The sequence below is a fragment of the Quercus suber genome, unplaced genomic scaffold (assembly GCF_002906115.3).
Source record: "Quercus suber isolate HL8 unplaced genomic scaffold, Cork oak 2.0 scaffold_53, whole genome shotgun sequence".
Taxonomy (NCBI): Eukaryota; Viridiplantae; Streptophyta; class Magnoliopsida; order Fagales; family Fagaceae; genus Quercus; species Quercus suber.
The window spans coordinates 50,773-122,861 of record NW_027069518.1 but is presented as its reverse complement, the minus strand read 5'-3'; the positions used below and the strand labels follow the sequence as shown (position 1 = coordinate 122,861).

The 72,089-nt window shown below is 38.8% G+C and overlaps 2 protein-coding genes across 2 annotated transcripts; both read left to right on the top strand.

The window, feature by feature from the left end:
• Positions 1-17,845: 17,845 nt before the first annotated feature.
• LOC112022241 (transcription repressor MYB6) lies at positions 17,846-19,314 on the top strand. Its single transcript, XM_024054814.2, has 2 exons — positions 17,846-18,206; positions 18,410-19,314. Exons 1-2 carry the CDS (start codon positions 18,074-18,076, stop codon positions 19,132-19,134), a joined length of 858 nt encoding a protein of 285 aa, XP_023910582.2. The 5' UTR covers positions 17,846-18,073; the 3' UTR covers positions 19,135-19,314.
• Positions 19,315-54,570: 35,256 nt separating this feature from the next.
• LOC111985941 (probable methyltransferase PMT19) lies at positions 54,571-61,821 on the top strand. The gene is made up of 6 exons (XM_024017584.2): positions 54,571-55,485; positions 57,074-57,284; positions 57,660-57,957; positions 58,882-59,271; positions 59,994-60,071; positions 60,997-61,821. Exons 1-6 carry the CDS (start codon positions 54,787-54,789, stop codon positions 61,193-61,195), a joined length of 1,875 nt encoding a protein of 624 aa, XP_023873352.1. The 5' UTR covers positions 54,571-54,786; the 3' UTR covers positions 61,196-61,821.
• The last annotated feature ends 10,268 nt before the right edge of the window (positions 61,822-72,089 follow it).

Genomic DNA, 72,089 nt, shown 5'->3' with positions numbered 1-72,089 from the left:
ATATATTAGGAGTGAGATCTAAAGTAATGGTCAAAACCTTAGTATGTTGGGTAGTCACATTTAGTGTTGATGGAACATATATTCTCAAGATGGAATTCATAGTTTCTTAAAGGAGATACAAAATATTCCCTTGAGATAAGTTTAATGGATTTGTTATTCAGAGAGTTAGGTCTAACCACTTTGGTAAGAAATTACTAAAGTATATATTTATAAAATTGGATATATATGATGAATAACTTAAAAGAATTAAACAGGATACTCAAGGATTAAGATGTAGTAATCTACAAAGTGGCAGTTGTCATTCATGACTTTGTGTTACTACGAATATTTTATGAAAGGGTTGCATGTACAATAAAGTCTTGGGATATAATTTATTAATAAGGCCTAGAGTGCAATTATATTTATATAGTGATATTAAATATAATTAATGGTAACTTTGAACTTGTCAAGAGTTGACAAAAAAGCCCAAGGCCCATTGGAGCTAGTGTCTTATTTGTTCCCTTTTGGTCCCACTCCAAACCACATATTAAAACCCAATTGGAAAGGCTCAAAAGGCCAACCCAATTAGATAATTAGTTATAAGGAGAGAAACATACAGAATTAAGTAAGTGTATGAAACGGTTTGTGTGTGAATGTTGGACACTCTCTCATTCTCTCTAGTACGTACACATATAACCAATTGAGAGACCACACATCTTGGAAGTTATTGAAATTGGAGTGAAGATTGAAAGTGTTCTCGAGAACTTCTGATCTTTGGTTTTGAAATTCACTGCACCAAGGTACACTTTCTTGTTCTATATTCTGAAACTTACATAGTACATGTTATCAATTGTGAATGAAGTAGATCCGTTATTTTTTCACTGCGTACATTTACTTTTCCAACACATAGAACTGACTGAATTTCCCTGTCCGAGGAGGTAAATCTCTATATAAATCAATTAAACTGATTACATGTATAACTTTGATTTCTATAGTATTCTTTCTCTATTTTTCCAATCCCTTCCTCATGGAGGGTCTCTTACATTATATAGCTCCCCTTGGACCATCTTGATCCTACACTTGTTGATCATTTGAGCCCTTACTTAAGTGCCCGTCCCATCAGACACCCTCTTTGGCTTTCTGTGAATCGTGGTAATCAAGGCAGCACTATTCAGGGGTCTTCTTCACATAAATACGGCCAGAAAAGTAGTTGCAATGCATTTAATGCGGTGGTAGCAGTTTTTTTTAAAATATTTTTGGGTACCCTTCCTTCTCGTATGTTCATGAGGCACGTTCCTATCACTGGAGCTTCTATGAAGGTTACTTTCATCGTTGGAATACACATCTAAGCGATATCTATCATACCCGAGGAGGAATTCCTCCTCGGATCGCCTTCCACACATTTCTTATTTATGAAACTCTAAATTGGAATCCCTTATAACTATTTATCCCTCTCCAAACTTGTCAACGTCCTCGGATAAAGCCCAAGGCCCAATATATGATTTTGGGCCCATATCCATACAATAGCCCCTAAAAACTCTGGTTTTTCCCTCTCATCCAAGGAGAAAATGTGGGATTTTGATTTTTAAGAGACAATACCATTTATTTCTTTGGTTCACACGTGTGAAATTACCGTTTTACACGTCCCATGACTGTTACTGATGCTTTGAAGTCTGCGAGGCGCTATTAATTACTCTAGGTAGTGCCTTGTTCCCTAGATCTAACGGTGAGGCACAGATCCAACGGCTGATCTTTCTCTTGGAATTTTGAGTGGGATAACTCCCACTCATTTTCACCCTCTATATAAAGCTTTGAGGGAGATCATTCTCCCTTTACTTTACAAATTTTCAAGTTCTTCAGAGATTTCAAGTAATCCAACTCACTAAACTCTTGAGTTTCCTTAACTCTTTTCCTTAAGAAATTTCCAAAAGATCTTCCTAAAGGTTCAAGATTTAATACACTCACTTGCTTTTGTAAGTATTTATCTCTTCAAAATTTCTTTTTCTCCTTAGCCATCCTCCTCAGCTTTTTTTCTTTTTTAGAAAACTTCTTTTGCGTCATCTACGTTTGTTTAGATGGGTAGATTCAAGCACTTAGTAGACTCTTCGGCCAGTATGGAGGGTTTTAGGGCCAAATACCGTATCCCATAAGCAGTAGGCCTACAATATTACGCCCTGGAACAAGTATACACGGATAGATGGGAGGGTGAAGTTGTCATTTCAATGATCGCCCTTATAGAGGGAGGAATGACTCTTCCCATGGGTAGGATAACTAGGGACTACCTGCTCAATCACAAGTTGTGTCCCTATCAGTGCGTTCCTAACCTACTTAGAGTCCTAAGGAGTGTAGATGATCTGAACGATTAGATGAACTTAGGGCTCACATGGCATGACGTCGTTCATATGTACGAGTGCCATTCCCTTACTAGAGCAGGATATTACCTCAAGTCCCGATTTGATGTCGTTAGGTTGATATCCTGCCTTCCAAAGTCCAACAAGGGCTTGAAGGATGACTATTTGGTCGCCTCCTAGTAGTGGCACGACGATCTTCCCTACCTAACTTGGGTAGGAGAGCCAAGTGGGGTATCCTAGGATCAGTTCCTTTGGACAAGGGGCTTAGCCCTTTCACTTTTAACACTTCATCTTCTTCTGATGATAATTTTTATTGGTTTGACCGTGATTTCCTTCTTGGATGGTTTTGTAGATAAAAGGCATGTTGCTCTGAGGATCAATTTGACCAACGTTCTGGCTTTCAACTACCTATTGAGGTCGAAGATATTTATAAGCGAAGATGGGTAGCTACGAGCCGCTCACCTAATTTTGGATTACGTGCCTCTGTCTTGCATATTTCAGGACGCAGGCCAAGCAATAAGGGCTGGTAGCCCTAGACTAGAACGCATAGACGTATCTAAGCCAGGGTTTTTGGCTCGAAAAGACCTCCTGCCTGTTGAGCTTACCAATCAGTGCATCCCACAAGAGGTAGCTACTCCGAGAAAGGAGATAGCTTCTACACACTCATCCTTTAAAGCCGAGATCGACCAATTCTGCTTAAACGAGGAAGGTGAAGCGCCAGAAGGGCCAGTAGAACTCTCGGACTCTAAGGCTGATTTTGACAGACTTTTTGCTGCGCATTCTCCGAGGTTAATAGTTGCTCGGGTTGATACTAGCTTAAAAGTTGAAGAAGAAGAAATGGACTTGAAACTGAGGAACAGCTTAAAGGGCCTGCTGGCAAATAGGAACAAGGGATCAACTTCAAAAGAAGTCCCCAAGACCCAAGTTCCTCCTAATCTTCCTCCTCCTCCCCCGCCCCCTATTGACCTCGGATTGCATGCTAACCTGAATCTGAGGAAGAAAAGGCCAGTAGAGGACCTAGAGGAAGGCGAGGTTGCTCCTTAAAAGGGGGCTAAACAATAGAAGAAAGCCAAGGACCCCAAGGACAAGAGAGCCAAGTCTGTGGTAAGCCGGGACGAGGCTGAAGTGTGCCGAGGGCCGCGCACTTGGGCCCCTTGGCTAGATGGAGGGCGCTCCTGTTCCTTAGGATGCCACGATTTGGGAGTCTCAAATGGGGCACACCACCTACCTTACCAAGGCTTTAGAGCAACCTCTTCTCCTCCCTCGAGACATGGAGGGTTTTAGGCGTACCAGGCAATTGGACCTCTTCATGTCATTGAAGAGGGACATTGCAATGGTAAGTCAATCACATCCTTTTTCGTTAAACACTAAACTGCAAGTTTATTCATATATGTATATATTTTTTAACCCCTTTGCTACTTTTATGCAAGTTACTCAACAAATTTATGTAGTTGAGGAGTGGGTCAGGAATGCTCATGACGAGGTTAAGGCCGAGGCCCACTCCCGTTTCAAGGTTGAAAAGGCTTTGGGAGCCCTGAAAGAGAAGCAAAAAGAGCTGGGCAATAAGTTGACCATTGCTGAGAGGGAACGTGTGAATGCTGCGGCTGGTCTAAAAAACGCTAAAGCCCAGGCCGAGGACCAACGTCAGTGCCTCCATCTAACCGATATAGACCTAGCCATCGAGAAACAAAAAGTGTTAGATCTGAAGGCTGAGCTGAAAAAAGCCAAAGAGGCAGCTCAAATGGCCAGGGAAGCTACTATGGCCATGGAGAAAGTAGCCTATGAGTGTGGGGTGGAGGAGACAGAGGTCAGGTTGACTGAGGAAGTAGCCGAAGCATGCAGGGACTATTACGCTGAGACGTGGAATAAGGTGCTCAACCGTGGGGTGAGGGGTCCCCGCTGACTTCGAGCTGAGGAAAGTTGAGAGTATATTTTTTTCTCGAACATATCCGAGGAGCTCCAACAGACCTTTATATATGTATATATTTTTATAACCCCTTTGCTACTTTTATGCAAGTTACCCAACAAATTTATGTAGTTGAGGAGTGGGTCAAGAATGCTCATGACGAGGTTAAGGCCGAGGCCCACTCCCGTTTCAAGGTTGAGAAGGCTTTGGGAGCCCTGAAAGAGAAGCAAAAAGAGCTGGGCAACAAGCTGACCATCGCTGAGAGGGAAAATGCGAGTGTTGCGGTTGGTCTAAAAAACGCTGAAGCCCAGGCTGAGGACCAACGTCAACGCCTCCATCTAACCGATATAGACCTAACCATCGAGAAACAAAAAGTGTTAAATCTGAAGGCTGAGCTGAAAAAAGCCAAAGAGGCAGCTCAAATGGCCAGGGAAGCTACTATGGCCACGAAGAAAGTAGCCTATGAGTGTGGGGTGGAGGAGACAGAGGTCAGGTTGACTGAAGAAGTAGCCGAAGCATGACCCTAGCCTATCCCGAAGGAAATGGACAAGCCGAGACTATGGACAAGGTCATAGTTAATGGACTCAAGAAGAGGCTGGATGATACAAAGGGAAAGTGGGTGGAAGAGCTGTCACATGTCCTCTGGACATATCGAACCACGCCTCACAGGTCAACCGGGGAGACCCCTTTTTCAATGACTTATGGGGCTGAGGCTGTTATTCCTTTGGAAACTGGCTTCCCAATGTTAAGGACCAGCTCATTCGATCCGAGCAGCAACAATGAGTTGTTAGAAAAGAGCCTAGACTTTATTGAAGAAAGAAGAGAAAATGTAATGGTTCAATTGGCATACTACCAACACAACTCAAGCAAGATTATGATGCCAAAGTAAAGCTGAGGCTATTAATGCCTGGTGACTTGGTATTGAGAAAAGTTCTAGGTACTGTAAAGAACCCAGCATGGGGAAAGCTAGGGCCCAATTGGGAATGACCATATCGCATCACCTCGGTGGCTGGTATAAGAGCGTATTTTCTAAAAGACTTAGATGAGCATGTAATACCACGCCTTTAGAATGTAAACAACTTGAAAATGTATTATTATTAATAAATTTTCCTTTATCAATATGTTCATTTTTATTTTATAGGCATTGTCCTTACTATTATTCTTTATATAAGTGCTTAATGAACCTTAGTCATGCGGGTCCTCAGCCCAGATGCTTTGGGAAAATTAACACTTTATAACATCTTTATATAAATGATTAAACAGAACCTTAGTCATGCCTGGGTCCTCAGACCAAATGCTTTGGTGAAATTAACACTCTATAACATCTTTATGTAAGTGCTTAAACAAAACCTTAGTCATGCTTAGGTCCTCGGACCAGATGCTTTGGGGAAATTAACATTCTATGACAACTTTATATAAGTGCTTAAACAAAACCTTAGTCATGCATGAGTCCTCGGAGCAGATGCTTTGAGGAAATTAACACTCTATTACATCCTTATATAAGTGCTTAAACAAAACCTTAATCATGCCTGGGTCCTCGAACCAAATGCTTTGGAGAAATTAATACTCTATGACATCTTTATATAAGTGATTAAACAAAACCTTAATCATGCTTGGGTCCTCGGACCAGATGCTTTGGAGAAATTAATACTCTATGACATCTTTATATAAATGCCTAAACAGAACCTTAATCATGCCTGGGTCCTCGGACCATCTGGGGAATTAACACTCTATGACAACTTTATATAAGTGCTTAAACAGAACCTTAGTCATGCCTAGGTCCTCGGACCAGATGCTTTGGAGAAATTAACACTCTATGACATCTTTATATAAGTGATTAAACAGAACCTTAGTCATGCCTGGGTCTCGAACCAGATGCTTTGGAGAAATTAACACTCTATGACATCTTTATATAAGTGATTAAACAGAATCTTAGTCATGCCTGGGTCCTCGGACCAGATGCTTTGGAGAAATTAACACTCTATGACATCTTTATATAAGTGCCTAAATAGAACCTTAATCATGCCTAGGTCCTCGGACCATCTGGGAAAATTAACACTCTATGACATCTTTATATAAGTGCCTAAACAGAACCTTAATCATGCTTGGGTCCTCGGACCAGATGCTTTGGAAAAATTAACACTCTATGACATCTTTATATAAGTGATTAAACAGAACCTTAGTCATGCCTGGGTCCTCAGACAGATGCTTTGGAGAAATTAACACTCTATGACATCTTTATATAAGTGATTAAACAGAACCTTAGTCATGCCTGGGTCCTCGACCAGATGCTTTGGAGAAATTAACACTCTATGACATCTTTATATAAGTGCCTAAATAGAACCTTAATCATGCCTGGGTCCTCGGACCATCTGGGGAAATTAACACTCTATGATATCTTTATATAAGTGCCTAAACAGAACCTTAATCATGCTTGGGTCCTCGGACCAGATGCTTTGGAAAAATTAACACTCTATGACATCTTTATATAAGTGATTAAACAAAACTTAGTCATGCCTGGGTCCTCGGACCAAATGATTTGAGGAAATTAACACTCTATGACAACTTTATATAAGTGATTAAACAGAATCTTAGTCATGCCTGGATCCTTGGACCAGATGCTTTGGGGAAATTAACACTCTATGACAACTTTATATAAGTGATTAAACAAAATCTTAGTCGTGCTTGGGTCCTCGGACTAGATGCTTTGGGGAAATTAACACTCAACGACACCTATTCATTTTTTCTAAGTGTTAAACAAAGTCTTAGCTATGTTTGGCTACCCGGACCACATACTTTGGTAAAATTAACACTCAAAGACATCTATTTATTTTTCACTAAGTGTCAACTCTAATCCAAGAATATGCCCAATTCCTTAGATTGGTGGCTTTGAGGTAAATTATGTATGTTCATTATGTTCGACTTTCATCACGAAGGGTTCCATTTCTCAATGCAAATATATGGCAAATCTCTTTATTGGTGGTATTTAGTCAAATAATTTGAGTTGACTGTAGGGTAGTATTGTAGTTTTTATTAAAGGTAGAGTGACAACAGTTCAAATCTATGGTAACTTGAGAAACATACAAAGTAAGGACACAAGAAATAGAAATAAAAGTCTATTCATTAATGAAAGGAAGATACATTACAAGCCACAACAAAAGAAGATAACAAAAAAGGAAATGATAATAAGAAAAATCCTACAAACTACTTATCTATGGGTTGAAAGCCCTCTTTAGATATGGCCTTAAGCTTAGCATCCCCAGCTTTAGACTTCAACTTAGCTTCTTTGGCCTGGTAGACCACATCTTTGATCGTAAGGTCGTCCTCAGAGTGAGGGTCTTTGGCTGAGGGCAAGACCTCCTTACCCTTCCTCGCCCTTGTGGGGCTTCAGCATCAACAGTAAGATCCTGAATGCTGGAGACCTGGTCAGGAGGAGGAAGGGGTAAGGCAGTGGTCGGAGGGAGGTCTATTGGAGCTCCTCGATATGTTCGGAAAAAATATACTCTCAACTTTCCTCAACTCGAAGTAGCAGGGACCCCCCCCCCACAGTTGAGCACCTCATTCCACGTCTTAGCGTAATAGTCCCTACATGCTTCGGCTACTTCCTCAGTCAACCTGACCTTGTCTCCTCTACCCCACACTCATAGGCTACTTTCTCCGTGGCCATAGTAGCTTCCTTGGCCACTTGACTGCCTCTTTGGCTTTTTGTAGCTCAGCCTTCAAATCTAACACTTTTTGTTTCTCGATGGCTAGGTCTATATCGGTTAGATGGAGGCGCTGATGTTGGTCCTCGGCCTGGGCTTCAGCGTTTTTAGACCAGCGTAGCACTCGCATGTTCCCTCTCAGCGATGGTCAGCTTGTTGCCCAGCTCTTTTTGCTTCTCTTTCAGGGCTCCCAAAGCCTTCTCAACCTTGAAAAGGAGTGGGCCTCGGCCTTAACCTCGTCATGAGCGTTCTTGACCCACTCCTCAACTACATAAATTTGTTGGGTAACTTGCATAAAAGTAGCAAAGGGGTTATAAAAATATATACATATATGAGGTCTATTGGAGCTCCTCGGATATGTTCGGGAAAAAAATATACTCTCAACTTTCCTCAGCTCGAAGTTAGCGGGGACCCCCCCCCCCACGTTGAGCACCTCATTCCATGTCTCAGCGTAATAGTCCCTACATGCTTCGGCTACTTCTTCAGTCAACCTGACCTCTGTCTCCTCCACCCCACACTCATAGGCTACTTTCTTCGTGGCCATAGTAGCTTCCCTGGCCATTTGAGCTGCCTCTTTGGCTTTTTTCAGCTCAGCCTTCAGATTTAACACTTTTTGTTTCTCGATGGTTAGGTCTATATCGGTTAGATGGAGGCGTTGACGTTGGTCCTCAGCCTGGGCTTCAGCGTTTTTTAGACCAACCGCAACACTCGCATTTTCCCTCTCAGCGATGGTCAGCTTGTTGCCCAGCTCTTTTTGCTTCTCTTTCAGGGCTCCCAAAGCCTTCTCAACCTTGAAACGGGAGTGGGCCTCGGCCTTAACCTCGTCATGAGCATTCTTGACCCACTCCTCAACTACATAAATTTGTTGGGTAACTTGCATAAAAGTAGCAAAGGGGTTATAAAAATATATACATATATAAAGGTCTGTTGGAGCTCCTCGGATATGTTCGAGAAAAAAATATACTCTCAACTTTCCTCAGCTCGAAGTCAGCGGGGACCCCTCACCCCACGGTTGAGCACCTTATTCCACGTCTCAGCGTAATAGTCCCTGCATGCTTCGGCTACTTCCTCAGTCAACCTGACCTCTGTCTCCTCCACCCCACACTCATAGGCTACTTTCTCCATGGCCATAGTAGCTTCCCTGGCCATTTGAGCTGCCTCTTTGGCTTTTTTCAGCTCAGCCTTCAGATCTAACACTTTTTGTTTCTCGATGGCTAGGTCTATATCGGTTAGATGGAGGCACTGACGTTGGTCCTCGGCCTGGGCTTTAGCGTTTTTTAGACCAGCCGCAGCATTCACACGTNTTTTTTTGGTTCTAACTTCGCTCCTCCTATAGTTGTGAATGTTTTGTTGGAGGAATCTTTCTTTGTATCTTAGCTTGTTCTTTTAATAAAAATCTTTGTTTAGCAAAAAAAAACCTCCCCTCCTTTGTTTTTTCCCCTCTTTTTATTTTCTTTTTATTTTTTTTTATACTATTTTATGGGAGCAGCTACAGACAACAATTTTCACAACAATTAAGCTTATTAGTTCTTATTTAAGTTTGCTACTAACATTATATTTTTACCTACCAATACTAACTTGCCACCTCGATAATTGTCAAAATTTTTGTGTTTGTAGACTTTTTTTTTTTTTTTCATATAATTTTTTTATAGTGTTATTACTTCTTAGTCCAAACTCCAAAGATTTTTTTTCCCCTTGATGGAATCAGACTCCAAATCTACCCTTTCAGTTATTATAGGGATAAGGGCCCAAAATCATATATTGGGCCTTGGGCTTTGTCCGAGGACGTTGACAGGTTCGAGGAGGATAAATAATTATGAGGGATTCTAGTTTAGAGTCTCATAAATAAGAAATGAGTGGAAGGCAGTCCGAGGAGGAATTCCTCCTCAAGTATGATAGATATCTCTCAGATGTGTATTCCAACGATGAAAGTAACCTTCATAGAAGCCCTAGTGATAGGAATGTGCCTCATGAACATACGAGAAGGAAGAGAACCCAAAAATATCTAAGGAAAAGCTGATACCATTGCATTAAATGCACTACAGCTACTTTTCTAGCCGCATTTATGTGAAGAAGACCCCTGAACAGTGCTACCTTGGCTACGACAACTCACAGAAAGCCAAAGAGAGTGTCTGATGGGATGGGCACTTAAGTAAAGGCTCAAATGATCAACAATTGTAGGATCAAGATGGTCCAAAGGGAGCTATATAATGTAAGAGACCCTCCATAAGGAAGGGATTGGAAAAATAGAGAAAGAATACTGTAGAAATCAAAGTTATGCTACCTTGGCTACGATGACTCACAGAAAGCCAAAGAGAGTGTCTGATGGGACGGGCACTCAAGTAAAGGCTTAAATGATCAACAAGTGTAGGATCAAGATGGTCCAAGGAGAGCTATATAATGTAAGAGACCCTCCATAAGGAAGGGATTGGAAAAATAGAGAAAAGTACTGTAGAAATCAAAGTTATACCTGTAATCAGTTTAATTGATTTATATAGAGATTTACCTCCTCAGGACAGGGAAATTCAGTCAGTTCTATGTTCCTTGTTCTTGCCTGATCATCTCCTGAATCCATACTAGCCGTTGTCAAATTCATTAGGGCCTAGTTCTTCGACTCACTCTCTACAAATTTATTGTACTGGGCTCATTAGGCCAAGATCCCACATATTTTGGGCTTGGACTGTAAAATGTGACCCTACAATTGGCGCCGTCTGTAGGAGAACTAGTGCGATAGTGAGTGCAACGCCTAACTGTGGTAGAATCAAGTCCACACCAAGCAGAGTCTTTTTGGATCCCAGCATGGCGACCCCTTTGTCAACCTTGAGCAGAGAAGTGACCGTGAAGGAAATGTGCATACCACACATACTGATAAGAGTCAATCTCGAGGTGGAAGCCATATCTCCCACGCAAAGAGTAACAAGGGCATGCAATTGGAGATTGACCAGTTGAAGAGGAAGTTGTGCCATGCACGGCGAAGGCGAACCCCTTCAAACTCTAATGTTTCTTTTGATGACGAAAAGGTCGTCAATTATAGGCAAAGGTCTCGAACCCTGCCTAGCGAATCTTTCTCCTATGAGGAGGACCACCATCGTGAATAGAAGGTCAGAAGCTTGCCTTGTAAAGGCGTGGGAAACAATGCTATGAGCAAGGCCTTGAACCAAATCTCCAAGTCACCCTTCACGCGCAAAATCGAGGGGGCAAAACTTCCTTAACCATTCACCTAGCCGCTTTCACCATGTACAATGGTAGAACAGACCCCATGGAGCATGTGAGCCACTTCAATTGAGAATGGTTGTCCATTCCAAGGACAAAACCTTGATGTGCAAGGTTTTCCCATCCGGTCCGGGACCCGTTGCGATGAGATGGTTCGATGGCCTAAGGGCAGATTCCATAAGTTCCTTTAAGGAGCTCACCCAGGTGTTTGGTTCCGATTTTTCACCTGTAGCAGGGTTCCTTGGCCCATGGCTTCCCTACTATCCTTAGCATGCAAGAGGGAGACACCCTGAAAACATACTCGAATAGATACTGGGAGATGTTCAACGAGGTAGATGATGACTTTAATGATGTGACTATCAGTACTTTTAAGGTTGGCCTCCCAGCTAGGCACGATTTGAGGAAATCTTTAACTAGCAAACTATTACCAATATGCACCAACTTATGGACCAGATTGATAAGTATAAAAGGGTTAAGAAAGACCAGCAGCAGGAGAAAGTAAATGATAAGATTATCCTTAGGAGAGGAGGGATTTCAAGTCAGACCGATACAACAATAACCGGCTGCGGAGAGATCTTGTAGGGCAGTTAGGATCTACTAGTACTCAGATAGTTAATGCTGTGTTCTGAAAACCGGTGCCCCAAGTTCTGAAGAAGATTAAAAATGAGCCATTCTTCAAATGGCCAAATAAGATGGCAGGAAACCCCGCAAGGCGTAATCAAAACCTTTATTGCCAATACCACCAAGACCAAGGACACACCACAGAAAATTGTAGAAATCTGTGGGATCATCTGGACCAGCTCGTCCGCAAAGGAAAGTTAAAGCAACTCTTGCATCACTTCAGTGGCCAGAGGGCCCAAACAAACTCAGAATCCTGAAGGATGATTCCTCAAGACCACCCCTGGGAATGATAAATGTCATCTTCGCTGCTACAGGGAGGACTGGTTCCTGCCCTTCCAGAGTGATGTTTGTGGCTCGTTATTCACCGAGGGCACTAATCTGGTGCCAGAGAAGGCTAGAATAGAATCCAACCAGTTCTGGGCTTCTTAGACGAGGATAAGATTGGAACCATCCAACCTCTATGATGATATTTAGTGGTCACACTCAGGATTAGGGGGTACGATGTGAAGAGAGTCGTAGCCAAGGTAGCATAACTTTGATTTCTACAGTATTCTTTCTCTATTTTTCCAATCCCTTCCTTATGGAGGGTCTCTTACATTATATAGCTCCCTTTGGACCATCTTGATCCTACAATTGTTGATCATTTGAGCCTTTACTTAAGTGCCCATCCCATCAGACACTCTCTTTGGCTTTCTGTGAGTTGTCGTAGCCAAGGTAGCACTGTTCAGGGGTCTTCTTCACATAAATGCGGCTAGAAAAGTAGCTGTAGTGCATTTAATGCAATGGTATCAGCTTTTCCTTAGATATTTTTGGGTTCTCTTCCTTCTCGTATGTTCATGAGGCACATTCCTATCACTAGGGCTTCTATGAAGGTTACTTTCATCGTTGGAATACACATCTGAGAGATATCTATCATACTTGAGGAGGAATTCCTCCTCGGACTGCCTTCCACTCATTTCTTATTTATGAGACTCTAAACTAGAATCCCTCATAATTATTTATCCTCCTCGAACCTGTCAACGTCCTCGGACAAAGCCCAAGGCCCAATATATGATTTTGGGCCCTTATCCCTATAATAACTGAAAGGGTAGATTTGGAGTCTGATTCCATCAAGGGGAAAAAAAATCTTTGGAGTTTGGACTAAGAAGTAATAACACTATAAAAAAATTATATGAAAAAAAAAAAAAAAGTCTACAAACACAAAAATTTTGACAATTATCGAGGTGGCAAGTTAGTATTGGTAGGTAAAAATATAATGTTAGTAGCAAACTTAAATAAGAACTAATAAGCTTAATTGTTGTGAAAATTGTTGTCTGTAGCTGCTCCCATAAAATAGTATAAAAAAAAATAAAAAGAAAATAAAAAGAGGGGAAAAAACAAAGGAGGGGAGGTTTTTTTTTGCTAAACAAAGATTTTTATTAAAAGAACAAGCTAAGATACAAAGAAAGATTCCTCCAACAAAACATTCACAACTATAGGAGGAGCGAAGTTAGAACCAAAAAAAATCCAAAAACACTATTACAAAGAGACCATCGTCCAAGTTCATGAGCAGCTTTGTTGACCCTCCTAGGAAACCAACTAAAAGAAAATGAATGAACAGAATGCGCTAAGGCCTTAGTTTCTAACAAAATATTAGTAATATGCCAAGGAATAGAAGCATAAGAGGTAGAAAGGCCTTGAATAGAAGTTTGGCAGTCACTTTCAATAATTACATTAACAAGATTGTATTTCACAGCAATGGTAGTTGCCCATCGTAACACTTCTGCCTCCACTTGGACAAGGATGGTGTTCACTTTACAAGAAAAAGTAAACACTAGATTCCCTCTCCAATCCCTAGCTATTAATGCAATACTAGGGCTGTAAATGAACTAAGCCGATTGTGAACAATTCGGGCTCGGCTCGATAAAAAGCTCGTTCATGTTTGTTTGTTTATAAATAAGTCAAGCTTGAGCCTTAATTTTAAGCTCATTTAATAAACAAGCTAAGCCCAAGCAAAAAAACTTGTTCACGAATAAGCTCGTGAGCTATTAGGCTTGATACAAAACAATTGAAGCATAGACTCATTTATGAGTTTATATGTGTTAGTTAAATATAATCTTTATACATATCTTAATAATGCCATGACCAACATAGGACCACTACCCATTACCTTAATTTTTTCCTTCCCTCTAAACTAACCAAAAACCACTTTAGATTATCGTTACATTTAAAAATAAATTAGTTAGTTAAGTAGGCCACATATGATCCTTCCCCATCAATCATCTAAAGTAAAGTTATAAAACATGTTAGTATTTTCTTATTCATAATAGTTACAAACAAGTATTTTTCTAGTTCTTCACCATCTAACGTGAATGTAAAAATTGTATTTTGAATATTTGCTAAAACTATAGTAGACAAGCTGGAATGATGAATTAATTAATTAATTTAATTATGTAAAATTTTAATTTGAATAATGGTTAATCATAAGTAGGACTAGACACATGATAAAATGAGTATACTATTTTTTTTCTTCTTCTTAATTTTAGAGATTTAAGCATTTGATAATGTAATTTTTTTAGATCTCAAGCTCAAAAGCTTGACCTAAGCTCAAGTTTGAACTTGATATGAAGCTTGAGCTTGGCTTGACTAATTAATCAAGCCAAGCCAAGCTCGAGCTTTTTAGATTTCCCACAAGCTCAAGTTCAAATACTATTTTTAGGCTTGTCACGAGCTCAAGCCAAGCTTGAGCTTTTGACTTTTCTTGACGAGTCAAGCTTAAACATGCACTACTCGACAAAGCTAGGCTCGTTTACAGCTCTAAATGCAATAACTAAATCTTCCAAATTAACTCACTACTGCATCACAGTAGATTTGTTGGAAACAACCTTCCAAAGGAGGAAAGTTGGGTTTTCTCATCTAGGTGAATAATATTGCACAACTACTAGCAATTGCACTTCTGTAAAATATTTATTTCCCCCTAATTTCACCTTTTTAGGCATAACATTTTAAAATAATTTGTTTTCAAAAAGTTTAAAAATAAGTTAGAGTGTGTTTAGACACGCTTTATTGATTATTTATTTATTGAAAACACTATAGAGAGAAGAGAGAGAGGAGGAAAATGCTTTGTCTTTCTTTCTTTTTTCTTGGGGGTCTATCAAAATAAGCTCAAAAAGTTTTTTTTTTTTTAAAGGACAGTTTTTGCGTTTGCCAAATGCACTCTAACTATCATTTTTTTCAAAGGGATTATGGGTTTCCTATTTACTTAGAAGAAGTGTCTTAAAAAATTTTAATTGAGAAGGAAAAAATGACATTTAAATTGAGGGGGGAGAAAACATTTATGATTTAGCCCCACTATGATAAATCGATCATATATTATTGATACAAATTGATGGCCATAGTAAAATTTTGTAATTCCCTAGATTTCAGTCAGTATGGCTAACAAGGAGGTTTATCAAATATAATGCAAAGAATACAATTTTTTTGTGTTTCACTTTATGTTTCATCAATTACAACTTATCATATATTTTGGAAGGAGGTGGAACATAAAATAGAATACAAAAAAATAGGACATAATATTTGTATTCAGAAGCAAGGGAAGAAAGTAACTAATAACATATATTTTTTTCCAAAAAAAAAAAAAAAAACTAATAAAATAAGCTAATCAATTATTTTAAATAATAAAAAAATAAAGAAAAGGGAAATATTATGAAATTATTTATGGTCCACCATAGTGGATGCTTTTTTTTTTTTTTTTTTAATTCCGATTGCCAAATATGATAAGGAATGGATTAGTTGGGAATTGTTTGAATTGTCTCGTAGCATAATTATTTTCCTATTATTTAGTATTTTTGGCTGCTTTTGAAAAAAAATGCCAAGCTTACCAGCATGAGATTGAGAAGGCTGAAGAATATATGCTCTAGCTCTACCCCGTATTTGGTATACTAAGGAAATTTGATAGTTAATTATATGAAACTTAGAAAGTTTATTTAATTATCCATTCTAAGGAATAAATATCTATATTGTACTTTTACATAACCAAACAATAGAGTGACAAATTAGATTGTTAAAAACTATAAATTCCTACAGAGAAGAATGTTTTGTTTTCATTTCTAAAAGTGATAAATTCTCATTAAATCCTAAATGTTTTTAAGAAGTTTTAATTGAGTTACAATACTCTTAATATAAATAGGTCGTTATCNGCTAATCAATTATTTTAAATAAAAAAAATAAAGAAAAAGGGAAATATTATGAAATTATTTATGGTCCACCATAGTGGATGCTTTTTTTTTTTTTTTTTTTTTTTAATTTCCTCCAATTGCCAAATATGATAAGGAATGGATTAGTTGGGAATTGTTTGAATTGTCTCGTAGCATAATTATTTTCCTATTATTTAGTATTTTTGGCTGCTTTTGAAAAAAAATGCCAAGCTTACCAGCATGAGATTGAGAAGGCTGAAGAATATATGCTCTAGCTCTACCCCGTATTTGGTATACTAAGGAAATTTGATAGTTAATTATATGAAACTTAGAAAGTTTATTTAATTATCCATTCTAAGGAATAAATATCTATATTGTACTTTTACATAACCAAACAATAGAGTGACAAATTAGATTGTTAAAAACTATAAATTCCTACAGAGAAGAATGTTTTGTTTTCATTTCTAAAAGTGATAAATTCTCATTAAATCCTAAATGTTTTTAAGAAGTTCTAATTGAGTTACAATACTCTTAATATAAATAGGTCGTTATCTTTTAGAATATTCTAAGAAATAACAATCTAACTATTGTGCTTTTACATAACTGAACTGAGTTATGAACTACATTGGTCTTAAAGTCCCCTGCGTAGGCTCGCTATACCTAGAAACCAAGTCTCAAGATTTGTGAATGTTAAATTACTGATTCTCCCAAAATTTTAACTATTGGGATATGGTAAATTTAATCATTTAACCACATAATTCTAACACTCCCTCTCATATATTGGCCAAAACTACATTTTCATAAGTGAGGCCTAATACGTGAGAATTTAAATCTGAGGAAGAGTGGAGGAGACAAGGATCAAACTTAGAATCTCATAATCAGAAAACCATGTTACATTACTGATTCTCCCTAAGAACATAACTTTTTTCAAATCTTGCCAAGAGAGCAAGTTATGATTGGTAACTTATTCACATGCATGTAGGGCTAATAGTTTTCAATATCACTTTTATATGAACTGAATCACTAACACCACTTGTTTTATGCATTAATCGGAAGGTGTTATCCTAGCAATTGTAAAACAAATTTATCCCTAAATTTATTATACTTGAAAAACAACCACCTATCAAACTTGATTGTCTTCAATAATTTCTAGTGCATGAAACAACTTGTTTTATGCACTAATTAGTAATTACAGGTCAATGGTTACGAAAAAAAATATTGTATCCCAAAAATGATTATTCTTGAAAACAACAACCTACCAAACGTGACAATTTTCTATAATTTCTAAAATAATTTAATGATTATTTCCAATTATCACTACCACATTTTAATCGAAACGATTGAGTGTGCATGTAGCCCATATATTAGCCTTAGTATCATAAGTATAAACATATGCCGTAGAAACAATAGGCAAGGGATGTGGTCAATGGTCAATGCTTGGAGGAAGGGCAGATCAGAGAGAAGAATGGCAGTTGAGTTATCTTCTTATACTTTTCATCAATTTTGCCAACATATATAACCTACCCATTTGGAAACTTGCTCAGTTTTTTTTGGTATGCCAATAAAATTAAATTTTACTCCATAATTTGTTCTATATTTAGTGGATGAATGATTGCTTAGTTCTGTACATTGAAAAATATGTAACTTGTAGCATTAATTATGATACTATCATGCACCGATTTCAAAATATGAAACCTTATAGCAGAGAATTGTAAATTTTATGTATTTGAGTGTTTTTTATTTTATTTTATTGTTGTTGCTGTTAATATATGAATTTCTCTTTTTATTAGATTGTATAATTTATAATTCTTAAAGAACGCACTGAAAAAAATTTCTAGAGCCACCACTGCGTAGTGAATTGAAATACCCCACACTAACACTATATCATTTGTTAGACACTTCATTTGTTTTTGTTACTTTATTTAGATGATACTAATTAAGTAATCTAATAGTTATGTGTTTTTAAGATACTCTACGAGTTTACTCCAGAGTGTTCGTCACAGTTCAAGCTCAAACCAACTATAAAAGAGTAGAAAAGTTGGTTCTCATCTGTGTTATTTTTCCTCTCTCTCTCATTCATTTACATTCACATGATTCTATGATATCCTAGGAGAGAAGAGAGAAATGGGACGAGCCCCATGTTGTTCAAAAATTGGTATGAATAGGGGTCCGTGGACTCCCAAAGAAGACACATTGCTCGTTAACTATATTAAGGCTCATGGTGAGGGCCATTGGAGATCTTTGCCTAAAAATGCAGGTACTTCGTTTAGTACTACAATAATGATTCTGTTTCTTAATATATAGAGATGAATTGTTTGTTATTATTAGAAAGATAAAATAACATGTTAAAAAAATCTCAACATAACTTTGATAATATGATTTAAGTATATGATGAGATATCAAGAAAAACAAGTTGAATTTTTGTTTTTACTCTAGATTTGCTGTTTTCTGTGCTTGAAGGGTTACTTAGATGCGGTAAGAGCTGCAGGCTAAGATGGCTGAACTATCTTCGACCTGATATAAAGCGAGGAAACATTGCTGCTGATGAAGAAGACCTAATTATCAGGCTTCACTCACTTCTTGGCAACCGTTGGTCTCTTATTGCTGCAAGGTTGCCTGGCCGAACTGACAACGAGATAAAAAATTATTGGAATTCTCATCTAAGCAAAAAGGTCAAGAACTCAGTAAAGAATGTCCAAAACGACCATAAAGGAGCATCAAATTGTGTTCAAGTTCCAAACAGGCGAAAGAAGAAGAATGATAATCAAGATAATTCTAATGGAGAAATGATAATAAAGACAAAAGTTCATCAACCAAAGGCTGTGAGGATTTCACCTTTTTCAATTACAAGGAATAATAGTATTGAAAGCATGGTAGGTGGTTCATCTAGTAATGGAGATGGAAGCAATAATAATAATGGACTCGATCATGCAGAGGCTCTGAATTGTCCTTGGTTTTGGTCTGATCACAAAGATGCTGATATTAATGGTGGAGAGGCTCTGGTTTGTGAGAATAACCATAGTGATTTTGTCAATGATTATGATGATGCATGTTACTTTTCATGCCAAAACTATTCTGAGGCCACAGAAAATATGCTTGACAAGATTTATGAGGAATATCAGCAGCTTCTAGAGGATGAAAATGAACTACCTTTGGACTCATTTGTAAAATCCTTGTTGATTTGATTCTGTACTAATTAATTAAAAAAAAAAAAAGTTCCATTGTATGAATGGAAGTAGCTATCTAGTTAGGTTTATTATGGATTTGGCTGTACTAAAAATATGAGCAACGATATGTGTTTATTAAGTTATTAGCTCATCGATCATGTGGATTATGGTATGTTTAGTGATTGTATTTTTGTATCATTCACGTGCTTACCTTCCTCTTTTACTCCACCCTCTCGATCTACATGCACATAATACACGTGCCGACTACCCAGCTATTTCTACCAAATACTAGTATTTTAGTTTGATTAATATTACAGACAATCATTTAAAAAAGAATTAACATCAATTGAGTTGATTATTAGTGGTTTTTTATTGGTTCTCGCCTGTGTCATTATTAATATCATTTTTTTTTTTTTTTACATATTAATAAAAACTTGTCACCTCAATTGTTATAAAAAATTTTGTGCTCTAGACTTATTGTTGTTTTAGTTTTGCAGTGAAAGTTGAGTGTACACCCGAAGGCAAAGGGAACTACTATGAATGGCAACTAAACAAGTTGAACCATCGACCACACAAGTTCGTGCACAGTAATACACTCAGTACTATTTATGCAGTGGTTTTTTTTTTTTGATGGGATTTATTATGTTTAATTTATGCAGTGGTTTGTACTTTGTACAAGTGGAACCACTAATTATGCAATTATGTACTTCGCTTATCACAAAAAGTCACAAAATTAATCATAATTAGCTTTGGAATCGGCTTGGGACTTGTTGAGATGTGGACATATGATATTTATCACAATGGATCAAGTGCATATATAGGAGTAGTAGATATAACCCTTGCCCAATTAGATTAACAACCGTGCAATGAGCTGTAATTCCAATGAATGATGAGATTTTGCCTTTATGGTAAGGCGGAGACAAATGACATTTTTTTTATAGTACAATTTTTAAAACAATTTTTAAAAAAAAAAATTACAACCTTTTTAAAAAGCCCATTATTAAAAAGTTTTTTTATTTTTTTATTTTTTTAAGTTACGTGAAATTGAAATACACCAACAAAATTAGCATCATCAAACATAGTTTTGATAAAAGTAAAGGTAGAAATTGCAAACTATCTTCCCTAAACTATCAATCGAGTTGCAATATCTCCCTAAAATTTAAAATAAAGCAAATTAATACCTTAATTTTGTTTGAAAATTCCATATAGCTAGCCTTCTATGGTGCTAACTCGCCTAACATGAATGTTCTATATGTGCAAGTGCAAGCATGCTCGTTGATTTACTCCTAATTTGATAGCAATTGGAATGAAAATGGGTAATTACTAACTATGCATTTTGAGTGACTACTAAAGTATGGATTATTGAGCTTTTTGTTTTTAGAAAGATAACTACAGTATGTTGTTAGTCTTGCAGTTTGAACCTTTTCTCTTCTCCTAAATCTCTAAGTACTTTGTGCACAAGAAGATACCAATTCAGCTATAAGGTCTTTGACATAGATTATTGAGCTTAAACAAGCACTCTTGGCCGACATTTAATAATAAGAGTAGCAACTGTTTCATTCTTTATTAGTCATACAGATCAATCAATAAATCTACTAAGTGTAAGTAAGTACAGGATTAGTTTTGTGTGCGAGTCTTACAGACTATAGTTGAATTTTGAGCTCGAGCTTGATGTGAGCTTAATCAAACAATCAACTTGTTGTCAAAGAACTATTCAATTTGAGCAATTCAGCTATAGTCTCTGACATAAATTATTGAGCTTAAACAAGCACTCCTGACCGACATTTAATAATAAGAGTAGCAACTGTTTCTTCTTTATAGTCACAATAATTATAAAGTCAAGAACTCGAGCTGGGACCATGTCCATGGCAATCAAAGCATGAACGAAAGGGACTTTTTTTGTCTAGTCTATGTGTTAGTGTGTGTGTGTGTAAGTTATAGTAGCTAGGATGATTTAAAAGTAATTTGTGTGCGAGTCTTATAGACTGTAGTTGAATTTTGAGCTCGAGCTTGATGTGAGCTTAATCAAACAAATCAACTTGGTTTGTCAAAGAACTATTCGAATTTGAGCATGTTCCTGTGTCTATTTGAATTATCAACCTTCTTTTTTTTTTTTGAGAAAGAATTATCAACCTTCTTAAACATCTAATCTAACGCGCTACATGCCAACACGCTTACTTAAAACTAGTGCAATTTTTCAAAGGCAGCTTATTTTTTAACATTACTTAATCTCACTTGTCAAACTTCAATATTTTTGTCAAAAGCGATGTTTTGTAAAATGCTTAGTCGAGAAATGTTCAGAGATTTTCTTTTTTAGTTTTAAAATATAAATACTACGTCAACAGGAATAATAATATAGAAATACACTATCAGTATGATATCTTCTCAAAATATATATTTATATATATATATATAGTACACTAATCCTATTAATATAGAAAAAATTTAGGTTAATTTATGTCTATGAGATTTGTGAGAGTATTTAGTATGATTATAATTTGTTGACGTTGCGTGTGAATGTAGGCATAGAGTTTGTTTAGCTAAATTAATGTTTTGCATAATTTTCAGAACCAATTCGTATTCATAGCCTCCTCTTAATCACAAAATTAATGTAGCCCGTGAGGGTGGTGGCCGATTGGTGCTGTAGCAGACAAACTTCACTCCAGTTGGAGTGCCTTGGTTCAAATCCCATACAACATACCCTCACTTACCTGGTACTTGTGATTTAAGGGTGATTACATTTACATGTATCTAGGGTTCACTATCCCTAAGTTCAAATGGCATTGCTTTGGCGAGGTTCTTCAGAATAAGAATAAATAAAATTCTTCATTATAAGAATAAATAAAAGTAAAGTCCTTGTAGACACGATATTTTTCACAACTACTTAGTTTGCAGGTTATTATTAATTTTTAAATTGACCCACTACTAACACCACTTTATAATCCACTATTAAGTATTAACAAGTAATTGGCTAAGTGGTTTCTAATATCTATGAGATCTTAGGTTCAAAAACTCTTGTCAACATCTTCGGGCCACCCCAAGAGATTCCTCACTATAATAACTTAATGAATGTGAGATGGGAGAACTGCATACACTTGAGGGAATGGTCAGATACTCAAAGAGTTTGAATACCTTTATTTGGAAAAAAAAATGCCATTCACAAATATGAAATTTAATGTTGAATATGTTGTGACTTTTAACTTATTGATTTTGAAAAGCATGGAATTACAATGGGCCTCGGAAATTCACAAATAGTAACCCCTCATTTCAATTTAGATACTCTCGTTTGTCCCAAAAAAATATATCATATTCACAAGTATGAAATTTAATGTGAAATATGTTGTGACTTTAAACTCATTGATTTTAAAAAGTACAGAATCCTAGTAGGCCTTGGAAATTCACATGGTGACCCCTCGATTTGGGATTTAATATTTTCCTTCAACCATTTTTCCCCGAACTGTGACACTAATTTTTGCTGATGTTAAGTACTTGCAAAGTCCAAAAACAACGGACCAGTGGAACATAATATCATCAAAAGCTACGGTCTTTTACATAACACTATGTCTACATTCATTTATTGGGGTTGCCACTTACCATTCCTATAGTTTGCGATCTTGAAGAACACTCTAATAATTTCAGCTTCGCCTTTATTTGAATTTACAATATACACGTTGTTGGCTAAAGTTAGGATTTTGAGTTGGAGGAGCCAAATATGAAAAAAAAAAAAAAATCGTGAAAATCCAAATTAGCATTTATTTTTTAAAAGAGAACTTGATATTTAAAAAAAAATTGAAAATCATCTTTTAATTTGTTGTGAAGTCTAATTTTAATTCAAATAGATAAATAAAAAGAGACAGTGAAACCATTGTTATGAATATCATTTCGGACCCCGTTTCAGTTTGTTTAGTGGAACAGAATATTTCGGTACAAGCTAATTTCAGTGTACCGTTTCAGTGTTTCGGGGTTCAAAAAAATATATATATATATATATATAATTTCATATCCTATTACTTTTCATATTTAAAAAATAAAAAACATAAAAGTTATATTTTCATACATTTATAAAATTTGTTATTTTAAGATTAATCTAATTAATTCATTTAAAATATTATTATTTTAATTAAAATACTAATTAATTTTTTTAATGCAAAGGCAAATTTGAAGTAAGCCTGGACAGTGGCTTCATAATTTGGCTAAAGCACGCTGCCCAAGCCAACTCTATTTACAACTTTTTTTATTATTATATTTTTCCTCACCCACGATATTTCACTTTCTTCCTATTTTTAATTTGTTTTCTCTCATCCACACACGTCTCCTGTATCTACTCCTTGATATTTACACTACTCACTTTTGAATTCTATCCCATCTTTTATGAGATCTACGCATTAAAACTGACACTATCTTATCTTTTCATGACTTCATCTTTCTTTTTATTTTTTTACTCTCACACGCAACTTATCTCAGTTTTCCTCTCAAGTCTTCTCTCTTCTCTCTTCTCTCTTCTCTCTTCTCCTCTCTCTCTCTCTGATGGATATCCAAATTTGTTAAGCATGACTGCGTGAGCCACAACATTCCTCTAGTTCTGATACTGTTATTCCTCTACAACTCATCTTATGAAGCAAAAGACTACAGTGTATTTGTGGAAAGGAACGATGGGATCGATTTTGGTTTGTTCTAAAGATCCAAGACTCCCAAGTTCAACTTTATGTGCAACAAACTCATACTGGCCGAATCTTTTATTTCGGGCGAAATTAACTGAAACAGCCCAGAACTGCTGAAACACACCGAAACAGGCCGAAATCTAACCCGAGGTGGAATAGAGGGGCTTACTGTTCCAGTTTGCTTGCCGGTATGAAATTTTCTGGCCATACCGGCCAGAACGGAACGGTATCCATAACATTGAGTGAAACAGAGAGTTTGACATAAAATATGTTACAAAGATTGTTGTTATTGGCTAATGAAGAGGAAAAACTAAAGGTGACGGATCGCGTATAGACGGACGTAGGGTGGACGGATTGAATAGCCATGTGCCATTCGATTTGTCCTTATGTGGTTTCCAAGAAACCCTAAGCTGAAAAGACTTGCGGCACACGATTAGCCTTAGTTTATAGAGTCCTAATACAAATAGAATTTGAGAAGGAAAAAAATTCTAGAATATGTGCGCATTAATGAAGATCTTCCCTACAAGGAAAAGACTTATTACTCAAGTATGAGAAGTTCGACTCTATGCTACTATAAAAACCCAAGGACCATTAGAAAATAGATACGCATAATTCTTCCCAGCTCTGGCACTCTAGAGTTGTAGAAAGGTTTTTCTGACTTAACCTTCGGAGGGTCTTTAGCTGGTACCACACCGGTGCTCTCCTAAGATTTTTTTCTCTTTTCAATTGTGTAGGGACTATTTCGAGTGTGCGAGGGCCATGTGACTCACTAGTGATTTTCTTGGCATCATCAATTGGCGCCGTCTATGGGAATTTCTTGCGATTTGTAAGCCATATTATCACTTCCCGGACAAAAGAGTTACATGGTGCTCACTCGCTCGATGGAAACCACTAACGACATCCAAGAAAAGGAACCACCCAAAACTGCCCTTGAGAGACAAGTCTAAACTCTTGCCACTACTATGGAACGCCTCACCAAACAAAACCACGACCTAGAAGAACAGCTGCGCCAGAAGAATGCAGCACCGAATAATCAAAGGGAAGACCAAGAAGGTACCAGTGCTGAATGGAGAGACCAAGAAGGGTCGAAAGGGAGTAATGCCCCAAGCAGGCCAGAAAGGCAGGACATGAGCCGTCCATCAACCACTAATATGACTCCGCCCCACATTATGGCGGAGATGCAGATGATAAGAGAACGGATGGATTTTATGATGAACGCTTTCAAGGGACGAGTGTCGAGTGATCTCAATGACTTGGTCCACTGAACAGATTCACCATTTATGGCACCCATCACTTCCTTCCCCCTTCTGCCAAAATTTGTATGCCACAGGTGGAAAACTATGACGGGAATAAAGATCCGCTGGATCACTTGGAATCTTTAAAGACCCTGATGCATCTTTAGGGCGTATCAGACGAAATCATGTGCAGAGCTTTCCCCATCACGCTGAAGGGCCCGCAAGGGTCTGGTTTAGTAGGCTGACAGCTAACTCGATCAACACCTTCAAGGAGTTAAACGCCCAGTTCGCCTCGCACCTCATCGACGGACACAAGTACAAGAAGTCCACCACATGCCTGATGAATAACAAGCAGTAAGAGGACGAGACGCTGAGGTCTTACATAACCCGCTTTAACAAGGAGGCTCTCTCGATTGACGAAGCAGGCGATAAGATACTTGCGGCTGCCTTCACAAACGAACTGAAAATGGGTAAGTTCCTGTTTTCCTTATACAAGAATGACCCCAAAACTATGTCGGATGTGCTGTATAGGGCAACAAAGTACATGAATGCAGAAGATGCGTTGTTGGCCCAAGAAGAGAGGCCTAAGAAAAGGGAAAGATAGGAAGATACACGACAGGATAGAAGACCAAAAAGGGGAAGGATCAGAGAACAACGGGAGGACAGGTGCTCAAAACCCCCTGCTAGGAAATTCATGAATTTCACCCTGCTGAATGCTCCAATCGACCAAGTCTTAATGCAAATCAAGGATGAAGGAGCCCTAACCTTTCCCGGTAAGCTTAAGGGAGATCCTAATAGAAGGCTTAGGGATAAGTATTGTCGGTTCCACTGCGATCACGACCACGACACATTTGACTATTACGACCTAAAGCAATAGATCGAAGCCCTTATATGACAAGGAAAGTTGCAAAGATTTGTCAACGAGGAGAGGACGGACTAGCCGCAAGAGCAGGCCTCTTGGCGGGAGAATGAGCGGCCTAGGCCACCCATAGGGGACATAAGAATGATAGTAAGGGGCACGACAGCCACTGGGTCATCCAAAAAGGCCAGGAAAATGTACTTGCGGATGGTTCAAAACGTTCAGCTAACGAGCTCCATGCCAAAAATACCTCGAATGGACAATCCCGTCATTAAGTTCTCAGAATAAGACACCCGACGTCTTCACCACCCATATGACGATGCACTCGTGGTCAGCGTACGAGTAGGAGATTACAATATGCACCGAATTTTGGTTGATAACGGCAGCTCGACTGACATTCTCTACTACACGGCATTCCAACAAATAAGGATAGATAGAGAATGATTGATTCCGACGGATGCTCCACTCGTTCGATTAAGAGGAACACAGGTATTCCCCCTTAGGGTAGTCACATTATCCATAACGATAGGTGACTACCCCTAACAGATCACTAAGGACATAACCTTCCTTGTGGTCGACTGCTCGTCCGCTTACAATGCTATCATAGGACGGCCCACCCTCAACTCATGGAAGGTAGTAACCTCGACCTACCACTTGATGATCAAATTCCCTACGGATCGCGGAGTAAGAGAGCTGCACGAAAATCATGTGGCAGTGCGCGAATGTTACATAGCGATGAACATAGAAGAGCATCGGACGATAACAGAATCTGTGGAGGAACTCGAAGAGATACCCCTCGATGACTCCAAAAACAACCGAACAACAAGGATCGGTACCCTTGCCAGCCCGATAGTTTGCCAAGCGCTGATAACTTTCCTTAGGGATAACTAGGATGTATTTGCTTGAAGCGATAAGGATATGCTAGGGATAGATCACTCTGTTATGGTACACAAGCTGAATGTGTCGTCTGTCTTCACACCAATCCGACAGAAGAAAAGGGTATTCACCCCTGAGCAGGACCAAGCTATAGTGGAGGAAGTCTGCAAGCTACAAGAAGCTAACTTCATTAGGGAAGTCTACTACCCCAACTGGTTGGCAAATGTGGTAATGGTCAAAACAGCCTGCGGTAAATGAAGGATGTGCATAGACTTCACCAACCTAAACAAAGTGTGTCCGAAAGATAGTTATCCCCTCCAACAGGTTGACATCCTTGTAGACTCCACGGCACAACACCAGTTGCTAAGCTTCATAGACGCCTTTTCAGGCTACAACCAGATCAAAATGGATGAAGCTGATCAAGAGAAAACTTCGTTCATCACCAGCCAGGGTCTCTTCTGCTATAGAGTAATGCCCTTCGGCCTTAAAAACGCAGGCGCAACGTATCAGAGGCTCATGAACAAGATGTTCACATGGCAAATTGGGAGAAATGTTCAAGTCTATCTTGACGACATGATGGTGAAAAGCCAAAGGGAGGAAGATCACTTAACGGACGTCAAGGAAACATTCGACACCCTTCACTCCTACAACATGAAACTCAACCCAAGCAAGTGTGCTTTTAGAGTGACGGCAGGAAACTTCCTAGGGTTCATGGTGTTTTAAAAGGGTATAGAGGCCAACCCAGACAAGATCCGTGCCATAATCGAGATGGCACCCCTAAAGAATGTCAAAGAAGTCCAGAGCCTCAATGGCAAGATAGTGGCGCTAAACAGATTCGTGTCTAGGGCTATGGATAAGTGTCTGCCATTCTTTCGTATGCTAAAGAAGTCTTTTGAATGGACGGCCGAGTGTCAGCAAGCATTCGATCTGAAGGCCTACCTTTCATCCCCTTCGTTGCTCAATCTTCCCAACCCGGGGAAGAGCTGTTCCTCTACCTAGCAGTATTCGTAGCAGCCGTTAGCACAGCATTAGTCAGGGAAGAAGATAGGGTACAAAAACTCGTATACTACACAAGCTGCGCACTCCGAGGCACAGAAGAGAGATACCTACCGATGGAGAAGCTTGCCTTTGCCTTAGTGATCGCGGCACGCAAACTCAAGCCCTACTTCCAAGCTCACACAATAATCATCCTAACAGACAAACCCCTAAGGAGAGCAATGAGTAATCTAGAAGCTGCTCGACGGGTGGCGTTATGTGCAATCGAATTAAGTGAATTCGACATACAATATCGCCCCCGCACATCCATCAAGGGACAAGTGGTCGCCGACTTCATTGCAAAGTTCACCAGCATAGAACAGGGGGCAGAAGAGGTCCCATTATGAAGTATTCACACTGAAGGGTCCTCCAATAAACATACAAGTGGAGCTGGCGTGATACTTCATGGCCCGGAAAGAGATAAGATCGAATGCATGATTCGTCTGGATTTCCCTACGACAAACAATGAAGCGAAGTATGAGGCCTTAGTCGTAGGACTCGACCTCGCCATAGCTGTTGAAGCTAAAAATTTGGTTCTCTACTACAACTCCCAAGTAGTGGTGAGTCAAGTCAACGGAGAATACGACTGTAGGAGTGATCAAATGAAAAAGTATCTAAATCAGGTGAAGGACCGAGTTAACAATCTCCAAGCCAAGTTTATTCAAATCCCAAGGGAGGAGAATGAACACGCTGACCGACTCGTTAAAGCAACGTCAGTAGAACATATGGTTATCCCCAGTCAGGTACTATCTTTCGTCCAAATTTTACCACTAATACACTTTATCAACATACAGGAGGTTGGACTGGAGAGTTATTGGACAACACCGATAGTATCCTACTTGAAGGAGGGGACGATGCTAGAACAGAAGGAGGCTACCAGAAGATTAAAAGTCCAAGCTGCCCGCTTCGTCCTAATTTGAGGCATTCTTTATAAAAGAGGATTCTCTCGACTCTACCTAAGGTGTCTCGGCCCCGAAGAAGTAGATTATGTTATGAGAGAAGTTAATGAAGGAATTTGCGGGAATCACGCTCATTAGTATAGAAACTGATCAGGGCAGGATATTATTAGCCAGCTATGCAAAAGGATGTCCATGCATATGTGAAGGATTGCGATAAATGTCAAAGATTCGGCAACCTCATTAGGCAACCAACAGAGGAACTTACCCCTATGACGGCCCCCTGGCCATTCGCTTAGTGGGGGTTAGATATCATGGGTCCATTCCCAACTGCAATAAAGGCAGCTAAAGTTCCTAGTGGTCGGCATTGACTACTTCACTAAATAGGTGGAAGTGGAAGCCTTGGCCACTATTACAGAGAAGAATATACGAGGTTTCGTATGGAGGAACATCATATGCAGATATGGCATACCCAAAGTACTCGTCTCAGATAACAGGAAATAGTTCGACAACAACGCATTCAAGGACTTTTGCTCAGAGCTGGGTATCAAGAACCATTACTCATCATCTGCCCGGGCAAGTTGAGGTAACAAACCAATCCTTGCTCAAAATCATCAAGACTCGGCTCGAGGGGGTAAAGGGTATATGACCCGAGGAGCTGCCAAGTGTTTTGCGGGCATACAGGACAACATTGTGGACACCTACAGGAGAAACCCCATTTCGATTGGTATATGGGAGTGAGGCAGTCATCCCTGTAGAAGTAGGACTTACAAGCTACAGGGTGGGGAACCACGATGAAAGCAAGCACGATGAAACCATGCGCCTACAGCTTGACCTGGTGGACAAAGTGAGGGCAACGGCCAAGCAAAGATTAGCACGGTATCAAAATCTCAAGGCCAAACACTACAACTCCAGGGTCAGACACAGGGACTTCCAAGTAGGAGATCTTGTCTTAAGAAAGGTAATGGGCACTATAAGAGATGCCTCTCAGGGAAAGCTCGGACCTAACTGGGAAGGACCATACGGAGTGGCATCGTGGCATAGGAAAGGAACCTACCACTTGGAGACATTGGACGGACAGAAGTTGCACCACCCATGGAATACGAAACATTTAAAGAAGTACTACTAGTAGGCCATCGGCAATAGACAAGCAACGGCACTCCTCACCACCAATTTATTTTCTTTCTAGCTTATTTTTATTACCTACATTTTAAGCCTTAAGATAAGCTTTTTATTTGCCTGTTTTACTTTTTAAGGACAATTTCTACACGAGTATTTACCATTATAATAAGAGGAGTTATTCAGAATTGCTTGAGTATACTTTCTACAAAATTATAAAGTCCACAAAGTGGACGGAGACTATCATTGAATAGACAAAATTATAAAGTCCACAAAGTGGACGGAGTCTATCATTGAATAGACAAAATTAAAAGTCCACAAAGTGGACGGATTCTATCATTAAATAAATAAAAATCAGTCCACAAGATGGATGAGGTCAATTATTAACCGACAAATTCATCAGGTCCACAAAGTGGACGGTTTCCATCGTTAGATAAACAAATTCATTGCCCATAAAGTGAACGGGGTCTATTTTTAATAGAAAAAATCACAAAGTTCGCAATATGGACAGAGTATATTTACTCCTTTTGTCCATAGAATGGACGGGTCCAATAATAATAAAACAAGTTCATCAAATGAACGGATGGATTAAATAGTTCACATAGTGGACAGATCCAAAGATTCATTGAAAAGACACAGAATGTTAACCTACATAAAGAACGAAATCAACATTACAGGTCCTCATTATGGACGGAGTCAATCGCAGTTGCAAAGCAAATCCATTCATAAAATAAGAATAAGATAAAGTAATTAAGTTGAAACCCAATAAGGGGATAAGTTCAAGACGACGATTTTACATCTACTGTTCTCCAAGGGCATTTAAAAAGATAATAATAAAAAATAATTAAACTACATATCTGCAGTGGGGGTCTCATCCTTCTCCTCAATGTGACTGGCCTAACCATCTTTTGGTTCAACTTGGCTTTCAACAATAGTCCCGTCACCAAGGGCATCATTGACGGGAGCATTCTCGCTGAAAAGCTCATCCATATTCTTTGAATGAATAGGTTGGATGGACGTTTGCTCCTGGACATTAATGTTGACGGTAGACAAATCCAACTCTAGATATAAAGTCTTCACCTGACGAATGGCGTCATCAAAACCGTCACTATATGAGACTCCAAGCTCTGACAAAAGGGTGTTGGAGTCACGGTACTCTCGTACTACAACTTCCTTCGCAAGATGGATCTCGTTTTCCTTGTCCTCCAGGACCTTCTTTAGCTCCTTCGTCCGCTTGAAAAATTTGTCCTTAGCTTGCTCTGCCATAACAAGTTTCTTTTCCTGGATAACCTTCCAAGCCTTTAGTTTGTTCAGCTCATCCTTCGTCAACCTTACCTTTGCACGTATACGGTCCAACGTCGTCTCAGATTTAGACACCGTCCCATTAGCCCCTCCATCATAACCATGGCTTGGAAAATGGAAGCGAATAATAAGTTTCGAACTAATTAAGAGGAAAGGAAGGATGAAATAGGACAGGGAGATTACCTGAGCGATGCTAAACAGCCCCGTCTCCCCCATTGCCTTCGTCAAGTGATTGCTTAAGTCCTCATAATCTTCAGGTGTTATGAGAGACGAAAGCCTCTCCAAGGTGTATTTAGGGTCCTCTCGGAGGAGGAAGGGTGGCTTCTGCTGTGAGGTGGATGGACCCATCATGAAGCCTTTTCCTGCTCCATGTTTTACCAGGGTAACCGTCTTCGCACCAACCTCTAGTCCCACAATAGGCTCCAGCACAGTCTTCGGCCTTTTTGGTGCATAGTCTTGCTTTGGCGGCACCTTCCTTTTTGTGGACGGGACGTTTGGGTCCGTGCTTTTGGGGATTTGACCTCCCTTTTCCTTATTTTTGGCCGTTTGTACCTTGATCATGGCCCTCCTCTTAGTAGCATCCATCTCTGCCAAGGACGAACAAACTTAGTTCTGAAATAAAGAAAAAGTAATATACACAAGTGTTGGTGACAATCTTATGTTGGCGCACTTGTTCGTTGTAGCAACGGCTTTAGGGGTAGGCTCTGGTCCATCACAATACCAATAAATGGTATCTAGTGTGACCAAGTTGGCCCAAGTCCTCTCCTCTGGTTTTGTTTTGGCAAAAATTCTTTCTAAAAAGCTCCACTACTCGAGCGTAACCTGAGGACACTCCCTAACTACAAAAAGAAGATGGTTTAATAATAATAATAATAATAATAATAATAATAACTTTGAAGAATTAAAAAGACGACGATTATTTACAAGACTAGTGCATTATAGGATGAGTAAATACCAGACGGAGACAATATGCCCTTGGTAATGTTGACGGGCATATACTCTGTATCACCTTGACGACCTATCCACTCATTCCCCTCAAGGAAGAAATACCGGTTCTTCCAATTCCTATTTGAGTCTGGAGTCTCGTATACGAGCCTCAACAACGAACTCCGAGGCATAAAACTATACATGCCCCTTGATTTATCAATTTCATCTGGACGGTAGCAGTGGAGGAATTCTCGAACCGTCAACCTCTTGGCACCATCAGTCATAACCCCATAAAGGACCTCCACGCTGAGGAAAACCTTCCATGCATTTAGGGATATCTAGTTGACGGCCAGACCTAGGTGTTTAAGTAACTCAAGATGAAGGGAGCTTAGGGGAAACCTGAGCCCAGCCTTTAGCATCTGCTCATACACACCGATGCCCTCCAAACCTTCATAATAACACTTCTCTGAAATGTATGGTAGACGGATGGGGATGTTATCTAGCATATGGAATTTGGCCCTAAGCATTTTGAAATGTTTCTCTTTGATTGTGGAAGTAAACGCGTTCACCGTCCATTGGGGTAGCATGATGAACTCTCTAAGTCCATCAGGACCCACGACGGACTGAATTGGGGGCTCGGCATCGTCCAAACCGTCACTAGAGTCTTTTGGTCCTTCCATCTCCAGATCCTCATCTCTTGAGGATGGAGAGGAGGTAAACGGGCTTCTATCCTTACTTGGACCCTCATGATCTTTGTGACTTGACGGGTACACTTCCTTGTAGCTCGTCCCGTTAAGAACAAATGACTAATTACTTGATGCACTAGACACAACCTACATGCGACGGTGAAACCTAAGGTTGGCGGGTCTATAGTTTATGACGGAAGTAAAAAATCTAAGAATTATAGAATGTTTTCTTCTAAGTAGGAATAGAATACTCACCGTAATTGGAAGATGACAAACACAATGACTGGACGGCTTCGTTCATTTGATAAAGATAACGAAGGCAGTCTGATCACAAATTTCAGTAGAAAGTGAAGAAATGAGAGGAAGAGGATTTGGTTTATATAGAGGGACTGTACGGAAGACAAAGGGATGCATCGATCCAAGAGAGAGGCCAATCGTTGAGCGACACATGTCTAGGGTCATAAATGATTTCAGACCAGCCTATTGCGAACGAGCGTGCTTCATCGCAATCCAAATTAAGCTGTCACCCCATCAGCCCTTCCCTTCAGAGGTCATGGGCCCATGGGGTGAAGGGGGCAACTAAAGATGAAAGACTGAAGGTGACGAATCGCTTATAGATGGACGTAGGGTGGACGGGATTGAATAGCCACTTGCCATCCGATTTGTCCTTATGTGGTTTCCAAGAAACCCTAAGCTGAAAATACTTGCGGCACACGATTAGCCCTAGTTTATAAATTCCTAATACAAATAGAATTTGAGAAGGAAAAGAATTCTAGAATATGCACGCATTAATGAAGATCTTCCCTATAAGGAAAAGACTTGTTATGTAAGTATGAGAAGTTCGACTCTACGTTATTGTAAAAACCCAAGGACCCTCAGAAAATAGGTACACATAATTCCCCCCAGCTCTGGCACTCTAGAGTTGTAGAAAGGTTTTTCTGACTTAACCTTCGAAGGGTCTTTGACCGGTACCACACCAGTGCTCTCTTAAGGTTTTTTCTCTTTTCAATTGTGCAGGGATTGTTTCAAGTGTGCGAGGGTCGTGTAACTCACTGGTGATTTTCTTGGCATCATCAGCTAAGATTAATTATGCATGTCTAAAAATACTCTTTTGTCTCTTTGATATTGTTACGAAGATGCTTAAAAAAACACCACAAACAACACTATATTAATTCTTATTAAAAAAAAAAAAAAACACTATTTTAATTATTCTAACACAGCACCCACTCACTGGGCCATTCGGCACTACCAACAGGCACTACAAGCCACTTTGTTTTTGGATTAGATTTGTATTTGGGCTAATTTGTTTGTTATTTAGGATTTTTCTTGTTTAAGGGGGGTCAAATATTTTGTTTAGAGGGGTGAAGTTTAATTTTATAAAGCTCAGCTTCTAATTAAAATGCATTTAAAAATAAAAATAAAAATAAAAAATTTTGGGGGGCCAAATGCCAATGCACAGCTCTGTCCCTGCTTACATGTCTAAGCTCCAATTACACCTTAAAACTCTAATTTATAATGTTGTTGTGCCAAATCAAGTTGGATTGGACAAGAGTATTGTAGTTCAAATCGCACTTCTTGGTGTTTTTAACACAAATATTCAAGGTGCAAATCTCTTCTCGCCAATGTAACTATTGAATTTATTAAAAAAGCAAAAATCAATTTGGATAGGTTTTGACATCACACGAGAACATTATTAATCAACTGAAGGCTATGAACACCATAAGTTCATATTTGGTCTTTCTGTGGAGCCGAAGCCAGTCTTCTTAGTTTTGATTTTATCTTTTATGGTGGTGGTGGCGTTGTGGGTTATGACTCACAACTCATGGACTTAGACGAATGTTATGCATGGGAGGAGGACCAACTGATTGAAAATTATAATAGCTTAGGCCCCTTCGTCTGAACATTCAAAATAAATTGATTTTAATATAAATTGTAAGGGCACAGTTAGCAACCCAAGCCCAATATGTATGGGATTATGGGTTAATGAGCCCAGCACAATGAATTTGTAGAGAGTGGGTCCAAAAACTAGGCCCTAGAGAATCTAACAACGGCTAGGAAATGTTTGAAAGATGATCATGTAAGAAAAAAGTACATAAAATGGTGTCAACGTATTGCCGAGGAGGCAAATATTTGCATAGATCAATGAAATTGATTACAAGTGTAGTTCTGGTTGCTATGGTTTTCTCCCTCTCCCCTTTTCTATAGAGGGGTTTCTTTATTATATAGTCCCTCTTTGGCAATCCTTACCCTACAATTGTCAATAATTTGGGTTGCTACTTGAATACTTGTCCCATCAGACATCTCCTCTGAACCCTCTGTGAGTTATGGTGACCAAGGAAACACTGTTCAGGGGTCTTCTCCACATAAATGCGGCCAGAAAAGCAGCTGCAATGCATTTAATGCTGCGGCAGCAGCTTTTCCTTAGATATTTTTGAGTCCCCTTTGTTCTTGTGTGTCTCCGAGGCATGCTTCCATCGCTGGGCTTCTATGGAGGTCATTCTTACAGCGAAATTCAGGCTTAAGGCGTATCAACCATAGCCGAGGAGGAGTTGCTCCTTGGACCACCTTCTATTCATTTCTTACTCGTGAGACTTTAAACTAGAATTTCTCAACTCTATTTGTCTCTCCTCGGACATGCTAACGCCTTTAGATAAGGTTCAAGGCCTAATATATGAATTTTTGGGCCCTTATCCCTACATAAATCATCGTAAATGTTGAGTTAATATTGGAACAACACAATAAGAAAAAAAAAAAATACTAACTACAAGATACTCCCTTCAATCCAAATTGTTGGTTTTGAATTCCATCTTGGGATGTCCCAAAAACAAAAAACAATCAATAAAAATGGGATGGCTTTTTAGTTACATTTTAAAACAAGTTCACTTTGCACAAGACGTTATCATACCTTGTTATCCTTTATTCATTTTTTTTCATTGTTGTCCAATCTAGTATTCTTCTCATCCCAAATTAAAATTGGCATTGTACACGCCATTCTCATCCAAGATTCCAAATCAATGAGCCCAGCATCCGAGTATGCCCATAGAGGGTTAGTGGTTTCTAAATTTTTTTTTTTTCTCACGGGGTGTCCGAGCCAGCTTATGTGTATCTCGACTAATCCTCACTCGCGTATCTCGACTAATCAACGTTCACATCATTATTCTTTTTCTTTCCAATTTTCTTATAATAATTTTTAACATTCACTTATTTTTTTACACTACAAGAAATCTGTACTATTGCGGTGGGTTTTTTGTGACGGGTGCAAAAACCGCTGCTAAATGTCGCATATTGCGGCGTTTCAATGGACTGCTGCAGTAGCTCTAGTCTATTGCAGCGTCCTACAGGGGCGGGACATAGAGTCGCCGCAATATATATGTTTTAGCGGCATTAACTTAGATATATGGCGCTCCAAAATCCCACTGCAATAAATATATCATTTTGCACAGATACTATAGCAGCGGTATAGAAAACCGCCACAATATGTTAGTTGTAGCGGCGTTGAGATGGCCGCTGCAATACGTACCTATTTTGCGGCGTGTCATCTTAGTTATAGCAGCGGTTGAGACCATCGCAATAGACCTTCTAATTCCCCGCATCCCTAAATTTTCCCTTTGTTTTTTTGGCTTTTCATTTGTAGGGCCTTCTCATTTCACTCCCAAAAACCAAACACTCTCTCTGCATTCACTCTTTCTCTTTCTAACTCTTCAGAGACCCAAAATTCCACCCAAACACCCAGCTCTCTCTCTCTCTCTCTCTTGATCTCTAACTTGTAGACCCAGTCCTCAACATGAATCTCTCCACCGCCGCCGCCTCCACAACAACCCCACCACCACCACCAAACCGTCGACTCAGTGGCCCAATCCACCTCGTCACCGCCACCTAGCAACCCCAATCTAGTAAGTTCTCTCGAACCCTATAATGATTTGATTTTTTTTTTAAAGGGATTTTTTACTTTCGTTTGTTTTTTTTTTTTTTTTTTTTTTGTCTGATGATGAGAAACAAAGTTCAATGTGCGTTGGTATTTTTGTATTATGTATCCAAAACGTGTTTGTCATTGTATTGATTGATGTTTACTTTTCTCTTTTCTGATTTTTGTTAAAGAAAATTTACTAGGTTCATTGGGATGTTCTGATTTTTATCCCTTTTCTTTTTGAAAGAGGGTAGTTTGAGTAATACGAAAATCTTACATGCATTATAGAGTTTCTGTTTTATTTGCACAACTGACAAGGAGCTTGTACTATGCTATTTGAAGAGGAGGGTTTATAGGACAAATGCTTAAGCTTGATATCATCTTTAATCTGCATACAGATGGGAACTTGAAGAATTTCTTAAAACTAAAGTCTTTTTGTTTTTGTTTTTGGGAAACGTTGACTTGGTTTGTTTGCTTGTTTGATGGGTTTAAAGTCAAACCTTTGTTTGATTACGATTACGATCGGAAGTAGTTTGGGTTTGATTAAAAATTGAATCTTTGTTAAGAATTCTTGTAAAATTTGTTTGTTTGCTTAGAATTTTATTTGGGTTTTGGATGAATTTTTGTTTTTGTTGGGTTTAATTTAAATATGAATCTCTGTTAAGAATTCTTGTAAAAAAAATTTGTTTGCTTAGAATTTTATCTGGGTTTTGGATGAAGTTTGGTTTTTGTTGGGTTTAATTTAAATTTGAATCTTTGTTAAGAATTCTTGTAAGTTTCTGATTTTTGTTAAAGAAAATTAACTAGGTTCATTGGGATGTTCAGATTTTTCTCCCTTTTATTTTTGAAAGAGGATAGTTTAAGTAATACAAAAATCTTATATGCATTATAGAGAACCAAGCTAAAATTCTTATATGCATTTTATGTTTTATTTGTTCTCTTTTTACCAATTTTGTATGTCTTGCCTATGATATCATTTGGCTATGTTTATGATTACATTTGATAGTTATATCCCAAATATTTTAATATTTTCTTTAAAGAAAAATATATAAATTCAAAGCAGAAATTTTACTCCTTGCATGTGGTAATAGAGTTGCCTGAAGTTTCACCTTAACTTATGCTTGGCAATTGTAAGTGTAGGGACCGAATTTGAACACTTCTACTGTTGAGAAAGTGGACTCAAGCCCGATTGGCTCATTACAATGAATTTGTAGAGAACGGGTTCAAGAATTAGGCCCTAGCAAACGGACAACGCCCAAGGCAGAATTCCCCTCCGTTGAAGGCTGGTGCACCAGGGTTACCCTCCAAGGTCGCTCCTCGGCACCGATCCAAGGAGCTTGACAGCGGTCTCTCTCCTTCTTCCTGCCCCTCGTCCTTCCCTCACTCATCTGTTTCTTCCCCTTATATAGCCCTTTTCCCCCACAATCTCTCTCTTCCACTTGTTGATCATCCACGCCCCTCTCTTCTGACCGTCCATCCCATCAGTCACTTTACCAGTACTCATGTGAGTTGCAGTAACCAAGGCTGCCCTGTCCAAAAGTCACATCTCCATTAGTGCGGCCATAGGGTTAGGTGAGCGCATTTAGTGTGGAGGTGACAACCTATCCTGCGCTTGCTCCCCTACTTAATGTTGGTCTCGGTCCTCCGAGGACAGGGTCATCCTCGGTGGGGCTCCTAGCAACTCAGTCCTTCATACTTCATCCTCAGACGCTCCTTCCTCCTCGGCATGGGCCCTGGGCCGGATGTAAAGTAGGCCAGGGTTACCAAGTTCTCAAGCCCCACAATAGCCCCTCAAAATCCTACTGTCCATATCCTCGGACGGGGAGGAGGGTTTTGATACCCTCGGGCCTTCATCATGATTCGCCCAACCTCGGCCTACGTCAACATTGGAGTCTTTTCGCCTGCCCAATGCACGTTTTTGGCGCCTTGATATACGATACGTGCCCGCATTAAATTTTGGCGGCTTCATGCTCCCCATGTCCAACGGTGTGATGGCAATTAACTGGTGGGGATTTCCTGCCTTTATGGGTGGGAAATTTCGCTCAGTTATTTTTAATTGGGGATATAAATACTTGTTTGAACCGCTTTGCCTCCTTATTTATGCATTCAGGAACTCCGGCGCACATACTCTGAATCCGGTCAAATCTCCACACCAACCTGCGCTCTTTTCCAGCATAAAAAGCCTGTCCGAGGAGAATTTTCCCATTTCTGTAAGTCTTCTTCTCTCTGTAGCACAAATTTTTCTCTGATTCCTTTCTCTCCCTTGCTCTCTCTCAGGTCTTTTAGTCGTTGCTAGGGATAGGTAAATTTAAAAAGTTAGTTGAGTCTGAAGAGATGATGGAGAATTTCATCGTTGATTATGGGATACCCCGCAATGTGGGCTTGAGGTATTGCGAGGAAGGGGATTGGCATATTATGAGGAACGAGGGTGAAGTTGTGATTCCCATAGTCGCCTTCATAGAGGGAGGCATGAGAATCCCTATAGGGCCGGTGATGAGCGGCTACCTCAGGCATTTTCGGCTAACTCCCACCCAGTGCGCCGTCAATATGTTTAGGATATTAAGGTGCGTAGACGCCTTGAATGAGAAGATGGGGTTGAGGTTAACCTACCATGATGTAAACTGGTGCTATAATCTTCAACACCTGAAGGGTAAGTCGTACTATATGAAGACGAGGGACAATAGAGTTTGGCTTATCCAGTGCCTCCTCGATTCTAGTAAGGGGTTGACTCAGGATTTTCTCATTGTGTTAGGAGAATGGCACGACAGTCTCTATTGCCCGACAGTAGAAGGAGAGCCAGGTAGGGTACTTGGAGTGGGAGAGGGTCTAGCTTCTTTTCTTTTTCTTTGTTGTAAACCTTCTTTATTCGGTTGATGATAGGAGTTTGTTTCTCTTTCTGCAAATCCACATGCCTTCGCGCGTCATTTTAACCTGGTCAACAAGGGGGACTTGGAATCAGTTCTCAGGGCGGAGATCTTTCTGAACGAGGCCGATAACCAAGTTAGGGCCGCCCACAAGATCCTCGGATAGGATCTGACCCAAGAATCGTTCCCGCTCCCGAAGCATGTGATCAGGGCTCGTGATCCTTGGCTTAGGCAAATCACTGTGGTGGAGCACAGGTTTTCATTTTCTGAAGGATCCTCTTTTCCAGAGGGCGTCTTGTTGGCAAGTTCTTCCTCGTCCCATCAAGCAGCAGTGGCCGAGGGAGGGAGTTTGGAGAATGAGGGAAAAGTGGTCGATTTGGGCTCGTCTGAGGACGAATTTGGTGCATTTGACCAAGCCTATTAGCCTAAGGATCCCTCTAGTGACTTGGGGGACCCATACTTGTCCAAAGCCGGTCTTCAGTCCCCAAGGGTTGGTACTCAGGCTGAAATGGGTTCCAAGAGATAGCCCCAAACCAGCCTGCTTGACTTGCTTGAGGGCAGGCCCGTGAAGGGCGTGCCGAGTAAGTCACAACCCAAGCCTCCTTCATCTGGACCTAAGCTTCCTCCTCCTCTACCCAAGCCTTTGCCTGCGCAGACCAAGTCGTCCTCCATTCTGCCAATCTCAGACTCTCGGCTTAAGTCCTCCAACCCGAAGAGGAAAAGGCCTTCCAAAGGCAAAGACCCAGTGGATGGGGGCAGATCCCATTCTTCTTGAGAGGAAGATGAAGCCCGCCAACCTTCCAAGCAGCTGAGACTTGATGGTCAGAGTAAAGGGAAAGAAGTCGTCCAGCAGGCTGAGCCCTAGGCCTGGCTGCCCGCTGCCATACTCCACGGAAAGCCTCTGATGGATGACGCCACTCTCAAGGATTTTCGAGGAGGCGAGGGGGCTCATGTAGCTGATGCCCTGGAGAGGTCCCTCCTCCTCCCCATTAACATGGTTGAGCTGGGGGGGTATGAGGAGGCAAGAGGTTGCCCGCAACCTCAAGAGATACCTAGGCATGGTAGGACCTCTGATACCTGTTATTTCGTTTGGATTTTATTTGCCTAGCACCTTCCCCCCTTTCTTTCCTTTACGGTGTACTTGTTTTGGTTGGCAGGCTATCTAGGCTGCTTTTACGCTAGATGAGGAGGCCGACAGCCAAAGTAAAACTCTGGGGCAGGAGTGCGACAAGTACTTGAAGGCCGTAAGTACCCTTAAGAAATCTAAGGCAGATCTCAAGAAGGCAATCGAAAATCTGGAGGAGATGATGAGGGCTAGAGATAGCGCAGCCTCTAATCTAGCTGATGCTACGAAACAGGCCAAGGACTAGATAGAGTGCTTGCGGGATGTCGAGGGCCAACTGCAAGCTGCCAAAGAGGACATTGCCGACCTGACGTAGAAGTTGGCTGAGGCAGTAAGGGCGAAAGGCGTTGCTGAGTATGCTAGGGACGAGGCCGTGAGGGCTAAAAAAGAAGCCGTGTTTGCGAGAATAGACGCCGAGCACTCTATAGAGCAAGTGGAGAAAGAGGCCTTCATTGAAGGGGTGGCTAAGACTGAGGCTACCCTTAAGGCCCAAGTGCGTGAAGTATGCAGGCGCTTTTGCTCCCAGACTTGGAGTGAGGCCCTCAACCAAGTGGGGGTCGAGGCCTCGTCTGACTTTAGGAGGGTGGAAAAAGTGTATTATCCCCCCGCAATTCGCGAGGTTGTCTCCGTCACTCTCGAGGCGGGCTCTACTCTACAAGGGACAGATGAGGGTCAGACTAATGCTGCCGAGGACACAAATTCAGCTGATAAGCTTGTTGAGGAGGCTGAGTGCCATGGAGCGTTAGAGGGGGTAGGAACTGATAGTCAAGAAATGCCCCAGGATGGGGTGAAGCCTCTTGCTGACTCTTGAGCCACACTTGTTGTCCCTCAAATCCCTCTTCCCGAGGAAAGGTCCTCTGCAGTAGCCCCTCCGAGCCAGGGTCCCGAGGTGTCAGTCGAAGCCTCTCGGTAGGCTCCTCAAGACAAGCTGTCCACCGAGTTGGGGAAGTAGGCCATCTCTTTGGGCTACCCCGTTTTGATGGCCTGGGCCACTCTGATTTGTTTTCTTTCTTCTTCTTCTTCTTCTTCTTCTTCTTCTTTATTTTTTTTATTTTTTTATTTTTTTCTATTTCACTTTTTGTCTTGGCTACATTGTAACGAAACTACATACTTTTTTGAAATATATTTAGTTGTTCACTTTTAGTTCTTCGATTGACGCTTCCTTTTACTTGTTATACTTTAATGTTTTGCTTAATACCTTGGTTCCATCTAGGACTTAGTCTCGTGAGGCAATTGGCTTTCCTTCAAGTTTGAGTCCGAGGACCACGCCACAACTTGGTTCTATCTAACGCTTTTTTTCTTCTGTAAGTAGCTAGTTTCCCCATAGGTTTGAGTCCGTGGACCATGCAAGACCTTGGTTCAGTCTAGTACCCAGGTATATTTAGGTGGTTAGTTTTCCCACAGGCTTGAGTCCGAGGACCATGCAAGACCTTGGTTCAGTCTAACGTTTTTGTTCTTCTGTAAGTAGCTAGTTTCCCATAGGCTTGAGTCCTTGGACCATGCAAGACCTTGGTTCAATCTAGTACCCAGGTTCTCCTTGCAGTGGTTAGTTTCCCCATAGGCTTGAGTCTGAGGACCATGCAAGACCTTGGTTCAGTCTAGCACCCAGGTGTTCTTCTGTAAGTAATTAGTTTCACCGAAGGTTTGGGTCCGAGGACCGCGGAAGACCTTGGCACAGAAGTAACTAGTTTCACTGAAGGTTTGGGTTCGAGGACTGTGGAAGACCTTGACTCAATCTAGCACCCAGGTGTTCTTCTGTAAGTAACTAATTTCACCGAAGGTTTGGGTCCGAGGACCGTGGAAGACCTTGGCTCAGTCTAGCACCCAGGTGTTCTTCTGTTTGGGGTGAAGGAGTTTGTCCCCTGTGCTGGGAAGCTTGTTTTTGGTGTGGTGATGGCCTCGGCCCTACTCCACCGGAAGTGGGCTATTCCTCAGGCCAGACCCTTGACCCTGCGGTGCCCTGGATGGGGGTGGTTCGGACTTTTTTCCTTGCGCGTGGCAGTAGCCCCGCCTTCGCTCCAAGTTTCTGCCCTTCTCAATCGCAAGGCGTCCCACGACTGTTCGCGTCTCGCGCTTGACGCTTTAATGCGCAAGGCACGCTTCCATTAATATCCTCGTGGATTAATGCAGATCTAGCGGTCGATGGCCTCCTTGGAATTCGGTCAGGATTAGTGTCGCTAATAATCCTTCTTTTGAATTCTGTGTGGATCAATTCCTACCAACCTTTATCTTTTATATAAGGCTCTCTGGGGGGGACGTCCTTCCACACTCCACGAACCCCTTAGCTAAACAGGAAACATGGCCTCTCAACTCTCTGAGCCCCTTCAATAACCTCGCCAGGATTGGGATAAGAGTTTGGAAGAATGGGATGGCTTTGGATGGGAGTGAGGGCACGCAGGCGAAAGGTCCTCCTCCCTCGATTGAGAGCCACTACGGCTGTAGTTCATGTCAGACTTCCGGCACAGCAAGGTTTAGGCGTCATCCTGATGGTGTCGTGCATGGCAGTCAGGAGGGAGGCCCATGAGGTACATAACGCTTTTCTCCGAGGCGCGTCCATGCCTGCCCTTCAAACTGGTAGTGACTCGCGTCTAGCCTACCCGTCGGTGGAGGCTCGTAAGATTACGTCATGTCCGTTGCCCGGGTGTTGCCGCCTTCAATGGTTAACCACTATGAGGCTGGGAGAGAATCAAGGGAACGTCATAGGGAGGGGCCATCAGGCGCTCTTGCATCTGCTCCTCTTTTCGCACCGGCACCATCTGCATCGGCCTGGGGGTTGTTGGTAACCTTGAAACAAGTTTACCTCAGCCCCCTTCCCTAGGGTTAACTTTAGAACAGGCCCGTCTGGGCCTCCGTTTGTAGAATTAGCTTTAAAACACGCCTGTCTGAGCTTCTGTTTGTATTTTGTACTTATTTTTTGATTAATAAAATGCTGCGATGTTTGTTTCCTTTTCCTGTTCTCTAAATCTTTTACTTTTTTACAATGATTATTTCTTGTGCAAACGCGTCATTGTCGGTTATTCCTTCTTTCTCTTTTTTTTTTTGATGGGATTTAGGATCGGTGTCGCCGATGGTGACGAAAAGCTGCCTAACCTCGCGCAAGCCCCCAACGGGGGAATCATTAACCATTGCACTTACTAACGCACTAGTTCTTCCCACAAACGGCGCCAATTGTAGGGACTGAATTTGAGCACTTCTATTGTTGAGAGAGTGGACTTAAGCCCGGTTGGCCCATTACAATGAATTTGTAGAGAGCGGGTTCAAGAACTAGGCCCTAGCAAATGGACAACGCCCAAGGCAGAATTCCCCTCCGTTAAAGGCTGGCGCACCAGGGTTACTCTCCAAGGTCGTTCCTCAACACCGATCCGAGAAGCTTGACAGTGGTCTCTCTCCTTCTTCCTGCCCCTCGTCCTTCCCTACGCTCATCTGTTTCTTCCCTTTATATAGCCCATTTCCCCACAATCTCTCTCTTCCACCTGTTGATCATCCACGCCCTTCTCTTCTGACCATCCGTCCCATTAGCCGCTTTACTAGTACTCATGTGAGTTGCAGTAACCAAGGTTGCCCTGTCCAGAAGTCACATCTCCATTAGTGCGGCCAAAGGGTTAGGTAAGTGCATTTAGTGTGGAGGTGACAACCTATCATGGGCTTGCTCCCCTACTTAATGTTGGTCTCAGTCCTTCGAGGACAGGGTCATCCTCGGCAGGGCTCCTAGTAACTTAGTCCTTCATACTTCGTCCTCGGACACTCCTTCCTCCTCGGAATGGGCCCTAGGCCGGATGTAAAGTGGGTCGGGGTTACCAAGTTCTCAAGCCCCACAGTAAGCTACATTTGTTGCTATATGCTTTTATGTACTGTAAAGTGTGATGTGTGTGACCTCGCATGCATGTGTTTATGTCTCTACAGTGAGGTATTGTGAGATGAACTCCTTGGTAGCCTACAGTTTACTTTCTTTGTTTAATGTTAACAGAATGATAAACTAAAAGTTTATACTATATACTTTAAGAGTCATATACTTTGCTTTGTTAGAAGGTGAAAACATTGATTTGCTTTTTCCCTAACTTTGGAAAAAAAAAAACCTTGATGGGCACTTTAGTGCCTGGACAGGCAATGTGTTTATTTTTGGCTAGAGGAAGAACATTGCCTTATGCTTTTGCCTCAAAAACTCTAATGTGTATCAGAAAAACATGCATGTGCATATACATATACACTGGTCTGTTGGTCTACTTTTAGGATCAAGATCTCTAGTCTTAAAGATTGAAATCACATGATGCTACTTTTTTGAATATGACACTTTTTTGGATCTGCCAACGGATATATATATATATATATGACCATATAGAGATTGTATAAGGCACTTCATAGATGTCTTGTGTTTTTATATGTAGTTGTAAGATTCCATAAAGTTTTGATTGTTCTATTGCAAATGAATTAATAAAAGTGACTAAAAATAAAAGTAGCTAAAAATGCTTTCCTTTCTAGAACCTAAAAACATTTTTCTAGTTTGATTGCAGATCTTAGATATGGAAAATATTTCTGGTTTATATGATTTGATCTCTATTGGCACTTTGACATGGCCAGGATCAATAAATGTATTTGGCATTTTGATTAATAAATGGATTCAATTGACTTTGACAGATGAAATGGCAAGGCGAAAAGCAAATTTGCACACACATTCCAATAGTGTAACCTTGGAAGGAGCTTCTACACAACATGTGGATCATGAAACAAACCAAGAAATGCACGAAGCTTCTACGCAAGGTATGGGCTTACATGAACATTTTCCTATTAGTTTGGTAACTTAAAAATTCTTTTAGGAATATGTGTTGAATATACTTGTTCAAATTGAAATTCTACTTGTGACTTCTTTTAGAAATAAGCATAAAAGTGATGAGAGTTGGGTTTACATGATGAATTGGGTTTACATGGTGATCATGCAAACCTATGAAAACTCCTTACTCCACATAATACATCTGCATTATTAGTATTGTTTTCAAATGTGGAATGTCGCAAGAGTAGAATGAATCATATTTTTTCCCCAAATTTTATTTTCAAGAGTTAATTTTTTTTTCATATATATTTACTTACTTTAACGATATTATCTCCTTTAAATTTCAGATATGCAGCCACCTATATGTGCCACTCATGGGCCAAGCAAGTACTTGGATGTTTGGGATCTTCCCGACAACTAAGTAATTGAGTTGCTGCTAAATAGTATGCATCAGCCGGTTGATGAAGGGGCAAGGGCTTTCACTAGTTTCTTGGGGACGATTGCGCAGAAACTCCACATGCCTGATTAGATATCTGTCTTGGAAGGACATGCCAAAAGAACTTAGAGAAGAGTGTTGGCATGTTGTAAAGGTATTAAAGAACTTATAATACTTGTAATTATGACATTTTGTATTAGGTTATACATAAGCATTTGAGCATGAAAAATTTTGTAATTTTCTAACTCAACTATTTGATTGTAGCGGAAATATGCCATCCCTACTAATCCTACTGCATATGCGGCTTTGAAGACATTTATCTTATAGAAAATTGGGAAGACTTGGATGGATCACAAGTGTAGGTTGAAAACATCTCATTACATACCGCATCCAAGGAACAAAGCATGAGTGAAGAACAACCGACCCAATGGATACATACCAGAAGATTGGGATGTTCTTGTTGAGCATTGGTATACTAATGATGCAGTGGTATGTTTGTTTTCTCTCTCTCTCTCTCTCTCTCTCTCTCTCTCTCTCTTTTCATTTTTTAATATTATGGTTATGTTTATTTTTTCAAGCACAAGATAATTTTCAAATTTATTACATTGTTATTTTTAAAATGCACCCTTCACTTCAATTAGGCATATACTAGCATTTCTAGCTTCTTGACATAATAATTATTTTTGTAAAATATAAATATATTTTGGGGTCAGAGAAGGCAGTGTCATTAGTTGCATAAGTTTTTGGGGTCTAAAACTTATTTTCAACTCTCTCTCCAAAACTATAAATATAAACCCTAAATAAAGATATCATCTGTAAACTTAATTCTATTTGGATATTGATGAGTTTCCTAAATGAAACCTGTTTCATTATTTTTATCCATCTAAGACCATAACACACACAAATACAATGTTAATGTTACCAGTCCTTAACACTTCATAGTTGGTCCAACTTCTAGCTTCATGCCACCCTAATTTCAATATGCATCCCTTCTAACTTCATGCCACCCTAGCTTCTGCCCACTTTGGCTATACACATAGAAGGAAGCTAGGAACCTTTGGTTAGATGAGAAAATAAAGAAATAAACATTTAGCTTGAGTGCAAATACAATCTGCCTAACCTTATACAAATTATGGATTTTGGTTTCATGTAAGTTACAATATAGTGGTTTGATTTCCACTTGGCTTGTCTTGCTTTATTTATATAATGATATTTATTCAATGACCAAGTGTTCTTGCTATTACCTCAATTAACTAAATGGCTGGAACTTCAATTTCAAGAATTCTAGAGTGACTTTTAATTTACATAAACTTCATTTCATGAACCTGATTTAGTATTGAATTACGTTCTTGTTTAATTTAATTGTGCATTCCTTGAGTTAATTCCATGGTCTCAATTCAATTCATATTGTTCCTACCCTTATTTCATTAATTGTACATGAAATTGACAACTTATGATCAAGATGATATGTATCTTGTTTCTAATGAATACAATGGCAACTAAAAGTCTTGGTAATCAAAGTCTTGAGTGTCCTATGATCTGCTAATTAAAGATATAAGTCTTGTGTTATGCCATGACTCATTGTAAAAACTTTTGCAAGATAGTTAGTTGTAACTCTAATATTTCGCTTACAACCATTGAATGTACATATTTGAGCATGTTAATGATAGTTAGAAATTGAGGCAAAAGGCTTCTTAAAGCTATTTCATTGATTTAAGAAGCTTTAAGTAACTATCTTGGAATTTGGTTGTATTTTGTTGTCATAGTTGCTGATTTGTGTTTGTTTTCCCTTAAGCTCTGTTGTTGTCCAGCCCTTGAATTTACTTAACTAAGTATGTTAATGCAAGTAAGAAACTCAAGTGAAAAGGGTCCTTAAGGATTTTATTTGATTTATGACAAAAGCTTGTTTTTAGTATGATTCATTAAGCTAGATTTGTTAGACAAGTTGTAATTCCAAATGGATTCCTAAATATAAACTTCTATGTTTTGCTATTGGAACCTAAGGATCATATTTTATGCATGTACTATTGCTTCCAATCTCAAGCACATTTTGGAAAAAAAAAAAAATAGCTCTGTTTGACATGATATGAATGTGAACATAAAAATAATGGTTTCACTGCCATAGAATTTTGAAAATTTGGAAAGCCATCATTTTGTAGATAGAGTCAGAGAAGAAAAGGGACCGTCGTTCTAAACAGGAGGACTTACATACTACTAGTTCATGTAGCTATGTCGTGCACGCTGCAAAGAATGTAATAAGTATTATGACTAATTTTTAAATGATTTGACTTATCTTAAGTTTATATGGAACCAATATTCATCACTACATAAATATGTTGTTAATATTGCCGGCAAAAGCAGATGGACGTCCTGTAGAGCGTGTAGCATTATATTCAATACTGTATACTCGTAAAGATGGATCTGCTATTAATCTTGTAGTGCAAGCAAAAATGGTGAGTAATCCAATAGTCAAACTGATCACAATAGTCAAATTTTTCCAAAATTTGTGCCTGAATATTGTGGAGGAAGGCTAATTAGTCAAAATAAACAAACTTAATATGTATGATATATCACATTTGGTTCTATATATTTGATGTATTAAGAAAACTTTTGACTATTGCTATAGTATAGTTGAATTCTTAATTAACAAGCTCATTCTCCACAAGACAGAGGTCCTTTTCTATTTAATCGATCCCAACAAATAATAAATAAAATAAAAGGGACAAGAACAACAACAAAAAGAAAACTTGTGTGAATAACTTACATTGGTTTCATTGGATATCAAAAGCTAAACATGCTTTCATTAAAATAATGATTAGGGCTTGAAAGAGACAGTATTATCCTCCACTTTAACTTTTGGTCTTTGGCTATAATCCTAACCATTGGTTTTAAATGATAGTGATCCGGTCTAAAGGTTTTGCATTTTTAGCTTATTGGTGTATATTGTCTCCCATTAGAGTTTTTTCTGGTTTTATATACACAAGTTAATGTGCTAGCTAAATATATTCTTAGAAATCATACCATCATCAAGTTGGAGTATTAGCTGCCTATGTTAAACATTTAAGTTTTCTATCTATAAAATGCTCATGGTACAATCACAGCTCATGTACTGATGAGTTTAGAAGCTTGTGGAACTCTCTTTATGACCCCTAGGATGGGGGTTGTTAATTTATTTATTTATTTTTCTATGTGTTTACTTTGTTGTGTAGTTGTACCCTTCGTTTTGTATTGACTTCTCATGACTCAAGTGTTTTTATTGTCTGGATTTTTCAGCTAATGTTGGCTGCAACTTATTCTATTCATTACATTGTGTTTGCTTCTCAATATTATTTTTGTTTTCTTGAATCAAATGATATTGCTAATTTATAATTGTTTTGTTTTGTTCAAACCCAAATATTAGGATAAAATGCAGGAATTGTTGGCTAACCCTTCGAATCAATTGCAATCATTTGACACAAGTGGTAGTATTGCATGAGCATCGGATGATGTGTTTGCCAAAGTGATGGGTAAGGAGCGCAAATGTTGTATTTGTGGGGTAGGATTTGGTCCAAGACCAAGTGGCCAACATAGCAAGAATGCTCTCACTAACATTCAAATACAATCAAGTCAAGTAAGGGACGACGAAGTTGCACAACTGAAGGCTTTCTTGGCTAATATGTAGGAGAAACTGTCATCTTTTGAAGAAATGAAGGAAAGACTTAGCCAATTCGAAGAGATGGAGCAAAGAATGGCTCGCATGCTTCAACAAATGCAACAAATAACTTCACAATGTAGTCAAGTATGATAAACAGTTTTAGGGTTATTATAATGCATTTATTTTTTAGTAAATGGTTTTGTTGCTTGTGTTGGATTATTAGCAAAGAATAAAGGGTAATTTTTCACTATGGTGTTGGTGCTGGGTTTTTGGGTTTGATGTTTAGATTGGGATACTCATCTATGTGGTAGCTGTGAAATTTATTAGTTTGTTGAATATTTGGCTTGTGAAATGTGTAAGCAAAATAATCAAGTTCACATTTTGTTTGTTGATAAGCTTGTGTGAAGTGGGAAATGTTTGAGGTGATATTGTTGACACTTGACAAGCAATGCATTTAAGGATGCACAACTACTTGAGGATGTGAGGACTAGGATGAGGATTTTAGGGCATGGTAGGTTCGGACATGGCTAGGGCAGAATGTATATGTGGTTTGAGGTGGGTTTTTGAAGGGAAAATGCTTCAGGGTTGATGTGATGCAATTTTGTTAGTAGTGAGAAATTATTATTATACATTTTTAGACCCCTCAACACAAGTTGTTTGACCTAGTTATTTAGCCAAGTGATTACTTAGATAAATTATTCAGTCCTAGGTTAACACAATAAAATCATATCATGTAAATAATGCGGAAATATAAAGAATACAATGATATGATAACCCAAGAAAACCTAACTAGTAAAAATCTTGGGAAAGATTTAACCTAGTTATCATTAAGGTAAAACAGATCCACTATGAAAGAATTGAAGTTTGTACAATAGAACTTAGACCACTAACATCCTATTGCTACCTCAAGTAGAAAATTTACTACCACAACCACATGACAGCTCTGAGTCCACGGACTACTTCTTTCTTTGATTCACTACAACTACAAATTCTCCTATTTGTGACTTTGAGACTCCACTCAAAGGTTTCATATCTTCTTTAAAGTTCTTTATGCAGCAACTGAAAAGATCATCAAGTTCTTGACATGAATCTTGATCTTGATAACCCTAAGTCTGTGTATAAAGGTAAACACATCTCAGATCTCACAAAAGATTTAACACATAACTCTTCAAAAGACTTTTAAAATGTAGTTAGGGTTTTTCCTTTTATACTTGGAGTAAAACACAAAACCCTACACGTTAAACGAGCTTAGGTTGAATTGGAATTTCTGCAGAAAAACAAATATGCACGTGGTTCGATCGATCGAGTCTAATTTTTGATCGATCGAGCCTTGCAAATTTAGTCCAATAATTTCTTCAATCACTCAATTCCAATTTTACAAGTAAACACACTTTGAGCAAACCTAAACCCAGACTCTATGTTTTGATCATGGTTTGCCAACACATTACAAATTGAAGTTCTAATACATTAGTTTTTAAAGTCTTTGAACCTAACAATTATGTATGGAGTTCAAAATTGTGGTTGAGACTAGTAGGACTTTATTCTAGTGTCATCCAGCCTTATATCATATCATATTGCTTGACAATGTAAGGAATTTTGAAGCCTGCATTTTAATTGAGCACCTTTTTTCTTAAGTAGGGCCTTGACTTGTGGCCTATCTTTGTCAGAATGTGGACTTATATGGAATAACTTTTACATTATTGGGCATTCTGAATTCTTGACTTGACTTTGTACAACAAAACATATGCATAAACAAGTTCTTGAGTATGCGTAGGTGTATAAAAAATGTGAACTAATTTTCAAGGCTGCAGAAGTTGGTGTTAAACGTCCCCCACCCTTGCCAACTTATGTTTTGTTCTGTGATCCAACTCATTTAGTTATTAATATTTAAATGGCTTTAAATTTTATTTATTTTTTGTAAGTAAATTTTCAATCAAGGCTATTTTAGTCATAATTTTTTTAATATATATATATATATTCTACCTGGACCTGACCTAATACATTACCAACCTTTTAGCAGGTAGTAGAAGCCTGGGTGCTCCTTTACTTATTTGACTCTTTTCTAACTTACTGCAAAATCATGACAATGACCTAACATGAAACTCAGTCTTTGAAATCAAGTGAAATAACTAAATTATTATATACTTGTATACTTGTGTGATTGAATTTTGAGGGCTGACTTGTATATTACCCTTGTATGCAAGACTACAGCTTTCTTTTGGTTGATGAATTATGATTTAGTTTGAATGCTTTTTTGAATTGAGGGTATAAGGTTAACTTAAGATAATTTTGGACAGTTGGTTAAATTTGAAATAGTCAGCATCTTCTGAAATAGTTCGTGATAAAAAATTTGATTAGCATATACTTGAAGGCAGGAAGGTTTTTGACTCACCATTTTGTTTTGAACAAGTAGGCTGATTTTTTGTTAGATGAAGTGCTCAATAGGAGCTTATTGCTTGTTTCTGATGTTGCAAAGTAATTTTGGATACCAATATTTGATATCGTTGTGTCCTAATTATTGCCTTTTTTTTTTGTATGTAGGACGTTCCTCCGATCCTACAATCCCCAGCTCTCCAAAATTCATCAGTTGCATCCCATCAACCAAGCAGCCTATAGGTTTTACGTTGGTGTTTGAGGACATTTTGTGTACAAAGAACCACATTTTTTGCAAGTGTTGAAAAATATTTTGAAACTTTGATTATGGTATTAACTTAATTCAACTGTTGAAGGACTTTTTGTGTACAAAGGACCACATCTTTCTTTTGTTAATTTTATGATGATAGTTATAGACAATGTTATGTATTTGATAATATATTTCTATGTTAATATAATGTTAGTTTGGAGACATTTGTGGTGTTATCTAGTTACATTTGTGGTTTTGTCTTAGTAGAGCTAAAATTATTACAGGTTATTTGTAATAGATCTATGGTTTAAAAACCCAGGGGCAAAAACCGCTGCTAAAGGTCTAAAATTATGTTATAAGTGAAGACCTATAGTGGCGTTTTAGCCTGCCACTATAGCTTCAAACATATAGTGGTGGGCGCAACCACTGCTAAAAGGTCACTTGACCTGAATGGTAACCTCATATGGCAGCGGTTTTCAGCCCGCTACAATAGACCAAAAGCACTGCTAAATAGCAGATCTATTGCAACACTTTTTGTTACCACCACAATAGATTTATAGTGGAACCGCAACAGTGGCGAGAAGAACCGCCGCAATAGCACCCACCACTAAAGGTCAAATGAACCTTTAGTGGCACTTTTTTGGGCTCTTGCAGTGGTTTTGGCCCGCTGCAATAGTACTTTTTTTTGTAGTGTTAAATATTTACACTTTCTCAAATCTTTCTCATTCCCTTACCTTTTCATCTCCTCACTACCCTCTACCTTAATATCACTGTTCATCTTTCCTTTCATCTTCTTTTATTTTGTCTCTTCTTATTCACTCCCTCTTATTATAAATTTGTCATTTTCTCTTCCATTCTTTGCATAGTTTTCCCATACAAAAAGATTATTTCTCTCTCTCTCTCTCTCTCTCTCTCTCTCTCTCTCTCAATTTTTTGGTGGATTTTTTTTTTTTTTTTTTTTTTTTCAATTTCTTCTTTTAGGAGAATTTAAAGCATAAGTTAATGAAAATATAAAATTAAATCTCTTTAATAAAAGTTATTTTCATTTTCCAAAAAAAAAAAATCTTTATTTTTCGTTTGTTTATTTATTTATTTTTTATATGCAACTCTTTTTCTTTGTGCATTTAGAAAGAGAGGGATATATGAATGCATAATTTTTTATATTAGAAAAAATCCTTAATTTTATACTTAAAAATTTGGAGAAAAAATAGTTTTATCATTATCTTATACCTCTTATATTACATTTTACATGTTAAGACATATCAAACTTGCAATTTTTGGCTATGTATTTGATTGTCTATCAACTATTAAAATTAAACTGCCCAAGATGAATACGTATATACAATATTTTTATTTTTATTTTTCATTGATTTATTATTTAGTTATAACATCAAGTAAATGAATATGTGAAGTTAAAACTGCCTAAGATGAATTTGTAAAGCTAATATATTTATATATTTGATATTGTAAAAAAATTAAATGTAAAAAATAAATAATAAAAAGAATAATGATGTGGCTAATGATGTAACAAATGAGAACACTCAACAGGAGCATGGTAACAAAAATGCGATATAAAGATCCAGTTAAAAATAATTAAATCTTAATAATAAAAGTGTATGCAGTAAAAAAAATTTAGATCAAGTTCTCTTTATATTGTTATATAGATTATTTTCATTCATTTTGATAGGTGAAGTGTTCAATTTTAGACATAAAATTTACCTTTTTCCTACATATTATTTTAAATATTAAATTTATAATATAGTATAGTCACTTAGGAATGTTTATGAAATATAAAGTTCCAATCTCATGTATCTATATTAGTAAACAAAATTCGATCAATAGTTTGAAGCTACTCTTATGATAAGAAAAATTATAAATATAATAATCTATTTTTAAGACAATAAATTTTTTAAATAATATATGTGAAACTCAAACAGTTTAGTTGTACAGGAAAAATAAATCCAAATAATAAAATGATGATATATTTTTTGAGATAGATAAATGAAAAATAATTTTAGAAATTGTTTTGCGTTTTTGGGAGAACAAATTATTTTCTTCAAAATTTAGAGAACAAATTATATATTATACCATAACTAAAATAAAATTATCTATTTCTACACATTGCATGGGTTTGCAATTAGTTATAAGAAAATCGAAAACCACTCTCTTCTCCTATTCTTTATGATGTGTGTAGTAAAGATCGAAGAGTGTTTAATAAAATTGAGGTCTTGGGTTGGGTTCTTTTAGGAAAATTATTAATAAACCATTTTAGTTTTTAAAAAATTATTAATAATGTATTTTAGAAAAATTTTCACATTACTATTACTAAAGATATAAAAAATGGTCAACATTATTAATTATTTTTTAAGTATTTTATAAATCAATATCCTTAAAAAAAAACACCCGTTATCTTTCTCATCAAATTTTCCCAATTAAAAATACTCCCAATCTCATGGCAACCTCAACAAGTGATCGGTGGTTAAATTGGTCTCTTTAACTACGTACCGACACCACTCACCCTATCCAAGAATTATTTAAAGCCATGTTTTCTGTAGGATATGTGTGGGAAAGACCGAAAGAGTGTACTAAAAATTGTAGTCATTGCCGTAGAAATTCAAACTCCATCTCATAGTCTCAAACCATTACTAAACCTCAGCAGTGAGCAGTGCACAGCTAGCAGCTTTGGAAAGCTCGAAAGTCGAAACCCCCATCAGCTAAAATGGCAACACTACCACCATCACTCCAAGCTCCAACTCCAAATCCTCTCAAAAGACCCTTAAGCAGACTCTTCCTCCTCACCATCCTCTGCTCTCTCTGCTACTTTCTTGGATCTTACACCAACACTAACTCAACACCAACTCCACCATCCACGCCTCTCTTTCAAGACCAACTCCACTGTTCTAAACCCAACTTCACAATCCACAACACCCACTACTTCTCTCCACCACCACCTTTAGACTTTGAACCACACCACACTGTCACACTCACTCTGCCGCAAGACCAAGGACAAAACATCAAGCTCTTGGACTTTTGCTCCAAAAACTTCACCAATTACTGCCCATGTCATGACCCTACAAGAGAGAAGCAATTCGTTACCGAAAGAAGGCTTCACAAGCAGCGGCATTGCCCTGGAAATGGAGAAAAACCACGGTGCTTGGTGCCAAGGCCGGCCGGGTACAGAAGGCCATTTCCATGGCCAAAGAGCAGAGACTATGCTTGGTTTAGGAATGTGCCTTTCCCCAGGCTGACTGAGTTGAAGAAATCACAGAATTGGGTTCGTTTGGAGGGTGATCGGTTGGTTTTTCCGGGAGGTGGGACTTCGTTTCCAAAGGGAGTGAAGGGTTATATTGAAGAGATCAAGCGGGTTGTGCCACTGAAATCTGGAAATATAAGGACAGTTCTTGATGTTGGATGTGGGGTAAGTTTGTGTTTTGTAATTGTCATTTGATTTATGTTTTTATTTTAATGTTTTGTCTTATCTGTTACTACAAAGAAATGGATTAGAATTGTTTATGGTTGTGAATGTTGCTTAATTTGGAATCTTGAATATCTAATTTTTTTGTTTAGTTCTCAATTGATTACGCTGGTTCTTTTAGTGAGGATTAACAAGATCTGTCAAATTCTGTAATATGTTTGACACTTTTTTAAATTGATTTTTCTTTGCTCAAACTTTAAGTTATATGGGTATTCTATGGATCATGTTTGAAGGTGGCCAATGTGGGATTGAAATGTAACATGCTTAGTTTGAATGGTTTTATATTGAAGTTAGTAGAATTTATTACTACTTAAAACTTTTAACCACTACTTGAATGGTTGATCTAACTTTTGCCCTTTCCAATTTTTTGACTTGATTCTTTTGCTGTTCAGAAGGCTTATAATAGAAAAGAGGCTGCCAATGCAGTCATATTGATTTCATCTTAGAATATCATATTACTAACATAGCTTAGTTACTAAGACCACAATGATAATGATAATTCTATAACAATACAATCGATGGCCCTTTTTTGTTACAACTTCAAGCTTTATATTGGGATCTTTCTGCATTTTGTCTTCTATCTAAAGGGGAACTATTTTAAATCCAATTTATAATGTAAGGCAAGATAACTGCACAAAAGATCAAATGTTCCTATTGTCTTCTTTGTTACTGATACATTTGTGTCTTGGATGATAGTTTCTGCTAACTTTCTTGTCCTCTTTCAAACATGATGAGATAGGCATAGATCGGTTAGTGAAAACATGGGCTACCTAGAATAGGCTCACGCTTTATCATTTCCCCCCACTTTTTTCTTTCTTTGTCTAGTTATACTATTAATTTGGTTTTTTTTGGTTCCCAGATAAAAACCAAGATAAAGATTGCGGAAATTAGCACTCTTCTTGTTTCGTTATGGATATATCACATGTTGCCAATTTATGCTTTTGTTTGCACTGTAACCTTTATTAATTTTGAAATTTAGATAGTGTCATGAGATCTGTATTTTGTATGTTGGTTATACACATAGACATGTATGCCCTATGCTAATTCATGGGTTGTCTTTTGAATACTTGAATTAAAATATTTTTATTGATCACTTGCAGTTCCTCTCTTAAAATGTTTGGAAAAAATCTATAACTCTATTTTTGTATGATCATTTTTGCGGAACCTCATAATCCATAAGAGTTTTATATTTGTTAATTTGCTTCTCTTGCTCCTTTCTTCCTCTTTCTAGACACCAATTTTGGTTGTGATATTGATCACATTGATCACATTTATATTCATGCTGCATTTAAACCACTCCAATTATAGTAATTTTCTTTATTTAAAAAGGTTTTTTAGGAGTCAGTTTTTTAAAATTTATGATTCATTTTTCTAGTTTTGGAGAGGAATAATGTCTTGGAATAAACAATAATGAAAATAGATAAGGAATCCTGATAGCTTGTAATGTATAATGTGAGTTATTGAACTATACACAACAAATTTGGGTTACTCATTGTAAGCAGTCTTGTGTATTGCATTACACACTTCTTAGGTTGCAAGCTTTGGAGCCTCTCTGATGGACTACAACATCTTGACGATGTCAATTGCACCACGGGATATACATGAAGCTCAAGTACATTTTGCCTTGGAAAGAGGACTTCCTGCCATTCTTGGTGTGCTAAGCACCAATAGGCTACCATTCCCATCAAGAGCATTTGATATGGCTCACTGTTCCAGATGCCTTGTACCATGGACTAGTTATGGTACTTAAATTAGAATCTTCAGATTTGAAGCTGTTTGACTCCATATTATTGTAAATCCAAAATCTCTTCTTTTAATGCTTCATGGCACTTGCAGGTCCATGTGGTTTTGAAATTTGAGTTGTTCCATAAGATAACGAAAGCTCATTGGAAAAAAATTTAATGGTAAAATGACTTAGGTTTTTTAAAATCCTAAATTGTCTTTGTTCCAGTGGTGGAAATGATTCATCCTATGAGAGGAGGCTGGAATAATTCCAATTACTAAGTGAATTACAATCAAATCATTGTGTACTGTTGTCTACAACAATGGCCTGGGTGTGATTGGCTTTATTTCAATAAAAGTTGCTTTATAGTCTGATCCTTTTTCATTCACTACAGATGGATTATATCTGATGGAGATTGATCGAATTTTACGTCCTGGTGGCTATTGGGTACTGTCTGGGCCACCAATAAATTGGAGGGTCAATTTCAAAGGTTGGGAGAGACAGACTAAGGACTTGGAAAATGAGCAAATCAGTTTGGAAGATCTTGCTAGGCGATTGTGCTGGAAAAAGATTGCAGAGAGAGGTTCAATTGCTGTGTGGAGAAAACCCAGTAATCATATGCACTGCATCCAAAAGTTAAAGGCATGGAAATCAACTCAATTCTGCACTTCACCTGATGCTGATGCTGGTTGGTGAGTTTCTTATTCCATTTTCACATTAACATTGTATAGTGAGTTTAATGACATAGGTTGTGTCCAACTGAGATATCAGACGTCCAACATGGAAAACTTAAAGCAAATTGCACTTATGCTTTCAGAGTTCCAACTTTGGTTGCTGTGTTTAGCATTGGTACCTTGAAAGAAGCTGAAAATTGGGTTAGTAGGAAGTCTATAAAAGTTTGGAGCTAGTATTATTATTGTAAATTCCAAATTATACTCTTGTCCTTTGCTTTCTTAGCAAGTATATGCAGCATACCACTTCATTTTGTAAATAGGTCATCAAAAATTTATTCCTGAAAAAACAAAAACAAGAGCAAATTCTATTACAAATACATTGTATCTTGTGGAATCTCCATCAAATGTAGCACAGGTCGTATGTCTGTTTCTCATGGCAAATAGTAGTCCAAATTCTTCTTGAGTGTTGACAACTATGCTCTCTTAGTATGTGTTGATGACATGGCTTGAATTAGCCAAGCTATTAGCTGAATGTGAGTGGAATTAAAAGATTGATCTTGTTGAAATCTAAATGGTTTAGAAACCTGATGTTTCTTGCACCATTTTTAGCCAACTTTGGGGGTTTGATATGTTTGTCTACTGATTGTTCATTCTACTTGGTGGATGCTGCATCTAGGGAATTAGGCTTAAGAGAAACTCTCTTGTCCTGTTTATGAGAGACTGCTCTTTGCTAATATTTGGAGTTTGAGTTTGTGAGAGTTTTAATTTAAGCCACCTTTATAATCTCCCTACTGCAGATATAAGCCTAGGGTCAAACTACAAAAATTATCATTTGTGATTCCTCTGTTCTATTTTTTCTATTTCTATTTTTCCTAAATCCAATGTAAATAACTGTACTTGCAATAAGAGGTACTGGGTAATTCTTTATGCATTACTGAACAGGTACACAAAAATGGATCCATGCATTTTCCCTCTTCCACAAGTGAAAGATGTTCACGATATATCTGGTGGTGCTCTAGAAAAATGGCCTAAGCGGTCGAATGCTGCTCCACCTAGAATTACAAGTAACATTATTAACGGAATTGCGGTGAGGACCTTAAATGAAGATGTTCAGTTATGGCGAAGGAGAGTTTCCCACTATGGGATCATACTCAAATCTCTCAACAATTGTAAATTTAGAAATGTTATGGATATGAATGCTGGCTTTGGGGGTTTTGCAGCTGCTCTGACAAAGTGTCCTGTTTGGGTGATGAATGTTGTTCCCTTTGATGCAAAAAATAATACCCTTGGCATCGTCTATGAGCGAGGCCTAATTGGAACTTACATGAACTGGTAAGAGTTAGAGCCAATCTCTCTCTCTATCTCCTGTTTTTTCTTATCTGGTATGTTGTCATGTTTTTGAGAATCCTTGAGGCAGGTTGGGCAATGTATGATCTAGATGGAACCAGGAATTTGTTAATCTCTATGGATTTTTGCAATTATTACATGTAATTCCCTTGATGTGCTATGGTTGGCCTTCAATTGCAAAATTTGTGATGCCTTCCAAAGTATGAGCTTCCAATAGTGTAACTATTATTATGGCATGCTTGAAATGTAAATGTGTCAGATGTTCTGTACGTTACTGTTGCTACTGTATACGCTGGACTCATCTGCCTTCCGAACTACTGTAATGTTTCAATGAGAAACATACTTCATATATTGTGCTTTTACCTCTATGTTCTATTCAAAATTTTGGCTGATTTACTTTAATTAAATATTGTAGACTAGGATTAATGAATTTTTTTGGGAAAAGAATGGGCTGAAAATATGAGAAAAAATAAAAAATGAAAGTCCTCTTCCTCTTTCTACTGCCTCCACCTGTACCCATCTCCTGTCAAGTGTTCTCCCTGCCACATTTTGGATCATCTGCTGCCCAATGTGGTACCCACCATTTTTGGTTCCTGGATTTCTGGGATAATTTTTATTACATACTATTTAACATGCATTGAATACTATTTAGATGTTCTTTTTTAATTCAAATTGAGTTTATGGACAGTGTTACTGCTTACTTGCAGGTGTGAGGCTTTCTCAACATACCCACGAACATATGATTTCATACATGCCAACGGTGTATTCAGCATGTACATGGACAAGTAAGCTTTCGTATTTCTATCTGGTTTATTGGAAGAATTGTGGTTACAACAAAACTTCTCTTACCCAACGCCTGCCCACTTAATGAAGGAAAATTTAATTGGATATAAAGAAAAATGCCCTAGGAAAGGAGGGGGAAAAGAAAAACAAAAAAGTGAGAATCAGTAGGAATTAGTTGTATTTCTAAAGTGATCTATATTTGTGATTGGTCCTTAAATTTGAGTTAATGCTTCTCTTAGATCCTTAAGTGCAAACTACTGGACCAAAGATTATGATTAAAGCAGGTAAGCTTTTTTTTTTTTTTTTTTCTCAAAAAAAAAAAAAAGTAGGTAAGCTTTTAGTCAGTTTGGCTGATCCTTAAGTGCAAACTACTGGACCAAAGATTATGATTAAAGCAGGTAAGCTTTTTTTTTTTTTTTTTTCTCAAAAAAAAAAAAAAGTAGGTAAGCTTTTAGTCAGTTTGGCTGACATGAGAATCATGAGATAAAGTGGAAACTCTTTTTCTTTTCCATCAAAGTTGGAGGCCATATGCAAAGTTTGGTTGTAAGTTCTAACATCTTCATCATTGAAAAGAAGGCTTCAACATCTACACAAACTCATTGTAGTCAATATGTCACTTGATATGGGGTTCTGCACTCTATAATACATGTTAACGTTTCCTTACGAAACAGAGATCTAATGAACCCTATTTATTTCCCTTCATTTATTTGTCATTACCATCATTAGTAACAACATTATTCTTACTTTATCATTATTTCATATAGCATATTTTACAATTTCCTCAGAAGGGCCGCCAATTTGGCCCGAGGATTGAGATTATGAGGTGTGTAGAGGCAAAATAATATAGAATTAGAAGTTACAAGAGACAAACCATTTAGTTTTGGTTGTTCTAGTATTTCTAACTAGAGTTATTAATGTCTCATTCAGGTGTGACATTCTTTATATACTCCTTGAGATGCATCGGATTCTTCGCCCTGATGGGGCTATAATAATAAGAGAACATGTGGACATCATTGTGAAAGTAAAAGACATCACAGATCGGATGAGATGGAATGGCAAGATATTACACAGCGAGAATGGGCCTTTCCACTCTGAGAAACTACTTCTTGTAGACAATTCTTTATAGGTACGTTTATGCTAACCCTTTTTCCAGGGAAAACTAGTTGATTGTTGTCAAGCCGTCAGTAAGTTGTAATATTACAGATACCATGTCAAGAGCACAAGGTGAACTTTTTTATATTTATTGGAATGATATTGTATTTCCAAGAAAAAGTGATGCTTACAGTGTGATAAATGACCACTTATCCAAAAGTTTTAGCTAATGGGGAAAGGATGAGTCTAAGCTACAAGTGTGCCCCCAACCTTTCTGCATGTGGAATTTTATTAAACTTAAATGAAAAGCAAAGAGATGGCAAGGTTTGAAGTGAAGTCCTCGTACTGGAAGACCTTGAGCATGATATATTGTCATTTATCTCTTAACTATTGAAGTAACGAGGAAAGAGATCTGAGCACCTGATTGCATAAGAATTTGTGAGCTTATTTTAAAAGATTAAGACATGAATTTAGACATCAATACGGAAGTTTTCCAGCATAATAGCAAATACTGAAAGCAGGAAACTCAGCATTGTAAGTGTACAAGAGATATCTTCAAATTACCTTATTATTGTCATGTACTTTATAACTTGCTTCTGACTGTACCTTGCACGGTTTGAAGCAAGCTGATCTTATATAATGCATCTCTCATCCTAATCATTTCATTAGCTCTACTAACAAGTATTTCGTTCGAATGAATCGTCATAGTTATTGACAGCTCTATTCTTCGGCATCTTTCAAAAGTAAGTGCATGGTGGTAAACTAGTAATCATATAAATGTTTTAACCAAAATATCTTCACTCTTCCTTGAGCTACTTAAATTTTCCATGAAATATTCCACACCTCTATGCTACTTAATTTCTTTCTTGATAAATCGCTAATTGTTCTAAGAGCTTAAACTATTAAAAAATGACGAATTTAATCATTTATCTATTATTGTGACACGCTTCCTCACTTGTTCCATGCTTTCCCTTAATGAGTGAGGCTCAACACGTTAGATTTTTTATTTTTTAAATAGAAGATAGAGAGGAGATCATGTTGAGCTCAAGATTAATTGCTTTTATTCCATAATAAATTATCAATTGTCCTAAAAGATTATGCTATTAGAAAATATTAAATAAATCATTTAACTATTGTTCTCACATTTCTCATAAAAGTATTCTGATCCTTTTTATGACGCTTTAAAAATTTTGTAACAAAGCTATGCATGTGCAATGAGTTTTTGCTGAATGCTATGTATGTAATTTTGACTACATAAAGATAGCTTGCATACAAAGTTATTGAATAACCAAATGAGTAATACTAGTTTCGATACTTTAGGCTTGTGAACAAAATGGTGAACATAAATTGGTGTATGACTATGGTTGATTATTTTGGTACTTACCATGAAAAGGAAGACAAATAGAACATGTTCAATTTTTGTTATTCGTTATTATTATTATTATTATTTTTTTAATTTTGTATGTAAAAAATGATATATATTAATAAAAAAAAGTGGTAGCCAGTAAGATAAAAAAAGAAAAAGAAAAGAAAAAGGACACGTGGCCTCCTCTGTATAGGGCTATAAAATGAGATTGGTTGCTTTTGCTCCTGACAGTGTACTTGCCTTGGGAAGGATTAGGATCCGGTGTAGCCGGGTGCAATACACCTCATTTCTCTCATAAATTTTTTTTATTTAAATTTTTACTTTTTATTTCTCATAAAGTTTTTCATAAATTTTTTAATCAATGGTCGAGATTAAAAGTTACTTTTTGCAATTATCAATCTCAACCATTAAAAATAATTGGTATTATTAGTCTATAGCTGCACTTTGAGTGACTATAGAGTAGGCCACTTAAAGAGAGAGAAAGAGATGTGTACTAAGGAGTCTTGTTGGTTGCAGACCTATGGCTCGCACTTGTAGAACTATTAACTAATTCTTGGTCAAATTCATTATTTGTGATCTACAAACCTCTAATATTCTTGCAGAACTATTAATTATTTCTTAGGCAAATTCATTATTTGTGATCTACAAACCTCTAATATATTAGATATTTCGTTCAGTTCTGACACATAGTGAAATATTTTAATATTTTAATCAATTAGACTCTATAAGCATTCATGGAGTACCCTAGGAAAATTCCTTCATCGCTGTTGACATCAAACTTCCCAAGATTTTCCTTGTCATTAAGAATGAAGCACTTACTTCCAAAAACTCGGAAGTATTTCACCTTGGGCTTCTTTTCTTTCCATATCTCATATGACGTTTTCTTTGTTCCCACTCGAAAGAAGATTCTATTCCCAATGTGGTATGAAGTATTCACAGCTTCAGCCTAAAATATTTGTAGAATATCCTTGTTAAGAAGTATTACTCTCGCCATCTCTTGTATCACACAGTTCTTCCTTTCAACAACCCCATATTTTTGTGGAGTTTTGGGAGTTGAGAATTCCTTCTTAATTCCATGCTCATTGCAAAATGCTTCAAACTATTTGTTCTCAAATTCCTTCTCATGATCACTTCTTATTTTGATGATGGGAACTCTCTTTTCATTTTGAAGCTTCTTGCAAAGTTTTTCCATCTTTTCGCATGCTTCCAACTTTTCTCTAAGGAATTCTACCCAAAAGTACCTTGAGAAATCATCAACAACAACCATAATGTACCTTTTTCCACCCATGCTTTCTATTCTTGTTGGACCCATTAGATCGACATGAAGCAACTCCAATAGTCGAGATGTAGCAACAACATTCACTTTGGGATGGGTTGATTAACTTTGTTTTCTTAATTGACATAGGCCACAAACATTTTTCTTGATCTTTCCAAACTTTGGCAAACCAATCACGGCTTCAAGCTTTGAAACTTTTGCCATTTGCTTGTAATTGTCATGTCCAAAGCGTTGGTGCCATAGCTCCAACAAATTAACTCGGGCACTCTAGCATGATACATTTGGCTTGGGAACCACGCCATAGCAATTGTCGGTGGTCCTAAATCCCTTCAAAACTTACACACCTCTTCACTAAGGATTATACATCCTTTCTTGGAAAATTGGACCAGAAAATCTTCATCACAGATTTGGGTGATGCTCAGCAAGTTTGCCTTCAGCCCTTTGATGTATAGAACATCGGTCAACAAAGGAAGTCCTAGAATGTCAATAGTTCCCTTTCCAAGGACTTGTGAGTGGCTATCATCCCTAAATGTCACATAACCATCCTCCTTTTCTTTAAGGCTTTTAAAAAGAGATTTATCGTTGGTCATGTGCCTTGAGCACCCACTGTCAAGATACCACAAACATGAATTAAACACTTTTTAATGCGGTATGAACAGAAAGACACACATGTGACAAACATTCTTGTTTTTCAAAGCAAGACTCATCTTTCTTTATATTTTTCTCGGATGAGTGAAGCTTTCTTTTTAGACCATCGAGCTTATTACACAAATGTCTACCCCTCCACTTATATTTTGCAATCAAGGAATTAGACACACACAAGCGATAATGAAGCACATGATTTCTATGCTCTAGATATTTCAGCATGTGTATGAACATTCTAGCATGTTTCTTAGACTTTAATAACTCTAAGAGCTCATTACTAGGACAATCTCCAGAGATGCTCATAGAGTCATTATCACAAACACGTGAACCACAATTCATGTTAGCCTTTTCCATTGTCATATCCATAGCAAGGAGGGGTCTAGGATTACACAAGGATAATGAAATCCGACAAATGTACTCGCTTTGATACCAATTGAAAGCTCGGATTTGTGCTAAAATACAAGAGCTTGTTCAGACCCCCAATTAAAAATTATGACTAAATTGCTTTTACTCTAACTTAAGCAAAGAACAGAATAAGAGTAATTATGCACAATGAACCGATAACACTACTCTAAGCCATATTAATCACAATCAACAATAAAATGAAAGGTTAAAAAGTAGGGAAGAGAGATGTAAACACAAGGTAACTCCAAGACGTGTTATCGAAGAGGAAATTGAAAAACTCGGCAAAAAACCTCTCCGCGATCCTCCAAGTCGAAATTAATCTACTAGAGAATAAAGTTGGAGTACACGAATAACAAAAGACCCTCCAAGCTTTTGCTACCAACAGACTTCTCGAAGTCTTGTCTTCTACAGCTTTCTAGATCCTATAATTCAGCCTGATTGCATCTGCCACCAAATGGCTCATTCCAATGCTACCCAACAACACCAAAGTCTCACTTAACACTCAGAATGGGTGTGGTAAGTGTTTGTGCTAACAATTTCTCAAGGATCTAGAGATGGAGAGGTAGGAGTTGAGAAAAACCACAAGGAAATGTATAGATGATTGTGGATGTGACAATCTCTAACTCTCAAGGGTATTTGCTAGGGTTTTCTCTCTGAAAATCACTCCTTAAAATTTGTGGCTAATGAGAGTATTTATAGCATGGGTAAAGAATTTGGTAAAACAACTTAACTTTTTGCCAAACAGAATGTTTCGCGGGTACTTCGCGGGATGACCTTTTTCGTGAAACACTCGCGAACTTGATAGCCTGACGTGACTCTTCAGCTTCCAGTCATGTGCTTCACACGTGGCCTTTTCGCAGGTTGCTTCTCGTGAGCTACTTGCGAGCTTGTTGCGAATTGCATTGATTCATCTTTTGAAGCTTAATTCTTCACCTATTTCTCACACTCATCCCTTACAAATAAACTCACATACATACAGGAAAAATGATTGAAGAAAATACAATCAAATTTGGCATGGAATTAAAGCCAACATAAGCTAGTTGGAAATCACAACTTTACAAACTTCAATGGTTTCTTGCGAGTAATGTTCATCATTGGTTTTGATAGAGATAGTGTCCATGAGCTCGAAATATTAATAAGGTATGGTAACTATAAGGGTCACCAAATGGCCCATGATTCACAGCTTGACCCAGAAGCTTGATGGCCAATTGGGCTAATTGGAGGTCAAGCACATTGTTATTAATGCTCATGGGTAGCCCACTAGCTCAATGGGTCAATCCATGGGCTATTGTTTTATGTTCATGGTCATTTGGTGGGCTAGCTCAGTAGCCCAACCCGTTACCCAATCCAATAACTCAGAATTCATAACAAAAATTTATAGGAGGTGTACGAAAGATTGATCTTGAGACTTTATAGAGGAATTTCTTAAGAGAACTCCCCCAACCGCTAAAATACTTAAAGTGATTATGTTAAACTTAGTTTACTATATATATATTTCTCTAGTAGTCTAGCAACTTTGAATTAACTATTTGATTTTTTTTTATTAATGATTAAAAAAAAAAAAACCATTTAAAGCATTAATAAAAAAATTTAAATAGGTTTCCATCAACAAAACAAAAAATTAAATAGATTTGATTGAAAAAAATTTGTAACTAAGTATTAAATTCTTTGATTATTTCCTTTAAAAACAATAGATTGATTAGTCCCTTATAAAAAATTGATTCTTTCCTTATAAAACTAATAAAATAATATGCTAACAGAAGTTCATGGATAGCTTATTAGGCCCAACCCAATAGCTCAGCTCGCTAAAGACAAAATGGGCATTGCCCATGGGCTCAGGTTTTCACTCTCGACCCAGCCCGACCCTAGCCCATTGATGACCCTTAGGTAACTAGTTACTATGATGAATATAATATATCCATGGGTTTTTGATAGATAATCATAACGGGTCTTGTAGGATGGACAATTATTGTGGGTCTTGGAAATAAATATTGTGGGGCCCGTGGGCCTGACAGCCACAGCCCATCGCATAGCAAGCCCAAGGTCAGCGCCGAGGAAGACTGACCAGCCAAGGCTAAGTTGGGGAAAGCCTCTTTTTTGACCCACGCCGAGGACCTCTTCTTCCTCGGCATACTAAGGACAATTTTTGGGAGGGGACAAGCTCAGAGCAAGCTGTCACATTCACACTTAATGTATTCACCTAACCCCTCTGGCCGCATTAATGGGAATATAACCCCTAAGCAGGGTAACGTTGATCAGAGTGAACCACTTGAGTATCGATAAGGCCTCTGATGGGACGGACGACTAGAAGAGAGGCGAATGGATGATCAATAGATGGAAGAAGAAGATAGGAAGATGAAGACTATATAAGAAAAGCAAGTAAAGTAAAAAAGAGGGGGGGGGGGAAAGGAGAAGGAAAAGGGGCTCCTCGGCCCATGGCCGAGGAGCATCCCCCCAGTTGTAGAGAAACTCTAAGTATTTTCTTTTATAAAAAAGAGTTCATGCTTGATGAACGACGGCCAGCGCCTAAACCTTTAACCCACTTTCTAAAAATTTATTGTTTGGGCTTGTTGGGCTGAAAACCCATTCATACTCAGGGTCAAATCCAAATTGAGTCCCTACAATTGGCGCCCACCGTGGGGCGGATTAAGGTGCTGTCCGGTGCACCAGGCGATTGTTCTAAGCGGTCGTTTTACAGTAGGTTGGCGAAGTAAAAAAAAAAAAAAAAAAAAAAAAACTTTGACAGCGAAAAGAGAAATCTTGATATTATTATTTCATAAATAGAAACAGTACAAATTACAATCAGAGGCTCAGGCAGGCGTGTTTCACAAACAAATTTACAAGCTAATCCTACCAACTAGTTCTACAATCAGAGGCCTAGGTGGAGCCGCCCTAAAAAAATAGCCAGAGGGAAGTGACAAGCCGTGCTTTTATTGGTATAAAGAGAATAGGAGAGCTTGACACAAAAAGCAGGGAAGGGGGAGGGCCATCTTGTTTCCAGGCCACTAACAACTCCCTTTTTGGCGTGGCGGAGCTGGAACAAAGAGAGGAGCAGATGCAGGGGCTCCGGGATACCTTCCCTCATGATGTTCCCTTGATTCTCTCCAATCCTCACGAGTGTTGGCCGTTGGAGACAGCAACACTCAAGCACCGCCCATGAGATGAATTCGCACGTCTTCTTCGTCGGGGGTGCGCTCCGAGGAGAGACGTTAAGTAATCTAACAACATCCCTCTGGGCCACCTTGTATGGCGCCATTGGGGTTACGCCTAGACTCTGCCGCACCGAAAGCCCAGTGGGGGCTGCGGCCATAATGGCTCTTGGCACGGATGTCCTCACACCCGCCCAAAGCCGCCTCATATTTGCCAACTCCAGTCACAATTCCGGCGGGGTTGTTAAAAGGGATTGGGGAGCTGAAAGGCTGTGTTTTTCTTTTTGTTTGTGTTGGGAGTTTCATGGATTGTGGAGAAACCATCTCCCCACCTTATATAGGGGATGAGGGTTGGTGAGAATTAATTCATGCAGAATTCGAAAAGAGAATTATCAGCTGGGCTAATAATGAAGCTACCAATTTCCAAGGAGGCCATAGACCGTTGGACTCGTGTTAATTCACGAGGACATTAATGAAGGTGCGTTTCGCACACCGAAGAGTCAAGCACGGAACACGAACGGACAAAGGGCGCTTCATAAATGAAAAAGATGGGGCCTTGAGCTGGAGGCGAGATCAACGCCACGTGTAAGAATCATAATCCGACCCAAGGAGGAATCATCTCCAGTAAAGCGGTCCGAGGACAAACCTATACTGATAGAAAAATAGAAGTGGTAGACAGAACCAAGGTATTGCATGGTCCTCGGACCCAAGCATATGGTAAAACTATTCACACCATTATACCTGAGTACTAGACAGAACCAAGGTATTGCATGGTCCTCGGACCCAAACTTATGGGGAAACTAGATACTTACAGAAAAATAGAAGTGGTAGACAGAACCAAGGTATTGCATGGTCCTCGGACCCTAGCCTATGGTAAAACTATTCACACCATTATACCTGGGTACTAGACAGAACCAAGGTATTGCATGGTCCTCGGACTCAAACCTATGGGGAAACTAGATACTTACAGAAAAATAGAAGTGGTAGACAGAACCAAGGTATTGCATGGTCCTCAGATCCTAGCCTATGGTAAAACTATTCACACCATTATACCTGGGTACTAGACAGAACCAAGGTATTGCATGGTCCTCGGACTTAAACCTATGGGGAAACTAAATACTTACAGAAAAATAGAAGTGGTAGACAGAACCAAGGTATTGCATGGTCCTCGGACCCTAGCCTATGGTAAAACTATTCACACCATTATACCTGGGTACTAGACAGAACCAAGGTATTGCATGGTCCTCGGACTCAAACCTATGGGGAAACTAGATACTTACAGAAAAATAGAAGTGGTAGACAGAACCAAGGTATTGCATGGTCCTCCCTCCCTCCTAAGGTTAGATGAGGCATTAACCCCTGCTTGGTTGAGGGCTTCATGCCAAGTCTGAGAACAGTAATGCCTGCACACCGCAGGAACTTGAGCCCGAAGGATGGCTTCAGTCTTAGCCACCCCATCTGTGAAAGCCTCCTCCTCTGCCTGTTCTCCAGAGCACTCAGCGTCTATTTTTGCAAATACTGCCTCGTCTTTGGCTCTCACAGCCTCGTCCTTGGCATACTCGGCAACACCTTTCTCATGGATTACCACGGTCAGCTTTTCCTTCATATAGGCAATGTCCCCTTTGGCAGTCTGTAGTTGACCCTCAACGTCTTGCAAGCGATTAGTTTGATCCTCAGCTCGCTTCCTGGCCATGGCTAAGTCGGAGGCAGCAGCATCCCTGGCATTTGTCATCTCCTCCAGATCCTCGGTCGCCTTTTTTAGGTCGGCCTCAGATCTCTTGAGGGTATTAGCAGCTTTCAAGAACTTGTCACGCTCTTGCGCTAAGGCATTGCTCTGGCCATCGATCTCCTCATCTAACCTGAAAAGAGCCTGGATAGCCTGCCAATGAAAACAAGTAACTCCGTGAAAAGAAAGGAAGGTACTAAGTGACAAAATTCGAATAAAGTAAATAGGTGCCAAAGGACCCACCATGCCTAGGTATTTCTTAAGGTCAAGGACAACCTCTGACCTACTCATATTTCTTAGCTCGGCCATGTCAGTGGGAAGAAGAAGAGATTTCTCCAGGGCATTGGCTACAAGAGCCCCCTCGGCTCCTTGAGATTCCCACATCGAGGCGTTATCCATCAGGGGCTGATCATGGAGCATGGCAGCGAGCAGCCAGGCTTGAGCCTCGGACTGCTGGATGGTCTTCTTACCTTTCCGTTGACCACCGAGCTTCAGTTGCTTTGGAGGCCTGCGAAGTCTACCCTCCTCGGGCGAGGAATGGGATTTGCTCCCATCTATAGGCTCCTTACCCTTGGAAGGTCTTTTTCTCTTCGGATCATGAGACTCGGTTTGAAGGTCTGATACTGTGGGGACAGAGGATGACCTAGTGTGCACAGTCAAAATCTGGGGCGGAGGTGCTGGGGGCTGGAGCTGCGACTCTTCCGGTGCACCCTTCTTGGAACCGCCTTCTGGCAGGTCAAGAAGATTGGTTTGGGGCTGTCTTTTTAAACCCATCTCAGCCTGGGTACCAACTCTTAGGAATCAGAGATCGGCTTCGGACAAATGAGGGTCTCCTAGATCACCAGAGGGATCCTCGGACTGATCAGCTAAGTTGAATACACTATATTCGTCCTTAGAAGAACTCAGTTCAACCACCTCCCTTGCTTCTGAGATAGTCCTTCCTCGGCCACCGTTACTTGTTGGGATGAGGAGGAACCTGCTAGCGGAATGCCTTCAGGTATATAAGACCCCTCGAAAAATGCAAAACCGTCCTCCACCACGGTAATCTGCGTAAGCCGAGGGTCACGAGCTCTAATTACGTGCTTCGGGACTGGGAATGATTTCTGAGCTGGGTCGCATCCGAGGATTTGATGAGCAGCTCTGACCTGGTTATCAGTGGCGTTCAGGAAAAGGTCCGACCTGAGAACGGTTTCCAAATCCGCTTTGTTAACCAGGTGGAAATGACGTGCAAAGGCGTGCGGATCTGCGAAAAGAAAAGTGAAACTCCTGTGGTTAATAAACCAAAGCGGATGTATAGCTATAAAAATAAAAATACTAAAACCTAGATTGTCTCCTACTTCGGATACCCTACCTGGTTCCCCCTCTACTGTTGGGCAATGAAAACCATTGTGCCATTCCCTCGACACTATGAGGAAATCTTGAGTCAACCCCTTATTGGAATCAGGAAGACACTGGATGAGACGAATCTTATGTCCCTTGTCTTCATATAGTACGTCTTACCCCTCAGGTGATGAAGGTTATAGCACCAGTTCACATCGTGGTGAGTCAGTCTCAGCCCCATTTTCTCATTCAAGATATTACACACCCTAATATCCTAAATACATTCACGGCGCACTGGGTAGGAGCCAGGCGAAAATGCCTAAGGTAATTGAGGGTCACCGGCCTCATAGGGATTCTCATCCCTCCCTCTATGAAAGCAACTATCGGGATCACGACTTCACCCTCTCTCCTCTTAATGTACCACTCCCCTTTTTCACAGTACTTCAAACTCACATTATTGGGTATCCCATAGTCGACAATGAATTTGTTCATCATCTCGTCGGACTCAACCAACTTCTTAAACTTACCTATTCCCCAAGGACGACTGAAAGTTCCAAAAGAAGAAAAGGAGAAGTAGAATCAAGGAAATTTGGGGTCACTGGAAGAAGAAGACTTACAGAAATATGACGATTCTCTTCAGGTAGTGTGCAAGTTGAACTAGACTCAAGTCATACGCATCAATGATTGTAACGCGAAAATGAGGAAACCAGGCGGTTCAAACATGTACTTATACTCCCCCTTAGGTTCCCCAAATGTAATGCCTGCCCATAAAAGCAGGAGATCCCCACCGAACGATTACCATCACATCGTTGAAAGTGGGAAACGTGGTGCCGCCAAAATTTAATGTGGGCACACATTAAGTCTTAAAAGCAAAAAACGCGCATCGAGCAGTAAAAAGTCACCAGCATTAGCACAAACCGAAGTGGGGCGATTCGCCTAAGAGGGCCCGTGGATATCAAAACCCTCCTCCCCGTCCGGGGAACGTGCAGCAGGGTTTTGAGGGGCTATTGTGGGGCCCGTGGGCCTGACAGCCACAACCCA

Excerpts from the sequence above, each read along its gene's own strand:
- LOC112022241 (XM_024054814.2), top strand. The coding sequence starts at position 18,074 with ATGGGACGAGCCCCATGTTGTTCAAAAATTGGTATGAATAGGGGTCCG. Across the intron at positions 18,207-18,409 it reads ATCTTTGCCTAAAAATGCAG|GGTTACTTAGATGCGGTAAG; the intron begins GTACTTCGTTTA and ends CTGTGCTTGAAG.
- LOC111985941 (XM_024017584.2), top strand. The coding sequence starts at position 54,787 with ATGGCAACACTACCACCATCACTCCAAGCTCCAACTCCAAATCCTCTC. Across the intron at positions 57,285-57,659 it reads TGTACCATGGACTAGTTATG|ATGGATTATATCTGATGGAG; the intron begins GTACTTAAATTA and ends CATTCACTACAG. Across the intron at positions 57,958-58,881 it reads CCTGATGCTGATGCTGGTTG|GTACACAAAAATGGATCCAT; the intron begins GTGAGTTTCTTA and ends ATTACTGAACAG.